The 72,089-nt window shown below is 37.5% G+C and overlaps 1 protein-coding gene and 2 pseudogenes across 1 annotated transcript; 1 reads left to right on the plus strand and 2 right to left on the minus strand.

Annotated features, from left to right (window-relative positions):
• Positions 1–1,888: 1,888 nt before the first annotated feature.
• Positions 1,889–2,867, minus strand: LOC106974665 (olfactory receptor 2T8-like). Its single transcript, XM_015071941.3, has one exon. The coding sequence runs from the start codon at positions 2,825–2,827 to the stop codon at positions 1,889–1,891; it is 939 nt and encodes a 312-aa protein (XP_014927427.2). The 5' UTR covers positions 2,828–2,867.
• Positions 2,868–28,495: 25,628 nt separating this feature from the next.
• LOC106974658 (piggyBac transposable element-derived protein 2-like) lies at positions 28,496–52,532 on the plus strand (annotated as a pseudogene).
• Positions 52,533–64,468: 11,936 nt separating this feature from the next.
• On the minus strand, positions 64,469–66,917 carry LOC128314588 (olfactory receptor 2T27-like; annotated as a pseudogene).
• Positions 66,918–72,089: the final 5,172 nt, after the last annotated feature.

A 72,089-nucleotide genomic window follows, 5' to 3' on the forward strand; every position in this document is an offset into this window, starting at 1 on the left:
CTGGATGTTATAAGTGATGAATTACTAAATTATACATCTGAAACCAATATTACATTATATGTTAACTAAGTAGAGTTTATATAAAAATTTTCCAAATAAAATTAAAAGAGTTCTGAAAAATAGAATTCAGATTAAGCTAAAATGGCAAAGATAAGAAAAATGTAAAATTAATTTCTAAACTTATTTTAAACTATTCCTAAAGTACATTTCATATTTTATTGTTAAGTCTTTGGAGAGTACCTATATATGAATTCGTAAATATAGAGATGTGTTAAAATATATGTATATATTTATAATGGTTTTCTATGCAAAAACAACAACCTCTGCAAAGGTTCCAATTTTATTGGCTGAAAATTATTGTAGGTATATAATCATTAACCAGGAAAAGTAAAGAAATATACCCTGAAAAAACCCTAGAACCCTAAATTCTGTAACTTATTTTTTATGCTTTTCATTTGGCAAAATTTACCTACTACAGAAAAAATGTATCAGATTTTCAAGACATGATACCACCAATAGAATTGAAATATTATGTTATGATGCATAATTAAAACAAATAAGCAAATAAACTTATAAATCAAGCCCAATGGACGTTAAGGAAGAAATGTATTACATACATAGCACTTTAATGAAAATAATTAACCTTTGAAAATGGAATAAAAGCAGATTTGTCAGAAAAACATAATAACAAGTAACCCAAATATAATTTAATTTCAAAAATTCCAAATAATTCTGTGAATATTATATACTGCTTGCTACAAAACCACCACGTTTTTTTTTTTTTTTCCTTTGGAAGTATCTAGATGGGTTTTTTTTGTTTGTTTTTGTTGGGTTTTGTTTTTTTTTTTTTTTTTTTGTTCCAGAAAATGAAAATTGGTAGTTCAGAAAGGAAGATAAGTACATTGCCATGAGTTAATAAAAACATCCCCAGAAATCATTAGGGAGATAAAAAATAAAACCAAGATGAGTAAGTATATCCATGTTAGAATAGCTAAAATGAAAAACAAAGTTGACATTACCCACAATTGCTGCCAATAGGAGCAAGTGGTACTCCTGTGACTTGCTGGTGGGCATGTAACATTGAACAAACATTGTTACTGTTACACTGTTCACTAAAAAACTAGTCATGCATCTATCAAATTAAGTAAAAACATTTGATTACAAAAATGATTTTAAAGCTATTTTAGTAATAACAGTTACAGACTGAAAATAGCCCACATGTTCATCATCATAGTAGTATCTAAACAAAGACATTTAGATTCAGAGATGGGAATATTAATCAGGAACAAAAAAGGAAACATCTGATTAATGTAAAGTTGTGGCAGAATCTTTAAAAACATATTGAGAAAAAGACAAAATATATAGAAATCTACCTATTTTGTATTTTCATTGGAGAAAAATTCTAGAATAGGCCAAACTGCAGCATAAAGATACAAATGTGACCAGTGGTAGTATATTGGTTGAGTGGTTTTACTGGAAAAGGAAATGAAAACACTTCTGGTCTGATGAGAATTGTCTTTTGCTAGTGAGTTAAGTTACAAGTCCAAGTTGGTGACACTGGTTGAATACTAAGCTTCAGGTGTGGGCATTTTAGTGTTTGTAAGTTAAACCACAATTTAAAAGAAATTAACAATAAATGTTCAAAATCGTTTGGCTACTTAGTTCATTCTTTGAGCAAATACTTATTAGGTGGTGTGATGTAAAAACATTTTAATGATTTTTGTTTAACAGATTTTTAACAATCCACAATTTGATGTGTTCATGACAGCTTAGTAAAAGATCAAAACTACAGATCTGTGCCTGCATTTCAAAGTAAAATAGTAATAACAAAGATATAATGCACACAATTTTTTTCTCTAGCAAATCCCACACAACCACTTTTACAATCTTAGTCATGGCTTAAGGCAGAACACTGACCCAGACACTTTCTCAGGGCTAACTTGACTTCTCTGTTCCTCAGACTGTAGATGAGGGGGTTCAGTATAGGGGTGAAGATAGTATAGAACACTGAAACTACTTTGTCATGGTGAGCTGACCTGGAGGATTTAGGTTGCATATAGGTAAAAATTGCAGCTCCGTAAAAGAGTCCCACCACAGAAAGATGTGAGGAGCAGGTGGTAAAAGCCTTTGTGCGGGCTTCTCTAAAACGCATCTGGAGAATTGCAGCAAGGATGAGACTATAGGAAATCAGAATGAGAGAAAATGGGACCAGGAGCATTAACACACAGCATATGTACATCACATACTCAAAGACAAACGTGTCGGCACAAGCTAAACGCACCAGAGTAGGGGCCTCGCAGAAGAAATGATTGATCTCATGTGCATCGCAAAATGGAAAACTCAGGGTAGCAGCAGCCTGCATGAGCCCATCAGCTGCCCCCAGGACCCAAGACCCCAGAGTCATTCTCAGGCATAATTGCCAGTTCATGAGGATGGGGTATCGCAGTGGGTGGCAAACAGCCACATACCGGTCATAGGACATGGCTGCTAAGAGGAAGCACTCGCCCCCTCCCAAAGTGATAAAAAAGAAAATCTGCAACCCACAGCCGGCAGGGGAGATGAACTTCTCTCCAGTCAAGTAGTCAGTAACCATTTTGGGCACAATGGTGGAAACCAGCATCATGTCCATGAGGGAGAGTTGACTCAGTAGGAAGTACATGGGTGTGTGGAGTCGGGCATCTTGATGAATCAAGAAGATCATGAAGGCATTGCCCACTAGGGAGGCGAAGGAAGTTGTCACAACTATCACAAAAAGAAATAGTTTGGCTTCTGTGTGGTTAAAGAGTCCTAGGAGAATGAAATATGAGGTGGTGTTCCCGTTTTTCATGATTTCAAACAGGAATGACGCTGGAAATGAAGAAGTAGATGACAGAGATCATTTGCAGTGCTCTATTTCAATTACATATTACTTGATAATTACATGACTGAAAATTATAAAACCTATTTAAAATCTTTCACTTGCCATTTTCAAAATAGTTTAATATGGACATAAAATTAGTTACAACTTTTTCCATTTTTTATCACTTTCAGAGTTTTCAAAATTAGTACCCCCACCTTTACTATTGATTAATGGGCACAATTAATAATTCTTTTGATAAATTACAGGAATATGGTAAGTATGTCTGTTGCACCACATGACACCAACATAAGTGAACATTATTCACATAATTTGTAATTTATAATTGTGCCTTGCCTTGTATCATGTGTGGTCAGTATTCTTAGAAGCTGAGTTAAATCTATGTGTTTAACTGTATAAAAGCCAAGCCCTTCCAACAGGAGTCACACATATAAAACATCAATATTTACTGAAACCTGTCAAAATCAGATCATCTTTCTTGATATCATTTAATTCAGAAAGGTATTGTTTTTCCAAAATAAAAAAAAAAAAAGGAGTCAGAGACGGAACTTATATTTTCATGTCTATGAGCCAAAATACTGAGTCTGCAGAAGGCATATGATTTAATTCGGAATTGTTAGTACATTTAGTTTAACTTTTCTGTGTTATACACTGAAAAAGGTAATGAAATCAGGCTATTTCCCTCAGTGTGACACTGTAATACTAAGTGCAGAATTTCATTAACTAAAAAAGCACTTTTTATAATGAGATTATTCCCCCTCAAAGTCACAGAAACACAACTTTATTGGGTAAAGTAGAGAAAATAAAAATTCTGAATTATTCATCTAGCCACAGAGGTTAGTTAATTTCTTTTGCAGTTCAAAAATAATCTAAATCTTTAAAGGCATTTTTATCTCTGATCTATTATAACTTGTTGAATAAAACCATAGCTGCAGACATGGGGATACACATTCTTTCTCAAAGATATGGTATAATTCAATGAAGTTATATAGCAGAAGGAGTCCATCTCTCCCATGGACATTCCCTTTGCCCCCACTTTACATAGATGTTCCCTACCTGAGGTCCTTTCAAGATGGAGAAAGGCAATACAAAAGAATTGCTCAATCCCTAACTCCAGTTCTTGAGCATCATTACTGTACTGGTAGTATTCTACTTGAGAGTTTTAGTTGGTTATTTCAAAATCAGACACGATGAAAATACACTTCCTCCTTGTCAAATGTATTTTGCATTTGCCAAAATTCTGTGATATGCACATCCTCATAACGTTAACATGCAGTCTGTACCCTTAGTAACTAATGGAAATCTCTAATTTTGGAGTTCAGTATCAGTTTCCTGAAGAACCTCAAACCTTCTTATTCATTTCTTTGGCTTGTGGGCTTCTTATTTTTCACTATTTCCATCTCCCTATTGCTGAAGATTGATAGAACTTTAAAATTATTTAAAAATCAGTGGGTAACTTATTAATTGTAGGATGTTGGACAAGTTTCTTAATTTTTGCTACTCTCTTACTTATTTTTGAGTGTACTGTCAGTACATCGGCATTAAATATGTTCACATTGTTGTACAATCATTACGAATATTAACCCCTGAAAACTTTTCATATTCTTAAACTGAAATTCTTGTATCCATTATACAGTAAATGCCTTTCCTTTTTCCCCCAGAACCTGACAAGCACCATTCTATCTTCTGCCTCTGTATACTTGACTAATCTAGGTACTTCATATAAGTGGAGTTATACAGTAGTGTGTGTGTGTGTGTGTGTGTGTGTGTGTGTGTGATTGGCTTATTTCATGCAACATAATTGTCTTCAATGTTCATCCATGCGGTAATATGTGTCAGAATATTCTTCCATTTTAAGGCTGAATAATATTCCTTTGTATGCATATACTATATTATACTACATTTTACTTATTTACTCATTCCATCTAAAGACATTTGCGTTGCTTTTACTCTAGTTGTATTCTTAAATAACTATTTAATGGGATTTTTGATAACATGTGCTCATTATTGGTTATTTTGATTAGGTGAGTATATATATAGTATAATAATAGTAATTTGTGCTAAATTTTTGCTTACATCATGCAAGATAAGTGTGTATGGTTTTAGAAAATATTTACAACTTAAATGCATTTCCAGATTTAAAAAATGCATTTTATTATTATGATATTTCTACTTGTGGCTAAGTGCATTAATGAATATGAAATAATTAACTATTTCCTTTTCAAAAGATATGTGATAACTCTGCACTTTTTTTAGGTGAATAAAATGTATAAAAATAGTCAACATAATACCATTGACTAGTTAGAGTGCTCATAGTGCTTAGAATATTTAATGGAAAAATCAACTAAATATGTCAATTACATAAGATGAGTGGAAGGTATTTACATTTTCCTAAAATGTGATAATATATAATTATTTGTTTAATTGAAATCCTACATATCTTTTCATATTACACAAGTAAGACTATTTTCCACTAATTGCAATGTTTGTAAACCTACACAAATAAGATTCTAAAGGATAATTTCTAAAAATATTGATGATGGATACAAAGTGCAATGGAAACTTAAAATGAAGAATTAACTTATCTTGCAAGTAAAGTATCTACAATGGTTAAATAGAATAATGAAAACTCGATATTTACTAGTGTGACAATATGAAAATTTAATACTTTGGGAAAGTATTTTCTTTTTCATCTTCACTATGGCTTGAGAACATTAATGATTTATTTTATTTTCTTCTGTTTCCATAGAATGCTACTTAGAATAGAGCTAAACTTATGATGTCTTTAAATCACAAACTCATCTCTTTTGCAATGCTATTAGAAAACACAAATATACCCTCTATTTTTTCTCATAAAGTAATCATAGAATATTTAGGATCTGTCTGAAAATTTTCCTTCTATATTTTTACGATCCCATTTGCCATCACTTAGTATTACAATTATTAATCTTCCTCCTCAAGATACTTAGATTAGCCAATTCTTTCTGTATAAAATATAATGGTAACAACTAAATCATTTATATTACTGAATTGACAAGTTGTTACAAGACTTTCAATCTGATTAAGTTAGCATTCATTTTAAATCTTCAGATTGTAGGATAGATAACAGAGTGGATTTTATATGTTAAACTGTATAGAAAGTGTACAATTACTGCAGATTTTCTGGAGTTCAAAATTCATAAACAAATTACTAAACATTAAGAAATTAGTGTGACCTACTCACATAAAATGATGTCACCCCACAGGCTTGATCTGAATCTCATTTGAGCAACATTATCCTGAAACACCTCTTGTAGTCTCGCAACAACAAAATTGCTCATATCAGAGTCTGCAGTGACCTATTAAGGGGTGTGGCACCTTGACATATTTTGCTAAAAATACTTTCTTATTAATATGCTAGTGCTGCATAGGTTTGACTCTTTGGATGCCAATGGTGTTTAATTTTAAAGGGTTTTAGAGATTTCATAACTGAAATATACTTTCTTTGGCCCTGTCAGAAAGCTCTGATTCATTAAGATAAGAGAGAAATTTTACAAGGAAAAGTAAATGTACATAAATGATCTTGGAAAGGGATGATGATTTAAAAATACACTAAAGAGTAGATTTGTCTATCCTGGAGTTACTTGGTTTAATTTTGATAAGGAGGAAATGTTAAATAATTTGTTTTTAAGAGACAAGCTTTTGTCAAGTAATTAAAATGATGAAATGCATATGTGGAATTTAAGAAATGAAATAGATGAACATGGAGGGTAAAATGAGAGGCAAACTATAAAACAGACTTTTAAATATAGAGAACAAACTGAGAGTTACCACAGGGGAGGTGGTCAGGAAGATGGGTTAAATGGGTAATGGGTATTAAGGAGGGCACTTTCTGTGATGAGCACTGGATGTTATATGCAGGTGATGAGTCACTAAATTCTAAATATAAAACTAATATTACACTGTATGTTAACTAATTGAAATTTAAATAAAAACGTGAAAACAAAAAAAAACCATGACATGCATGGTAAAGTTCAGTTGTTCTTTCCTCTTTGAACTAACTTGACAGTATTATTGTGTTTCACAAATTTCAATTTTTATACCTATATTATTTTATTTTATAGCTTATATGTTTCTCTGTATCTAAGTAACAGAATATATAATCATAGAAACAACAGCTATAGCAGATTGCGTTTGTTGTGCCAATCTCTTTGCAATTAGATTCTATCTGGGTTGCTTTTACATGATTTTATCTATGTTTGTAGTTTATATTTTCAGTTTCTGGGCAAACCTTTGTTCTTAGATTCATTTTTACCTCTTCTGTGACCTTGACTTTTGTAAGAATAAATGTAAGTATCATATTCCACATCTATATCTATATCTATATCTATCTATCTATCTATCTATCTATATATACACACACATATACATATATATATAAGTACATACATATATTTTATAATTACTTATATTATATATACATATGATGTATTTATAAATTATAGACACACACACACACCTTATGCATCATGGAATAGTTGATGGGAAAAGCTACCTCTGTAAAATTGTAAGATGTTTTAGTTGCTTAAATCAGGTTTTCTGTAGTAATCATTTTATTTGTTTGGAAAGAGAGCATATCATGGATTTCAATATGCTTCTGAATTTGCATGTTGAGTAGACTTTGTGCAATGTCAATCAAATGCTATGTGGTTACCAAAGGGAATGAGAATGAATATCAGAGAACCTCAATGTCAAAAAGAGGAGGGCATACCACAAAGAAATCCATTAGGAAACTGAAATTATAGTGAATCTGTGTTTCCTAAATTGAAACAGTTTAGGTTTATTTTTAAATATGTGGGCATAATTTAAATAAACCAACAAATTTTTCACCAGACCCTCATTTTAACAAGAACAAGGTATTTTGTCCATTGATCCTCCTGAAGAAATGTGGGGATGGAATAATTTCCAGACATCACGAAAGAGACTGTGTGGAAAAGTCCATGTAACAAGTGCTGAGACCTGGACAGAGTGCAGAGCTAAGAAGCCACAGATCAGCAGGAGAGAAGCAAATAAAATAGCATCACATAAGTTGCAGGAAGTTTATCATGGATTTCCCTTAGGAATAAGTCCCTAAGAATGAAGGAATCAGAGTTGGCCACAGGGAGATGTTGAACCGTGTTGCAGTTATAACAAAGTTCTCAGTTATCCCAGGAGGAATTCTAACATGTTCCTTCTAAGTTGTCTTGCTATAGGGAAAGGGGTTCCTCTTGCACCCCAACAAGAGCATTGATAGGATGTGTGGCCTTCAACCAGGAAGGAAGCATGGCCTTGGGCTATGTTCTTCAAATAAGAACAGTGCTCTTCACATAAGAACAAGTTCTTGAGAGGCACTTAACTGAGGGTGTCTGACTAGCACTCCTAAACAACTGGGGAGTAAATAATTTAATCCTGAAAGGGGAAGGGGAATATGGGAGCACAGAATAGTAACGTGCATACTCTATAAGTAACAATCAGAAGTCAATATGGAGGGGTCTCTTGGGTATCATTCACACAGCTTTGTTCCTGAACATAGCATGTGGTTCGTGTGATTGTTGTGCACAGAGACTTCTAACAAGAATGATAATTCAGTAAAAATATGGTTTTCTTCCAGTATAAGACACATTGTAGTTTGGAATTTACCCACAAGGAGTATGCTGGTACTAAGAGCTCAAAACCTCTATTGGCAGGCCTAGTTTGTTTGTTTTTTGTTTGTGTGTTTTGTTTGGAAGAGCTGCTAATATGTCTCTGATAAAAGCATTGGTCCTGAACCAGGAACCTGGGACTCCATCCAAAAGAGCAAAAGTAGAGGTGCCTAGCTGACTCAGTTGAGCATGCAATTCTTGATCTTTGGGCTGTGAATTTGAGCCTCACATTGGGTATGAGGATTATTTAAAAGTAAAATATTTTTAAAAAGAGCAAAAATAGATGTGATGGATAGCAGAAATTTCTCACTTTGTAGTGAGAACTTCTCAATTTTAGTGAGTTCACTCCCTTATAAAAGAGTGTTCTGTAGTGTTAGCTCAGAGTCTATAACAACAGCTCTCAAAAGATGTCAGGATTTTGCTTTCCCTAGGATCCCTTTGTTCTGTACCCTAGACTAAATTGCACCCTCCCAAATTTCAATGTTGGATACCCTGACTACAAATGTGGAAGGTTTAGGGGATAAGACTGTTACAGAAATAATTCTGGTTAAATTAGTTCATATGGGCATGACCTCGTTGTAAGGTTTAGTGTGCTTATGAGAGAGCACTAATCCTCTTACTCTTCTCAATGATGAAAGGCCATATGAGGCAGTTTTCTGTAAACTAAGAAGAAAGGTCTCACTTGAAGCCAAATTGGCATGTAGCTTGATCTTAGACTTTCTGGCCTCCAGAACTTAAGAAAATAAGTTTCTGATGTCTAATTTAACCACTCTATGTTATTTTTTTATGCAAGCCTGAGCTGACAAATCCGTTCTGGTATGTAGATGCAAGTTTCTTTGGAGAAGGATTGATATATAGTGCCAATATGCAATTATTCTGTCATTGTTGGACCTTTCTTCAAAGTGACCTGGTGGCTTTCATTAGATAAATTCTGGGACTGGATATTGACTCAAAATAGGAAATAAGAATGTACTTTTTTCTGATGAGAGTTTTTATCAGACTTTGACCCCTCAAGTCTTTATCTTAGTTTTATCAGTTAAGCAATACTCTGGTGGCTGCACATATATCTCAGCTTAAGAGTGTCAGTGTCCATGTCCATTTAGTAAGCTATGTACACCATACTTTTAAAGTGTTTTATACAAAACATGGGCCATGTTATGCCTGGACCCTTTCTTTCCCACTTATATATGTAGCTCTGATTACTCTGCAATATATTTGTCTATTAATCTGGCCAAAATGGACAGCTGCTTATGAAATTCTCAATGATGCTTTTGGTATTTCCAGAGTGCATCTGATATCACTCTAGGCTCTTTTGGGGGATCATGGTCACCTGGAAATGCATGATAAATGCCAACATGTCCTCTGTTCTTTACTTTTTCATAGTTTATCAATAGTCAGCCAAGATCAGTCAGGCATCATCATCTCACCTATTGTAGGTCCTGGTGGTGGTTACTTTTTGCCTCAACTATTGTACCCAGTTATTTTTTAATTCACAAGCAATGCTGCTTTTTAAAATCATTTTTATGACATGTAATAGACATATAACACTGTATGAGAATAAGGTGGACAATATGATAACCTGATACATGTATAGATTCCCAAATGGTTACCACAATAAGGTTAGTTAACACATTTTACTCCTCACATAATTGCCATTTTATTTCTGTTGCTATGGCGATAACATTAAATCTATACTCTCATAGCACCTTTCAAGTATCCGCTACAGTGATCCTAAGTGATTATTTTAGTCATGACTCTATACATTAGATATAAACAAAATATAATTCTAGCAGGTAAATTCCAGGGCTCATAAAATTGTTTGACAATAATATCTGTTACAAGAAAAAGAGCAAAGTTTGCAAAATACAAATTATTTCTGTCAATTAACAACATTTTTTCTTATTAATAGAGGATGTATTTGTCTTTCCTCTGTTACACCCTGGGCCAATCACTTTCTCAAGGCTGCCTGGAAAGGTACAGGAAAATAAACATACAGAGAAAATGATCCATGGGAGAAAGACCTATGGGAGATGGAGATGGCTCCTTCACATAGTGATAACCACCTTGTTAAGGTAGTTGTTAACATGATTTTTATAATTGAGATAAAACTGGTGTATAACAGTATTTTAATTTCAAGTGTAAAATATAATAAGACAATATTCGTATACATACAAAGTGTTCACCACAAACATTCTAGTTACCGTTTGTCACCATTCAATTAAACCCCCTTTACCCATTTATGAAAACTGTTCCCTCTGTTCTCCCTGTTCCAACAATTTGTTCTCTGTATCTAAGAGTATGATTTTGGTTTTGTTTATTTTTTTTAATTTTTTAAAATGTTTTTATTTATTTTTGAGACAGAGAGAGACACAGCATGAGCAGGGGAGGAGCAGAGAGAGAGGGAGACACAGAATCTGAAGGAGGCTTCAGGCTCTGAGCTGTCAGCACAGAGCCTGACATGGGGCTCAAACTCACCGACTGTGAGATCATGACCTGAGCCGAAGTCGGACGCCCAACCGACTGAGCCACCCAGGTTCCCCATGTTTTTGTTTATTTTAAATTCACCCCATAAATAAAATCATGTGTTATTTTTCTTTCTCTGACATTTTACTCAGAAAAATACACTCTGAAGAGATTGGAAGATGGATGCAAAGAGGAAGACCCTAGGCACACATCTTCCCACGAATACAACTATATAACTATCAAATCATCTTAAATACCCCAGAAATCAACCTGGCAGAATCAGACTGTCAGAACAAACTCCACAACTAAAATCAGAGAAGAGGCCACATCAAAGAATGTAGAAAGTGTGAAGACACAGTTTGGTAGAGAAATGGATCATGGTTGCTGCATTTGGGTGGAAGCAACAGACATGGAGAAGGGTAAGAGACAGACTAACATACAGAGGAGGGTATAGGGAAAACAAATTCCCAGAGCAATTGGATTTAAAAATGAGAGAGACTGAATTTTGTGACTTTCGGCAGCAAACTGGGCTTCAGCCTGGATTCTCAAGTCAGCAGCCTTTACAGGTATACAGCCTGAATGGCAATGGGGCTACTCTTAGAGAAAAGACAGGGAAAGAACTTGCCAACAAACATCATGGAAAGACCCTTTGCAGAGCACCTGGAGCACACAGTGGGGAGGTTATCTGGTCATCTTGGAGCCTGTCCCAGAGAAGCAGCATTCATGGAGAGACTCCTCTGGGAGAAAAGAAACTTGCAGGCAGCACTTCCCTCCCCACACTCAGCATAAGCTCAGGACTACCTGTGAGAACCTATGCAGTGCAATCACTAGCTACCTAACTTGTTTACACCAAGCCATGCCCCCAATTCTCTGATAGAACTACCTTTCCCTGTCACACTTGCCTCAGTCCAAACACAACATGTTCTTTCCCCCCAGAAGACCTGCCCATTCCCCTGCCCACATCCCATCTCCCAGGCCTAGAGTTTTGCAGAGAATCAGTTCCAGCAGTGGACATAACTCATTTCACAAGCAGACCAAAGCACACCTATTTAGAACTCACCACATTCAGGTAAAGGACCAAATGCTGTTCACAACATGCAAAGAAAGCCTAAGCAAAAGACTGGACTGAAGGATAAAATGACCAGAAGAAAACATCAAGGTATACTCAAAACACATTGGATATATTTCCATGAGGGTCAGGCCCTGGGAAACAGTGGACACTACATGGTGGGGGTGGGGGGACTACACAATCTCTTCTCCATAAGGTCATCATCCTCAAGAACAGCAGACATAGCTGACTTTCTTAATATACAGAAACAGGCACAGAGATGTAGACAAAAATGGGAAGACAGAGGAATTAATATCAAATGAAAGAACAACACAAAACCATGGCCAGAGATCCAAGCAAAACAAATATGAATAACATGCTGGATGGAATATTTAAAGCAATTATTGTAAGCATATTCACTGGGTGTGGTAAAAGAGTGGAGGACATGAATAAGACTCTTAATACAGAAATAAGGATAACAGGGACATCTGGGTGACTCAGTCGGTTAAGCAGGCCTACTTTGGCTCAGGTCATGTTTTGGCAGTTTGTGGATTTGAGCCCTGCATTGGGCTTTCAGCTGTCAGTGCAGACACTGCTTTGGATTCTCTGTCTTCCTCTCTCTCTGCCTTTCCCTACTCACACACTCTCACACTCTCTCTCTCACAAAAAGAAATAAACATTAAAAAAAGGAAATAAGGAATAACATATAAGAAACAAAGTGCTCAATAAATGAAATAAGAAACATGCTTGATGAAATACACAGCAGGCTGGAAGAAGTAGAAGAATGACTCAATTATCCAGTAGACAAAGCATGAGGAAGTAACTAATCTGAGCAAAAAAAGAGAAGAAGAATTACGCAAAAAGAGAAAAGACTTAGAGAACTCAATGGCCCAATCAAGTAGAATAACCTTCATATTACAGGAGTCCCAGAAGAAAAAGAGAGAGAAAAGGGGCAAAAAAAATATTTGAAGAAATAATAGAAAACTTCCTAATCTCTGAAGGAAACAGATATTGAGATCCAGGAGGCATAAGGAACCCCCCAAAAAATCAACAAAAGCAGATTCACTCCAAGACATATTCTAATTAAATTGGAAACTATAGTGATAACGAATGAACCTTAGTGGCACCTGTGTGGCTAGGTCGGTTGAGCTGAGCATCTGACTTCGGCTCAGGTCATGATCTCACAGTTGGTGGGCTTGAGCCCTGTGTTGGGCTCTGTGCTAACAGCTTAGAGCCTGCAGCCTGCTTTGGAGTCTGTGTCTCCCTCTTTCTGCCCCTCCTCCACTCACACTCTGTCTCTAAAAAATCAATAAATGTTAAAAAAAAAACAATGAACCTTAAAAGCAGCAAGATAAGTGGCACTTCAGTGGCTCAGTCAGTTGAGCATGTGACTCTTGATTTTGACTCAGGTCATGATCTCACAGTTTGCGGGATTGAGCTCTGCATCAGAGTCTGCACTGACAGTGCAAAGCCTGCATTGAATTCTCATTCTTTCTCTTTACCCCTCCCCCACTCTTACATGAGTGGGTGCTCTCTTTTATCAAAATAAATTTATTTTGATGAAGTTACAATTTACATTTACATTTACAATTTACATTTTTTACAATTTACAATACAATTTACATTTACAATTACATATGGCTTCCCTGAGAGCTCAGGAAAGCCCACAGCATTAAAAGTTGAAATTTTCTGTATCATTTCCCCTTTTTGATCAATAATATTTCTTCAGAAATAAATAATAATCAATTTTATGTCATTATGTCCCTCAAGGCCAGGATCTGCCTCAGATCCATCAAGTCTCTCATTGCTAGGTATGAATATGCATCTTTTTATCTAGAGTTCATTGTTGGGGGCTCACTTATTTAAACAGTAGATAATGAGAAGCCTAAAAATGATATATGTTTTCTATTAATTTCAATTGTTGAGCAAGCATAATACGTGTATTTGCCCTAGATTATCTCATCTTACATTTGGTATAGCATTTATAACAATGATATGTGGATAGAAAAAGGGCTCCAATAAATGCAACCTGAAAAAATAAATGCAGTGGTGGAATGGCTTTGAATAAACAAGAGAAAAAAAAACAGATAATTCATCACATATGACTTGCATTTTTAATATTTAAATCCAAGTTACTTAACATAGAGAATAATAATGACTTCGAATGACTAAGGAATAGAATTTAGTGATTCATCATTTACATAAAACACCCAGTGCTCATCCAAAATGTGCCCTCCTGGAGGGAGGAGTCAACATGGCAGAGAGGTAAGGGGACCGGAAGTTCCCTTGTCCCTCAAACACAGCAGTATTGAGGCCAGAAGACTTGGAATTCCAGGAATTCAGGCTATAGAGTGACAGAAACATCTCCAGGGGCCCATGGGGCCAACTTGATGGGCCATTGGTGTGTGATTGCAAAGTGGGAGAGATAAAATGGGCAGTTTAGGCATGCAGAGGATGGATCTCCTTTTGTGAAGAGACAAAAGGAAGAGAAAGAGAGGGTGAGAAAATGTTGAACTCTATTTGGACAGGAGAAAAAAAACACAGACTGGGATACAGAAAAAAAAAAAAACACAAAACAGAGAAAGAACCAATTTCTAACTGCCAAGCTTTCTTCACCCTATTCACACACCTGGAGAGGAGGGGAGCCAGGCCCAGGATCAGTAGCTAGCTCCAAGAAGTAGTCAGAGAGAGCAGTCCACTCTCTTGAGTGCTGTGGGAAGAAAGCAAATAGCCATTCAAAGGACAAAAGACCTTGTATGACCCCGCTGGCCAGAGGCTCTTTGTCAGCTGGCTGGTGGAGTGACAGCACCCCAGAACTGGAGACACTGATTGGTATTCTTTAAGACATCAGGGTTTGAATCCAAGCCAAGAGGCCTGGGAGGCAGGGTAGATGGTGGAGCATAATATAGCAGCCCACTCATGCCTGCTCAGCACTGTGAAGAGCCAGAGGTCCTTTGTTGGCAGGTGGGGTGAAGTGGCATTTCCCCATAACCAGGGCAGGTAGAATAGGATCTTTTAAGACATTGGGGTTTGAATCCAGCCAAGCACCTGGGAGGCATGGGAGACTGTGGAGCAGAGAAAAACCGGACCACTTGAGCCCATATGGCACTGTGAAAATCCCATGAACAGAGTGGTTTCAGACACCTGGTCTGGGGAAGAGAGACTTGGGTATGGTCATGTTTCTCCCCATCACCAAGGTGGGTTTTGCAGAACAGACAACAGGTCCAGGGTGGAGGTGGGACCTGCCTACACCAAACCATGTGCCTCCATGCCAGGTAATTGTATATGTCACAGAACAAGATTGACATTGAAAGAACCAGACAGTCACAACTTCAGACCAATGAAGCCACTGGTCCCGAGGCACCGTCAAATATTGGTCCAGTGGTTTTGCATTCTTTGATTTGATTTCTGGTCAATTATTACTTTAGGTTTATGTTTATATATTTATGTTATATTTATATTATGATATATTATGTTATGTATATATATATATACATATGTGTGTTTGTGTGTGTGTATTTTTCTTCTTTTTCTTCCCGTTATTTCTTCCCTTCTCTAGTCTGGTTATTCTGGTTTTTGGTGTGTTTAAGCAGACTCTTTTTAACTATTATTTTTGCACCTCTTCTGTATCTTCTTTATTTTTTTTTTTTTCTCTCTGGACTAGGCCATATAGTTTCTCTGATTCTCTGCCTGGTCAATTGTGTTTTTTTTTTCTTTTTTTCTTTTCACTGCCCTTGACATTTATCTCTTCTATAGGATAAGGTCTCTTCCACCACCCCCATCCTTTTTAAAAAAAAAATTTCCAGGGATACTTCAACAAAAAATCAAAGCACAATTAGTGGAAGGTCTAAAACACCAATGCAAGTAGGGAGATAAAGCAATTAGAGTCGCAACACAGAACAGGAAACACACTCCAAAAACACCTCCTGAAGGGCAGGACCCAGACAGCATAAGAATCCTTTTAAATACGGAAATGCTCACAGGCGCAGGACTCATAATAAACTATTAAAACACATAAGGGACAGACAACTAGCCAATATGATGAAATGGGCGATTTCTCCTTAAAATAAATTCCAGGAATAAATGACAGATAAGGATTTCCTGAAAAATGGATATAAACAATATAACTGACCAAAAATTTAGAATAATAGTCATAGGATTAATAGGTAGCTTGAAAAAAAAAAGCATAGAACAGAAGAGAATATATTGCTGTTGAGATCAAGGAACTACTAAATAGTCATAACAAACTAAGAAATCCTATAAATGAGGTGCAAAATAACTAGATTCAGTAACAGCAGGGATGGAGGAGGAAGAGAGGAGATTAAGTTAAATAGAAGGTAAAATTATGGAAAATGATGAAGCCAAGAAAAAGAGAAGAAAACACTAGACCATGAGACAATTAGAGAACTAAATAATTCAATGAAATGTAATAATATTCATATCATAGGAGTTCTGGAAGAAGAAGAAGAAGAGAGAAAAAGGGGCAGAAGTTTTACCTAAACAAATTATTGCTGAGAAATTCCCTAATCTAAGGAAGGAAAAGAACTTCCAAGTCCAGGAGGCACAGAGAACTCCCTTCAGATTTAACAGGAATATCTTATCCATGGCATATCATAGTGAAAGTGGCAAAATTCAAAGAAAAAGAGAAAATTCTGAAAGCAGCTAAGGACAAAAGGACCCTAACTTACAAGGATAGACACATAAGAGTAGTAGCAGACCTGTCCACTGAAACCTGGCAGGCCAGTAGAATGTGGTGGGAAATAGCCAATGTGAAGAATAAAAAAATATGAAGCCAAAAATCTTTTATCCAGCAAGGCTGTCATCCAGAATAGAAGGAGAGATAAAAGTTTCCCATACAACAAAAACTGAAGGAGTTCATGACCACTAAACCAGCCCTGCAAGAGATTCTTAGGGGGACCTGTGAGTGGAATGCTGCAAACACTACAAAGGACCAGAGACATTGCCACAAGCATGAAACCTACAGATAACACAGTGACACTAAATCCATATCTTTCAATAATAACTCTGAATGTAAATGGACCCAATGCTCCAATCAAAAGACATAGGGTATCAGAATGGATTAAAAAAACAAGGGCCATCTATATGCTGACTAGAAGAGACCCATTGTCGACTTGAAGGGAACTTCAGATTGAAACTGTGGATGGAGAAGCATCTATCATGCTACTGTAAGTCAAAACACAATTGGAGTAGCCATTCTTATATCATACAAACTAGAATTTAAACTAAATGCTGTAACAAGAGTTAGAGAAGGGCATTATATCATAATTACAGTTCCTATCCGTCAAGAAAGCTAACAATTATAAATGTTTATGCTCCCAACTTGGGGATAACCATATATATGCATCAATTAATCACAAACATAAGAAATTTTATTGATATGAATACTGTAAGTGCAGGACACTTTAATACTTCACTTACAGGAACGGGCAGATCACCTAGACAGAAAATCGATAAAGAAACAATGGACTTAAAGATGAAGTCAAGCTTTCACTTTTTGCAGATGACATGATATTATACAGAGAAAACCCCATAGATTCCACCAAAAAACTGTCAGAAATGATACATGAATTCAGCAAAGGGGGAGGATACATAATTAATATACAGAAGTCATTGCATTCTTATACACTAATGATGAAGCAATAGAAAGACAAATAAAGGAACTGATCCCATTCACAATTCCACCAAGAATCATAAAATACCTAGGAAGTTTATGTTTAGAAAAACATAAAATTATGTTTCTGTTTAGAAAATGGTGCTGGAAGAACTGGACAGTAACATGCAGAAGAATGACACTAGACCACTTTCTTACACCATTCACAAAAATAAACTCAAAATGGATGAAGGACGTGAATGTGAGACAGGAAACCATCAAAATCCTAGAGGAGAAAGCAGGAAAAAACCTCTCTGACCTCAGTCGCAGCAATTTCTTATTTGACACATCTCCAAAGGCAAGGGAGTTAGAAGCAAAAGTGAAATATTGGGACATCATCAAGATAATAAGCTTCTGCACTGCAAAGGAAACAATCAACAAAACTCAAAGACAACCAACGGAATGCGAAAATATATTTGCAAATGACATATCGGATAAAGGGCTACTATCTAAAATCTATAAAGAACTCACCAAACTCCAGACCCAAAAAACAAATAATCCAGTGAAGAAATGGGCAGAAGACATAAATAGACATCCAGATGGCCAACAGACACCTGAAAAGATGCTTAACGTCACTCTTCATCAGGGAAATACAAATCAAAACCACACTGAGATATCACCTCACACCAGTTACCATGGCTAAAATAAACAAATCAGGAAGCTATAGATGCTGGAGAGGATGTTGAGAAAGGGAACCTCTTGCACTGTTGGTGGGAATGCAAACTGGTGCAGCTGCTCTGGAAAACAGTGTGGAGGTTCCTCATAAAATTAAAAATAGATCTATTGTATGACCCAGCAACAGCACTGCTAGGAATTTACCCAAGGGATACAGGAGTGCTGATGCATAGGGGCACTTGTACCCCTATGTTTATAGCAGAACTTTCAACAATAGCCAAATTATGAAAAGAGCCTAAATGTCCATCAACTGATGAATGGATAAAGAAATTGTTGTTTATATACACAATGGAATATTACGTGGCAATGAGAAAGAATGAAATATGGCCCTTTGTAGCAACGTGGATGGAACTGGAGAATGTTATGCTAAGTGAAATAAGTCACAGAGAGAAAGACAGATACCATATGTTTTCACTCCTATGTGGATCCTGAGAAACTTAACAGAAGACCGTGGAGGAGGGGAAGGGGAAAAAATAAGTTAGAGAGGGAGGGACGCAAACCACAAGAGACTCTTAAAAACTGAGAATAAACTGTGGGTTGAGGGGTAGTGGGAGGGAGGGGAAATTGGGTGATGGGCACTGAGGAGGGCACCTGTTGGGATGAGCACTGGGTGTTGTATGGAAACCAATTTGATAATAAATTTCATATTAAAAAATAAAAAAAAAAGTAGCAATGGCCTTGAATGATACCTTGGACCAGATGGACTTGGCAGATACATTGAGAACTTTACATCCAAAAGCAGTAGAATACACATTCTTTGCAAGTGCACATGGAACATTCTCCAAGATGGATCACATACTGTGTCACAAAACAGCCCTCAATTAATATAAAATAATTGAGATCATACCATGCATATTTTCTAGTCACAACAGTATGATACTTGAGATCAACAACAAGAAAAAATTTGGAAAGCCCCTAAATGCACGGACATTAAAGAACATCCTACGGAAGAATGCACTGGTCAGCCAGGAAATTAAAGATTACATATATATATATATATATATATATATATATATATATATATATATATACACACACATACACACACACACACACACACACACACACACATGCACGCACACACACACAACAAAAAAAATGAAAACAGGACATTAGAAACATTTTGACATGCAGCAAAGACAGTCCTAATAGGAAAAGGCATTACAATCCAGGCTTATCTCAAGAAACAAGAAAAATCCCAAATACAATATATAACAGCACACCTAAGAGTACTAGAAACAGAAGAGGAACGAAACCCCAAAGTCAACAGAAGAAGTGAAATAATAAAGATCACAGCAGAAATAAACAATTTGGAATCCCAAAACAAAACAAAACAAAACAGTAGAACAGATCAATGTATCTAAGAACAGGATTTTGGAAAATAAACAAAATTGATAAACCTATAGCCAGATTTTTCAAACAGAAAAGAAAGAGAACCATAATGATACAATCATGAATGGAAATGGATTTATCACCACAAATCCCTCATAAATAAAAGCAATTCTCAAAGAATATTATGAGAAATTATACATCAAGAAACTGGACAACCTGGAAGAAATGGACCAATTCCTAGACACCCACACACTACCAAAATTCAAACAGGAAGAAATGGGAGACTGAAGAGACCCATAATCAAAGAACTTGACTCAGTTATCAAAAACCTCCCAGCAAATTAGAGTCCTGGGCCATATGGCTTCCCAGGGGAATTCTACCAGACATTTAAAGCAGAGTTAATACCTATCCTTCTCAAGCTGTTACAAAAACATTGAAATGGAAGGAAAGCTTCCAGATTCATTTTACAAAGCCAGCATTACTTTGATTCCTAAACCAGACAGAGACCCCACTAAAAGGAGAATTACAGGCCAATTCCCCTGATGAAAATGGATGCGAAAATTCTCAACAAGATACTAGCAAATTGAATTCAACAGTATATCAAAAGAATTATTCACCATGATCGAGTGGGATTCATTCATAGGCTGCAGGGCTGGTTCAACATTCACAAATCAATCAATTTGATACATTACATTAATAAAAGAAAGCATAAGAACTGTATGATTCTGTCAATAGGTGCAGAAAAAGCATTTGACAAAATACAGCATCTTATAATAAAAACCCTCCAGAAAGTCACGATAGAACGAACATACCTCAACATCATAAAAGCCATTTATGAACAGCACACAGCTAATATCGTCCTAAATCAGGAAAAATGGAGATCTTTCCCCTGGTGATCAGGAACACGGAAGGAATGTCCACTCTCACCACTGTTTTTTAACATCGTTTTGGAAGTCGTAGCATCAGCAATCAGACAGCAAAATGAAATGAAATGCATCCAAATTGGGAAAGAAGTGAAACTTTCACTTTTCACAGATGACATGGTACTCTACATGGAAAACCCTAAAGATTCCACCAAAAAGCTTCTAGAACTGATACATGAAATCAGCAAAGTTGAATAATACAAAATAAATATGCAGAAGTCAGTTGCATTTCTATACACAAATAATGAGGCACCAGAAAGAGAAATCAAGAAATCAATCCAATTTATAATTGCTCCAAGAACCGTAAAATAGCCAGGAATAAACCTAAACAAAGATGTAAAAGTGCTGTATGCTTAATACTATAGAAAACTTTTGAAGTAAATTGAAGAAGACACAAAGAAATGGAAAAATATTTTGTACTAATGGGTTGGAAGAACAAACATTGTTAAAATAACAATACTAACTAAAACAGTCTACACATTCAGTGCAATCCCAATCAAAATTGCTCTGACATTCTTCTCAAAGCTAGAACAAACAATCCTAAAATTTGTATGGAACCACAAAGGACCATTTATAGACAAACATACATTGAAACAGAAAAACAAAGTGGGAGGCATCACAATCCCAGACTTAACCTCTACTACAAAGCTGTTATCACCAAGACAGCATGGTACTGGCACAAGAACAGACACATAGACTGATGGAATAGAAACGAAAGTGTACAATTGAAACCATAAATGTATGGCCACCTAATTTTTGATGAATCAGGAAAGAGTATCCAATGGAAAAAAAAAGACAGTATCCTTAGCAAAAGGTGCTGGGAGAACTGCATAGCACCATGCAGAAGAAGGAATGAAAGCAAAATTGAATTATTGGGACCTCATCAAGATAAAAATCTCCTGCATTGCAAATGAAACAATCAACAAAACGAAAAGCAACTGATGAAATGAGAGAAGATCTTTGCAAATGACATATTGGATAAAGGGTTAGTATCCAAAATATGTAAAGAACTTACCAAAGTCAATACCAAAATCAGATAATCCAGTGAAGAAATGGTCAGAAGACATCACTAGACACTTTTTCAAAGAAAACCTCCAGAGGGCCAACAGACACATGACAAGATGCTCAACATCACTAATCATTAGGTAAAGACAAATCCAAATGGCATTGAGATACCACCTCACATTGGTCAGAGTGGAAAAAAAAAAAACTCAGGCAACAACAGATGTTGGTTGTCAAGGATGCGGAGAAAACGGAACCCTCTTGACTGTTGGTGAGAATGCAAACTGGTGCAGCCACTCTGGAAAACAGTATGGAGGTTCCTCAAAAAATTAAAAATAGAATTACCCTTTGACACTACTAGGAATTTATCCAAAGGATACAGGAGTGCTGATGCATAGGAGCACTTGTACCCCAATGTTTACAGCAGCACTTTCAACAATAGCCAAATTATGGAAAGAGCACAAATGTCCATCAACTGATGAATTGAGAAATAAGATGTGGTTTATATATACAATGGAAACTACTTGGCAATGAAAAAGAATTAAATCCTGACGTTTGCAACAATATGAATGGAACTGGAGGGTATTATGCTAAGTGAAATAAGCCAGTCAGAGATAGACAGATAAAATATGTTTTCACTCATATGTGGAACTTGAGAAACTTAACAGAAGACACTGGGGGAAGGAAGAGGAAAAATAGTTTCAAACAGAGAGGGAGACACACCATAAGAGATCCTTAAATACAGAGAACCAATTCAGGGTTTATGGGGGGTGAGGGATGAGTGGAATGGGTGATGGGTATTGAGGATTGTACTTGTTAGGATGAGCACTGGGTATTGTATGTAAACGATGAATCACAGGACTCTATCCCCAAAACCAAGAGAACACTGTATACACTGAATGTTATGTAACTTGACAATAAATTATATATATAAACAAACAAACAAATAAAAAGTGCCCTCCTAAATGGCCATCATCATTTAGCCCATCTCCCTACCCAACACCCCACCAGCAACTCTCATTTTGTTCTCTGTATTTAAGAGTCTCTTATGGTTTGTCTTCCTCTCTGTTTTTATCTTATTTTTGCTTCCCTTCTGCTTTGTTCTGCTTTGTTTCTTAAATTTCACATGTGTGAAATCATATATTTGTCTTTCTCTGAATGACTTATTTCCCTTAGCATAATATATCCTAGTTCAATCGACATTGTTGCAAAATACAAAAGTTAATTGTTTTTTATTGTTGAGTAGTATTCCATTGTATATATATATATACCACATCTACTTTATCCATTCATCAGTTGATAGGTATTTGGGATTTTTCCATACTTTGGCTATTGTCGATATTGCTGCTATTAACATTGGGGTGCATAAGCCCCTTTGAATGGGCATTTTCATATCCTTTGAATAAACTCTTAGTAGTGAAATTGCTGGGTCATAAGGTAGATCTATTTTTAATTTCTTGAGGAACCTCGACACTGTTTTCTGAGCAGCTGCACCAGGTTGCATTCCCACGAGCAGTGTAAAGTGTTCCTCTTTCTCCTCTTTGCCAATATCTGTTGTTGTCTGAGTTGTTAGTTTTAGACCTTCTGACACGTGTGAGGTAGTATCTCATTGTGGTTTTCATTTGTATTTCCTTGATGATGTGTATGTTGAGCATCTTTTCATATGTGTGTTAGACATCTGGAAATCTTTGGAAAAGTGTCTATTCATGTCTCTTGCCCACTTCTTCACTGAAGTATTTGTTTTTTAGGTGTTGAGATTGATATGTTCTTTATAGATTTTGGACGCTAGCCATTTATCCCATTTTTCATTTCCAAATATCTTCTCCCATTCCATCTGTTGCCTTTTAGTTTTGCTGATTGTTTCCATCACTGTGTGGAAGCTTTTTATCTTGATGAGGTCCCAGTAGTTCACTTTTGTTTTTATTTCTCTTGCCTCCAGAGACATATGCAGGTAGAAGTTGCTGTGGTCGAGGTCAAAGAGGTTGTTGCCTGTTTTCTCCTCTAGGATTTTCATGGCTTCATACCTTACGTTTAGGTCTTTCATACATTTTGAGTTTATTTTTGTGTATGGTGTAAGAAAATGGTCCAGGTTCATTCTTCCTCATGTTGCTGTCCAGTTTTCTCAGCACCATTTGCTGAAAGGACTGCTTTTTTTCCATTGGATATTATTTCCTGCTTTGTCAAAGATCAGTGACCTTGCATTTGGGGGTGAATTTCTGGTTCTCTATTCTATTCCTTTTATCTATGTGTCTGTTTTTGTGCCAGTACCAGACAGTCTCAATGATTATAGCTTTGTAATACAGTCTAAATTCCTCAAATGTGATGCCTACAGCTTTGGTTTCTTTTTCAACATTACTTTGCCTATTCAGGGTCTTTTCTGGATGCATACAAATTTTAGCATTGTTTGCTCTAGCTTTGAGAAGAATGCTGGTGTAATTGTTAGGGATTGCATTGAATAAGTCGATTGCTTTGGGTAGTATCAACATTTTAACAATATTTGTTCTTCAAATCCATGAGTATGGAATGTTCTTCATTTTTGTGTGGAAGAAATCCATCCATTTTCATAGCTTACTATATTTTTCAGTGTATACATATTTCACCTCTGGTTAGGTTTATTCCTAGGTATTTTATGGTTTGGTGCAATTTTAGTTGGGATTGATTCCTTGATTTCTCTTTCTGGTGCCTCATTATTGGTGTATAGAAATGCAAACAATTTCTGTACATTTATTTTATATCCTGTATTTTTACTGAATTTATTTATCCATTCTAGCAGTTTTATAGTGGCGTCTTTTGGGCTTTCCACATCTGGTATCATGTCATCTGTGAAGAGTGAAAATTTGACTTCCTCCTTACTGATTTGGAGACCTTTATTTCTTTTTGTTATCTGAATACTGAGGCTAGGACTTCCAACAATATGTTGAATAACAGTGTTGAGAATCAGCATCCCTGTCATGTTCCTAACCTTAGGAGGAAATTTCTAACCTTTTTGCCATGGAGGATATTAGCTTGGATATTTCATATATGACCTTTATAATCTTGAGATATGTTCCTTCTATCACTACTTTCTTGAGGGTTTTTATTCAAGAAACAATGCTGTATTTTGTTAAATGCTCTTTGTGCATCTCTTGAGAGGGTCATGTGCTTCTTATCCTGTCTTTGATTAATGTGATGCATCATATTGATTATTTGAAGATATTGAACCAGCTTTGTATACTGGGAATAAATCCCACTTGATTGTCTTGTCATCAAGATAGTATGGTACTGGCACAAAAATAGACACATAGATAAATGGCACAGAATAGATAACCCAGAAATGCACCCCCAAATGTATGGCCACTGATCTTGACAAAGCCAGAAAGAATATCCAATGGAAAAAAAAGCAAGCTCTTTTAATGTATTGCTGGATCTGGTTTGCTAGTATCTTATTGTGAATTTTTGTATCCATATTCATCAGGGACAATGGTCTGTAGTTCTCCTTTTTAGTGGGGTCTTTGTCTGGTTTTGGAATAAAGGTAATGCTGGCCTCATAGAATGAGTTTGGAAGTTTTCCTTCCATTTCTATTTTTTTGGAACAGCTTCAAAAAATAGATGTTAACTCTTTAAATGTTTGGTGGAATTGCACTGGAAAACTATTCAGTCCTGGACTCCATTTTATTGGGAGACTTTTTATTATTGGTTCAATTTCTTTACTGAATATGTGTTTGTTCAAATTTTCTATTTCTTCCTGTTTCCATTTTGGTAGTTTATATGTTTTCAGGAATTTGTTCATTTCTTCCAGATTTCCCAATTTGTTGGCATATGATTGCTCATAGTATTCTATTTATTGCTCCTATTTCTGTGGTGTTGGTTGTGATCTCCTTCATTTGTGATTTTATTTATTTGGCCCTTCACTTTTTATTTTTGATCAATCTGACTAGTGGTTTATCAATTTTGTTAATTCTTTCAAAGCACCAGCTCCAGATTTTATTGATCTGTTTTACTGTTTTGTTTTGTTTTGATTTTTGTATCATTGACCTTTGTTCTAATCTTTATTATTTTCCTTCTTCTGCTGATTTTGAGCTTTATTTGCTCTTCTTTTCCCAGGTCTTTTAGTTCTAAAGTTAGGTCGTGTAGTTGACATCTTTCTTCCTTCATAGGAATGCCTGGATTGCTATGTACTTCCCTCTTCTGCATTTGTTGCATCCCTAAGGTTTGGGACAGTTGTGTTTTTATTTTTATTGTCTTCCATGTAATTTTTCACTTCCTCTTTCATTTCTTTGTTAACCCATTCATTCTCTAGTAGGATGTTCTTTAATCTTTATATACTCATGGGCTTTCCAAATTTTTTCTCGTAGTTTATTTTGAGGTTCATAGCATTGTGGTCTGAAACTATGCAACATATGATCTCAATCTTTTTGTTCTTGGTGAAGGTTGATTTGTGACCTAGTATGTGATATATTCTGGAAAGTGCTCATTGTGCACTTGGGAAGAATGTGTGTTCTGCTTCCTTAGGATAAAATGTTCTGAATATATCTGTTATGTCCAACAGTCCTATGTGTCATTCAAAGCCATTGTTTCCTTGTTGATTTTCAGCTTACATGATCTATCCATTGTTGTAAGTGTAATTTTGGAGTACTCTACTATTATTGTATTATTATCAATGAATGTATTTATCTTTGTGATTAATTGACTTATATGTTTGTGTATTTTCACATTGAGGGCATAAGTATTTACAATTGTCAGATCTTGGTGGATAGACCCATTAATTATGATATAATGTCCTTCTTCATCCCTTCTTACAGTCTTCACTTTAAAGTTTGATTTGTCTGATATAGATAAGGTTACTCCAGTTTTCTTTTGATTACCATTAGTGTGATAGATAGTTTTCCATCCTCTCACTTTCAATCTGAAGGTATCTTTTGGTCTAAAGTAAGTCTCCCGTAAGCAGCATATAGATGAGTCTTGTTTTCTTATCCATTCTGATACCTTATATCATTTGATTGGGGCATTAGTCCATTTACCCCTAGAGTGAGTACTGAAAGATATGAATTTAGAACCATTGTGTTGCCTGTAGAATTGGTGTTTCTGGTACTGTTCTCTGTACTTTCTAGTCTTTGTTGCTTTTGGTCTGTTTTGTCTTGTCTTGTCTTGCCTTGTCTTGTCTTGTCTCAATTCAAAGAGCCCCCCTTAAAATTTCTTGCAGGTCTGGTTTAGTGGTAACACATTCCTTTAGTTTTTGTTTGTCTTGGAAACTCTTTACCTTCCTTCTATTTTGAATGACAGCCTTGCTGGATAAATAATTCTTGGCTGCATATTTTTTTCTGATTCAGCACATTTGAATATATTCTGCCTCTCCTTTCTATCTTGCCCAGTTTCTGCGTATAGGTCTGCTGTGGACTTATTTTTTTCTTTGTGGCTTTCATGATTCTTTCCTTGTCTGTGTGTTTTGTGAATTTGTCAATGATATGCCTTGGTGATGATCAGTTTTTCTTAAATCTAACTGGAATTCTTTGTGATTCTTGGATTTTAATGTCCGTGTCATTCCCCAGATTAGGAAAGTTTTCCCCTATATTTCACTCACAGAAACCTTTTGCCTCTTTTTCTTTCTTCATCTTCTGGGACTCCTATGATTCGGATGTTATTCCTTTTAAATAAGTCACTGAGTTCTCTAAGTCTTGTACTGTGACCTTTTGCCTTTGTTTCCCCCTTTTCTCTGCTTCATTATTCTTCACAATTTTATCTTCTTAATCGCTGATTTGATGCTCTGCTTTGTACATTCTTGCTGTTGTCTCATCCCTTCAAGATTGCATCACAGTTACAGATTTTTAACTTTGGCCTCACTAGATTTTATTTCTTTTATCTCCACAGAGAGTATCTGGAGTCTTCTATGGTTTTTTTCACCCCCAGCTACCATTCTTCTTATCATGGTTCTAAATCCTATTCCAGACATCTTACTTTTATCTTTGTTGATTAAGTCCCTGGCTATCATTTCTTCCTGTTATTTCTTTTGGAGTGAATTCCTTCATTTTGTCCTTTTGGAGGAAGAAAAAAATTAACAAAATAAAAATAAATTAAATTAAAAAAAATAAAATAAAACAAAAAATAAAATAAAAGAAACTAGATTCTTTGTGTGTTTTTGTCTTCTTGTTGAAAGAAGCTTGATAGCATAGAGGAAAAAGGAAAGGAAGTTTAAAAAATGTTAAGAAAAAGTTTAAAAATTAAAAAATACATATATAATAAAATAGAATAAAAATTTTAAACAATAAAAATAAAATAAATAAAAAATATATTTTCTTTTTCTATATTCAAGAAAAAGAAAAAAAAGGAAGAAAAAATAAAACAATATAAGAAAAATCAGAAACAAAGAAAATGAACAAATAAATGAATCAGCAAACAGAATGAAATCTGAGTGACATTACATCCAGTCTCCGTTAGAAATGAAACTATGAAGCATTCTATACTCCATACAGTAAGGAGGTTGAGTGACTTGTACTAAAATTCTAGGGTATGTACTTGGAAGGCACAGTTCAGTGAGGTTTGGTATAATAGCTCGGTTCTCCACTAACTGGTGCTGCTTAGCTCAATGGAGTGGGTTAGTGTAGGACACATGTGCAGGAGAGGAAGAAATGGCTTCACTGGGCTCTGTAATCTCTGGTGCAGGAACTTTGAGATCTCACAGACCCATGATCAAGCACCCTTCCTTTGCCTTAGGCTTCTGTCCTCTCTTCACCTCTATCCTGTCCAGTTCCAAACTGTCTGCCTACCAGGTTGTATCTCCCTCCAGAGTTGTATCTCAGATAGGGCTGTGTTTCAAAAGCCTGCACTTCATAGATTCCCCATGTCTTGGACCCACACCTAGTACCTGTGGGAAGGTCTTACTGAGCAATGGCCAGGTATCTGCTTGCCCCAGAAAATATTCATGTTATCATGCTCCAGCAGAGGTTCAGGGATTACGGCAAATCACAGCACCCCGTCAGCACCCGTTTTGCCACACCCTGGTGTCTTTGTTCCCATACCAGCAAATGTGGTTGCTCTCCAGGGTCCTCTGGGACCTTATGGCCTCTACCAAATGTTCTCCAAGGAGGTGGACCACTTCTCTCATGTGGCACACAGACCCCTCAGACCCCGCTCCCTCCTTCTGGGGATTCACCCTACTTCCTCACCAGAGCATCGCCAGGCACTGAGTTCCAAAACTTCAGATTATATGCTCCACTGTTTATAGAATCCTGGTGATATTGAATATCTCTTTTTTAGTCAGTGGTTTTGGACAACAGATTTCTTATTCATTCCCCCAAGAGTGTTTTCACTCCTTCTGTCTTTCTCTCCAGCTACTTTCAGGAGGAGTGCTTTTGTTGCACAATCTACATATGCTGCAATCTCCCCCTTTCTCTTTCTCTCTCTGTCCTTTCTCAGTGAAAACCACTCCTTAACTTCTGTGGCTTTTCTTTCCCCCAGTTTACCTCCCCACACTGTGTGCCTGCCAAGTTCTGTGGCTCCAGGTATGCAGATTGTTGCATTAATCCTCAGATCAATTTCCTATGTGTTCAAAATGGTTTGATGGTGATGTAGCTGCATTTCAGGGATGAAACAAGCTCAGGGTCTCCATGATGCTCCACTGTCTTTACTCCTGTTGATATTCTTGAATTAATTGTAAAACTTGTTTTCCTCCTTTGTCAACAGTTATTTGTGCTTAATGGAATGTTTGTGATAATTGATTAAAATTTAATTATATTATTAGTTATTATTTGTAACATTTTCTCTGGCAAATTGATTCCTGTAGATATTATATCTTGGGGTGTATGCAGTTCCATTTCCCAGAGCATTTGAATATCAATACCTATGTTAGAAAAATTGTCATTAACCTGTGGTAATAGTAGTTGTGTGACAAATCCAGTTTTACACCAAATAGAGGTGAAAACACAGGAAAATACATTACAGTACATGTGAAGGATTTTTATAGAGGTGTTCTGTTGCCACCCCCCCCCCCGAAAATTTCTTTTACCAATATACCATATGTTAGATTGTTGTGAATTCTGTACTCCTTTATTGTTCTGGACAGAGGTATATCACTTTTATCATCACAAACACCGATAGATATTCACATACAAAATGTATTATTATGCAGTAAAGTCCATCTTGCTCCAATAGGAAGAATACACATAGAATTAATAAGCATCCCAACACCCACTAATTGAACATCATAACTATGATTTGTGACTAATTTATGCATAACGGCAGTGGGAGAACAATGATGTAAGATGTAAGTTACAAGTTCCTTTAGTAATTTTCTGTAGGTTAGGGTGACTATGTAATTTCCATAAATTAATATTTTGGGCTGCTGCTGTTAACACAGATGACATTGATTCATTGTCAGTTTTAATACATCTGAATCAATTTATCAGATAAACCTTGTTGCCTTAAACTGCATGTCTTTTCCCATTGCTGAGCACAGGCATTTGCTGCCATAGGGTTTTGGGTTTGGACTAGCCAATTTATCAGTTTTAAGTTATCAGCCCAGGTAGCTTTACAACATTGACTCTCATCTTGAAGTATCTACTCTAGTTTCCCCTTTTCTACAAGTTTATGTGTCTTTTCAGTATACCTTTACTTAGTAAAGGCAAATTCTGCTTGCCCTAAAATTCCAAGTTCTACCCCAAGGCTCCCAAAGCTTGCTTTGTTCTTTGGAGCTAATATTGTTTAATCCACCATAGGTGCTATTGCCATTGTAATCTAACAGAATTAGTACAGTTAGGGTACAAATTTTGAACCGCCAAAATGTTGAGTTCTCCATGTCAGATTAATTGGGTATTAGTTACTTCTAAGTACAATTTGGTTTGCGTGTATCAAAGGGCTTCACATAACCTTCCTGATCTTATAGTCAAATTAGTATATGGGGAGGTTGTGACCACCAAGCGTTTTTTTTTCTTTCTTTCTTTTATTTTTTTAAAGGTTTTCATTCCTTTTGTTTGTTTGTCTTAATTTATTCCATCCAAAAATCATGGCTTGTGTATACATTGAATATTTTGACAGCTAGGACAAGCTGCTGCTAATAGTTGTCTTTCATATTCTGCAATCTTTTGCAAGATAATCATTTAAATTTATTGAAACACAGTGATAAAATTGTTGAATATTATAAATTGTATAGGTAGGATTTGAATTTGGTGATATTTATTGTAACATTCATCCTATCATGTGTCTCCTATAATAAATATATCCCAACAAGTAAGCACCAAAAGTTAAAGGCAATTTGAGATATTCTATGAAGTCATAAACATGTGGTGTAAGTTGTCATTAGAGTGTATATCTGTGGTGCTCTTGCATGTGAGATTAGCAAAAATAGCATGTAACAAGATTTTATCAGGGTGTAATGGAAAAGGGGGTGGAGATAAACATTCAGGTTTAACATCATCTAAGTTTACAGAGTTACAAGCATAATGAAAAAAGAACAGGCCTGGTCCTCAATCTTAGGAGTAGATGCCTACTCAGTTGCCATCTGCTTCTCATCCTGGTTAACAGCAAATGTTGTTTTAGGAGGAGCCCAGTGTCAGAAATAAGAGTTGAAGTCCAATCGGGTGAAGGTGACTTTTTTAAAATGAGAAACATGGATCCATGAGTTTATCTCCTTTAAGTTGGAGGTACAGGAATATGTTAAGAGTACCTGATAATGTCCTTTCCTTCTCTCTCTCTCTCTCTCTCTCCTTCAACTGGGAACTCATTTAGGAAGGAATCAGAAATCAAAGCAGTACTTTGTTTTAGGACCTGAATTAGGCCTTGGCAAGAGGATAGAATATTCCCTTTTAATAAGGTGGGCTCGTATTACCCTTCATTAAACCTCATAAGTCATCCTGTTATCATTTAGAACAGGTGAAGTTTATGTTTGCCTAAAGGAGTAGACCTGAAGCTCAAGCACACCAGGGTAGAGGTTTTGGCCATGGTAGGTTAAAAGCTTCAGTAAATTTTGTTAATTAAATTTTAATTGTGCCATTAGTTCTTCCTACCGATCCAGAAGATTGAGGATGAAAGCACAGTGAAAATGCTGCATTATTGGCCAAACATTGCATATTGCTTTGTTCTTTGAAATGGGAGCCTTTGTCACTATGTAGTTCTGAAGGAATGCTCCAATCAGGAATAATTACTTTCAGTTAATATTTTAGCTACTATGAGGGAAGTAGCTCTCTGACAGGGAAAGACTTTGACCCAATGAGAAAACATGCAACTCATAATCAAAACACATTTATATCCTTGAGTAAGCAGTAAATAAATAAAGTTGGTTTGCCATCCTTCAAAGGGACCCTTTGGGAAGGGAAAAAACCTGGAGATCCATGGAAGGCTTGTGTTTATGACAAATTGTACACCATTTATATAGCTTATAAGCATCTGTTGGAGAGAGTTTCCAAATGTATTGTTTTCCCCACATTACCATTTTTCAGATCCCTAATTAATTAATTGATGAAAATTTAATAAAAGGGGCATGTGGGAAGTAATAGAAACAATGTGTTTTCCATTGGCCCTTCCCATATCTGTGAGGGGTGGTCTAATTTTCTTCCTTCTTCCATGGTCGTTGGTTTTTGTTTTATTTTTTTTTTTCCTTAGAAGCATTTTTTTTGTGCCTGCAAAATATTTTTTTATGTTCATTTATTTATTTTGAGAGAGAGAGAGCATGGGGGAGGAGCATAGACTGAGGGAAAGAAAGAATCACAAGCAGGCTCCATGCTGTCAGCACAGAGCCTGACATGGAGCTTGATCTCATTAATTCTGAGATTACAACTAGAGTTGAAATCTAGAGTTGGACACTTAAACGACTGAGTCATCCAGGTGTTACAGGAAATGTTTATTTTAATTAAATGGAATTAGGATTAAAGGAACACTCAAGAATATGGGTAGACTTCAACTTTAAGGCTGCCTATTTAACAGCTGAACCAGATAAATGGTTTCCTTTAGTTCTGTGGTGTCTGCCTTGCATGTCCAAGAATTTTTATAATAGAAAGTTGCTTTAGTAATTGTATAGCTTTCAGTAATTGGAATGCATGTTTTCCATTTTTAAGTTTGTCTAGTAGAGGTCAGAAATTCTCTTTGTTTCCATAGCACGCCAAAGTAATGAGTGGGTCCAAAAGCATAATGGCTTTCACTATAAATATTAGCCATTTTATGTTTTGCTAGCTGGCAAGCCCTGATAAGAGCTTACTTAACAGTTGAGTTTACTTAACAGTTGGTAAATAAGAGCTTCCAGTAATATCAGTTAATGATGTGATAGCGTGCCTAGCTTGGTAATGTCCTTGTTCATCCTTAGATAAGACTTGTTTGGGGACCATGTTTGGTCTGTATAATCAAGAGTCATTCCCTGTAAATCATTTCCTGGTATAAGAATATAATTGGTTAACATAATACAATCATTGCTATTAAGGTGTGAAGTGCCCTCTGGTGTGAGTAGTAAAGTGGCAAGGTTCAGATTATGACATTGCATTAGCGTGATGTTGGTTGCAGTTAATCAGAGTAATTCATAAGAAGCAAGTTGGCTAGCACAGAACTGTAGGATATGATGATAATTCAGAATGGCTTCAGTTGAGGGAGTCACATAATTAAAAGACTGCTCATAATTATTTCTTCAGTGGCTTTACAGAGGAGTGCTGTGGCAGAAAATGCCCATTAACAAGGGTGGGGTGGTGGAATCCCTTAGTTACCGAATCTTGTTGTGGCTATAATATCCTGGTGGCCAATAGTAATCACTATGTTTTTAAGCTAATACTCATAGGGAATGTCCTTTATCTTCATGTTTAAATAGGAAAAAAAAGGTAATTTATAGGTAAGTTGACCTAAAGCAGGGGTCTGAGTTAATGTAGACTTTAGTATTTCTACAGTTTTTCAACCTTCAGGGGTCAAGGTTATGGGGCCAGATTGGTTTAACTTTAATAGATTTTTTTAAAGTTTCCTTATTTATTTGTGGGTATGAGAGAGACATAAAGAGAATCTAAAGTAGGCCCTGTGCTGTCAGTGTGGAGCCTGACACAGGCTGGACCATGAGATCATGACTTGAGCAGAAACCAAGACCTATAAACTTAACTGACTGAGTGCCCTTATCTTTAATATATTATATAAAGGTAGAACTATAATGGGAAAAATTAGGCATCCAATTTTGGCAATAGCTTATAAGCCCTATAAATCCTCTTAGTTGTCTCTTGGTTTTGGGTAAATGAAAACCCAAAATTCCTCTTATTGTTTCAGCATTTGTCAATAGGCCATCTTTTGATATCATCCTAGTCTCATGGTATTTTACCATAGGTAAGCAAAATTGCAACTTGTCTCATAAGATTTTGTGGTCCTAAAAGACCAGCTGTTTTAACAAAATAGTGTCCTTTTGACAATCTGTTTCTGTGTTTAAGCATAGCAGTAAGCCATCTACATATTGAATGAGAGAAGAGTGTTGTGGAAAAGTCTCATTTTCAAAATCAGCTTCTAAGATCTGGGAAAAAATATGTGGGGTTTTCACCATATCCCTGTGGCCTTACAGTCCAGGTATATTGATGACCTTCCTAGGAGAAGGCAAATAGATACAGACTATCTTTATTTGCATGAATGTTAAAAAAAGCACCACATAGGTATATTACTGAAAAATATTGGGCATAAGTTGGTAGAGCATAAAGTCTTGTGTGGGGATTAGAAACTCTAGGTTGTCTTGGCATGACGATGGTGTTTACAGCTTTCAAATCTTGGACACATCTGCATATTTACCATAAGTTTTTTTTTTTTAAACCAGAAATACTGCAGTATTACAAGGGCAAGCACCAGGAATAAGTGCCTTTTTTACGTAGTCTAGAATAATTGGCTAAATCCCATTTGTGGGTTTGGATTTTAATATATATTGTCAAATAGTGGGCAGGTTTGGATTAATCTATAGGTATTTCATTTGGAGTGGCACACTTGATTTTTCTTATATCACTAGAAGAAGTAAACCATAATTGTTCTGGAACCTGAGATAATAAATGTTTACTAAGTTTACAGACTTGATTAGCTTGATTTAAATCCATAATCCTTTCAGAAATATCTTTCTGAGTTTCAATCATATTTTCTAAATTTAAAAACAATTTTCCTTTCTGTGAGAAAGCGATATGAGTATTATATTTGTCTAAAAATCATGACAAATTAGATGGATTGGATCACAATCTACCAAAAGTAAAATATGATGTCCTGTTACATCTCTGAGTTGGAAAGTCATAGGTTTAGATTTATATACCTGAAGAGGTTGATTTGACACCCTTATCATTTGGATCTTTTCTTTACCCTGAAGAAGAGGACCCTGTATCACAGTATCACAGTAAGGTTAAGTACAGATCATGTGTCTCCTGTGTCCATCAAAGCCTTATTAATTGCCCCTTCTATAATAATATCAAATTCTCCCAAGGTTTTGGTAAGGGTTAAGGGGATTGCCTTCTTGATTTTATCAGAGCAACCCTATTCTGTTTTTTTTTTCTTTTTGATGTTTTCAAATTCCACTTCAATTTATGACACTCTCTTTTAATATGACCTAACTTTTTTAGAATAGTAACATGCATAATCATAAGTTGGATTTTGATTTATCCTTGGAGTGATTTTTTCTGAGGTTTAGTTAACTGTTGAAGCTGAAAATTCATGACCTTGGTAGGTTTAGCTTTCTCTTTTTTGTTATTTTTGTGTTTTAGATGACTGATATGGAAAGGATATGAGGGCAGAGGTGACTAATGAGGCACATTCCACATCATATTTTCTAATGACAGTAGCCAAGTCTTCATCCAAGCCTTCTGAGAAGGCAGAATTTAGTAATGCATTATTTTGATGATCTTGAAAACTCACAGGAGACCTCCCTGAAAACTTTAAATTCATAAAAATCAAACATGCATTCTCCTGGTTTATGTTTATATTGTTGAATTTTAGTCCAATTGACTTTTTTAGGGAATATGGTAGATATTGCCTGAGATAGTCTACGAACAATATATCTGCCTCTTTCTAAACCTGTTGATTCATATTTAAGAAATTCCTCCATAGGGTTTTTCCATTTCTATTTTATCCATTCATACCTTGGCTTTGCTGTTAGAACCAGCATATGTATAAGTTGCTATAAGTCATGAAAACCTGGTTTGTATGCCTTTAAAATAAGGTCAAATTCCTGAACAAAACTTATAGGGTCCTGCAATGCTTTGGGGAGGTCCTTAGTCAGATTTTTAAGTTCTGTCCTTGTTCAGGGAGCATAAATAAGGGCTGGTTCACCTTTCCCTATAAATGAGCTTTTAGACCTTTTCCCTAAATGGAGCCGCAATAACCTTTATATCTTTGGTAGCTAGATTATGAGGCTTAGAACTTTCAGAAGAAAAAGATTGTGGGGGTAGGGTAAACAAGTCAACGTAAGAGTGCTCAGTTTGAAGCGGGTATAGAAAAGTAGGGAGAGAAGGAATTTCAGTAGCTGTTTGGGGCACTTTATCCAGTTTTTCTGTCACTTCTAAAAGTATCTAATTAGTTTCCTGTAAGGAAAACAGTTTATCATTATCTCTTTCACAAGTTACTAAACACCAGTTAAAGAATACTTCCCATTAAGATGGTTTAGACTTATAGTTGGCTCTCTTCAAATGTGCACATAAGAAAATCAATTTAGACATGTCAAAAGAACCCTACTTGGACCATCTAAGGCTCAGGTTATACTTGGTTAGATCTTCCCATTTATATAATCACTTGGAGGTAGAGGATTCACGTGTGTTACAGATTGCCAGAGTTCCAGTGAGTGGATGTTGATTTCTTGGGTTTGTTCTACCTTTGATGGATGGTTCTCTGTTCCTTTTGATTTCAGTTTAATTTTAGAATAGTGCTTGAATAATGTCTAAGGATGTAAAATGTGGTGGATCAAGAGTGTGCTGCTGCTTATTAGTGTCACTTCCATGTGGCGGTGATGTACTCTTGTGTGAGTCCCAGTTTCTTCCACTGGCAAATTAATACAGCTGTGGTAGCTCGGAGGACGATGATCAATCCTTTTGTCTGCATCCCTGAAAAAACCAATCTTTAATTACCTTGTGAGATGGATATTCCTATGGGACCACTACACATCCCAAGGAATATCCTCATATACTTTCAGTAACCTTTTAGTCACCTGAAAGTGCCTTTTGGATGGATGGAGCAATTGTCCCTTCTCTTCAGAGATGAATGACTCAGCCTTTCATATTTTTATCCATGATTTTATCTAAGCCTTATATTAATAACATCAATTAGTATAATGCCAAATTAAACAACCAATCCATTTTAACTCAATTCCTCCCAGAAAACATAACTGGTGACTTTAATAGCTCAAACAAAAGTCAGGACCTTCAACTCAGGTTGAGGTCTGGATCAGGAGAACTTACCTAACATATGTGAGGTGCTTAGGGGTCAGAGGAGCACAAAAGATCTGTGCTGGTACCAAGCTCCAAGTTCCAAATGACCTCCGGGTGATCTCGGGTGACTTGTTCTGATAACCTGCCAACTACACCATGAAATCTTGATATAAAATTAGCAAAAATTTTCAGTTTTTCCCCCTTAAAAGAAAAAAAAAAACAAACAGTACTATTTGACCCCAAGTCATGACAGCTGCCCAGCATACAAAATCTTAAAAAAAAAAAAAAAAAAAAGACAGTGACTCTGAGAGAAAATTTTTAATACAGAGGTTATACATGTTTTGTTTTGTTTTGTTTACATCAGAGTTAGAATTTACCATGATAGAAGACATTCCAGAAGTTACAAAGTTTATCTTTTGCTTTCAGTATGACAGGGTTGCAAGCTTCAGAGGAATGGGAACATAGGGAGATTTTTACTCTTATTTTTAGTTAGAAATGTTTATTTTATGTTATTTGTTAATGAAGCATATACATCATGTGTGCTCAGGGCAGAGATACAGCCTGTGGGGGCACCTGGGTGGCTCACTTGTTAGAGTGTTGAACTCATCATTTTGGTTCATGTCATGGTCTCACAGTTTCTTGGGTTTGAGCTCCACATCTGGCTCTGTATTGATGGCATGAAACCTGTTTAGGATTTTGTCTCTCCCTCTCTTTCTGCTCTTCCCCCACTCATGTTCTCTGTGTCTCTCAAAATAAATAAATAAATAAATAAAGTTAAAAAAAAAAGAAATATAGCATGTACTTTGATGTTTTGTTAAGTCATTCTGACCTTGGTGAAATTTGAAAGTATAGCTTCCTTGAGAGCCAGAAATAGAGCCCACAGTATTAAAAGTTGAACTTTTCATACTCTATTTCACTTAGAATAATACTCCCTAGTTTCACCCATGTCTTTGCAAATGGAAGATTTCTTTTTTTTTTTTTGATGGCTTATTGTGTGTGTGTGTGTGTGTGTGTGTGCGTGTATGTGTGTTTCTCACATATTTTTAATCAACTCATCTATAGATGGACACTTTGGCTATTTTAATAATTTGGTTATTGTATATAATGCTTCTATTAACACTTGAATGCATCTACCTCTTTGAACTACTATTTTTGCTTTTTGGGTAAATACCTGGTGATGCAATTGCTGGGTCATAGGATAGTTATATATATATTTTTTTACTTTTTGAGGAATCTGTTTTCCAAAGTGGTTGCATCCATTTGCATTATTATCAACATTACAACAGGGTTATTCTTTCTTCACCTCCTTGCTAATACCTGTTATTTTCTGTGTTGTTAAGTTTAGCCATTATGACAGCTGTAAGGTGATATCCCATTGTAGTTTTGGCTTGCATTACCCTGATGATGAGTGATATTGAGCATCTTTCACATGTATGTTGGTCATCTATATGTCTTCTTGGGGAAAGTATCAGTTCATATCTTCTGCCAATATTTAACTGGATTATTCATTTTGGGGATGTTGGGTTGCACAAGTTCTTTATATATTTTCAATACTAACCATTTATAATATATGTCATTTTCAAATATCTTCTCCTATTCCATAGATTGCCCTATAGTTTTTTTGTTTTTTGTTTTGTTTGTTTTTACTTCTTTCCTTCTCTGTGCAGAAGATTTTATTCAGATATAGTACCAATAGTTTATTTGTTATTTTGTTTCCCATGCCTTAAGAGACATGTCTTAGAAAGAAGCTGTTGTTGTGAATGTCAAATAAGTTACTACCTGCACACTCTTCTAGGATTTTCATGGTTTCAAATATCACAATAAAGACTTTAATCCATTGGGAATTTATTTTTATGAATGTTGTAAGACAGTGGTCATATTCATTCTTTTACATGTAGCTGTCCAGTTTTCCCAACACCATTTGTTGAAGAGACATTCATTTTCCTATTGGATATTCTTTCCCACTTAGCTGAAGAATAATTGGCCATATATTTGGGGTCAATTTATAGGTTTTATATTATGTTCTGTTGACTTATGTTTCTATTTTTCTGCCAGTACGATACTGATCACATCATTAGAGATTTGCAATATAGCTTAAAGTCCAGAATTGTGACGCCTCCAGCTATACTTTGCCTTTTTTAAGAGTGCTTTGGCCATGTTGGGTCTTACAAATTTTGGGATTGTTCGATCTCTGTTAAAAATGTTGTTATATATCTATTTTTTAGTTTTAAATAGTTCTGATTTATTTTTGAGAGAGAGGGAGAAAGAGAGAGACAGAGTTTGAGCAAGGGAGGGGCAGAGAGAGACAGAGACACAGAATCTGAAGCAGGCTTCATGCTCTGAGCTGTCAATATAGAGCTGGACACAGGGCTCAAACCCACAAATCATGAGATTATGACCTGAGCCGAAATCATACACTTAACCCAGATGCCCCATTTTTATTGATATTTTTATAGGGATTGAATGAAATGTGTAGATTGCTTTGGGTAGTGTAGAAATTTTAACAATATTCATTTTCCTGCTCCATGAGCATGGAATGTATTTCAATTTCTCTGTGTTTTCCTCAATTGTTTTCCAGCAGTGTTTTATAGTTTTAAGAATACAGGTCTTTCACCTGTTTGGTTAAGTATACTTAGGTATTGTATGGTTTTGGTTCAATTATAAATGGGATCAATTCCTTAATTTCTTTTTCTGCTGCTTCATTATTAGTGTATAGAAATGAATTTTGTAAATTTTTTAATGTTTATTTATTTTTGAGAGAGTGAGAGACAGAGACAGAGGCAGAGACAGAGAAAGCATGAGTGGGAGAGGGGCAGAGAAAGAGGGAGACACGGAATCCAAAGCAGGCTCCACTCTCTGAGCTGTCAGCACAGAGCCTGATGCAGGGCTCGAATCCATGAACCATTAGATCATAATCTGAGCTGAAGTCAGACACCCAACCAACTGAGTCACCCAGGCACCCTGAAATGAAACAAATTTCTAATATTGATTTTGGATCCCATGCCTTGGCTGAATTTGTGTATCAGTTCTAGCAATTTTTTTGTTGAATCTTTTGTTTTTTCTATCTAGGGTATCATGTCCTTTGTGAATAGTGAATTTTGACTTCCTCCTTACCAATTTGTATGCCTTTTGTTTCTTTTTGTTGTCTGACTGCTGAGGCTAAGAATTCCAGTATTATGTTAAATAGCAGTGGTAACAGTGGTCATCCCTGCCTTGATCCTGACTGTAGAGGAAAATCTCTATTTTTTCCCCATTAAGGATGATATTAGCAGTGGGTCTTTCATATATGGCCTTTACAATGTTAGGGAATGTTCCATCATACATACCTTGTTGAGGGTTTTTATCACGAATGGATGATATATTTTGTCAAATAGTTTTTCTGCTTCTATCAAGAGCATCAAATGGTTCTTATCATTTCTTTCATTAATGTGATGCATCACATTGATTGATTTGCAAATATTGAAGCATCTCTAACACACAGGAATAAAAACCATTTGGTCATTGTGGATAATTCTTTTAATGTACCATTGAATTCAATTTGCTAGTATCTTGTTGAGAATTTTTGCATCGGTGTTCATCAGGGATACTGGCCTATAATACTTCTTTTAAGTTGGGTCTTTGTTTGGTTTTGGAATCAACATAATGTTGGCCTCATAGAAGGAGATTGGAAGTTTCCTTCCACCTCTATGTTTTGGAACAATGAGAAGAATAGGTATTAAGTCTGTAAATATCTGGTACATTCCCCTAAGAAGCCACCTGGCCATGGAATTTTTTTTCTTTGGAGATTTTTGAATACTGATTCCATTGTTTTGCTGCTTATGGGTTAATTAAATATTTCCTTTTCTTGCCTTTTAACTTTCAGTAGTTTGCATATTTCTAGGAAATTTTTTCCATTCTTTACAGATTGCCCAGTTTTTTGGAATGTAACTTTTCATAATAGTCTCAGACTTGTTTGTATTTCTGTGGTGTTGGTGTGATCTCCCCTCTTTTCATTTGTGATTTTATTTATTTGGGTCCTTTTTTTTTTCTTTTTGATAAGTCTGGCTAGGATGTTATCAATTTTATAAATCATTCAAAGAACCAGTTCTTAGTTTTCTTGATTTGTTCTACTGGGCCTTATGTGGTTTTTTTTTCTATATGTTTATTTCTGTTCTAATCTTTATTATTCTCCTTCTTCTGCAGGCTTTAGGCTTCATTTGCTGTTCCTTTTCTAATTCTTTAGGTATAAGATGTGTCTGTCTGCTTTTAAAGAGAAGCTTGATCCAAATATAACAATAAATAAAAGTAACAAATATAAACAATAAATAAATAAATAAATAAAATCTGATAAATGGATAATTTTTTTTCTGTATCCAAAAGTAGAAAACAAAAACAAAAACAAAGAAATATACATCCTTTTTCCCTGAGAACTGAGGCTTTGCAGCTCTCTATGATAAGTAGACTTGGTGCATGCAAAGGTTTTGTGCTGGGTTAAGACCTGCTGTGCTGATTCTCAGACTGACTTGCCTTACTGAAGATGTACCTTCATGGTGCAAGGGGACAGATCTTGGTTTAATTTGCTCAGGTGTACCCTTGGTGGCAAGGTTTTGCTCACTGAAGTCCACCAGTATTGATGGGTGAGGGGAAAAATGGTACTTCCCCACAATCTTATCTTGAGCTCACACCTGCCAAATGATCACTCTCTCAGTGTTATTGGTTTTTGTCAGAACCTTATCTTCACCCTGTTGTCTCTGAGGTGTCTGCCTGCCAGGCAGAACAGTGCTAAATTGTTTTATCACAGATGCAGGTGGGTTTTAAATCTTCAAACTTCAGAGACTCCTGCAACATGGACCTGTAATGATTCTCTGGGGGAGAATATTGCTGTGGTATGGAAAAGTGCTGGCTTGTCATAGAAAATGGTCACGTGACCACACAATGGCTCAGAATTTATGATAAAGCACATCAGAAAGTCAGCACCAAGCCTCACTTCTCTCAGTCAGCGACTTTACTCCTATGCTAGTGAATGGGGCAGCTCAGTGGGGCCCAAAGATTCTTTTGTCTCTGGAAAGGCCATGCCACCATTCCCAAATGCACTCCACAAAAGAGAAATTTTGTCCCCGTGTGACCCAGGGGATCCTCAGACCACAGTGCCCACTCCCAGATCTCTGCCCTTCTTCCCCACCAGAGCACCACTAAGCCTGACAGATGCGACCCTAGGAGTGGTCTGGAACTCTAAAACTTCATTCAGACTTTGTGCTCTGTTGTTTATAAAGATTTGTGATATTAAGCCACTCTTCTTTTCCTAGTCAATGGTTTTGGTAAAGAGTTTCCTTATGTAATCTCCTGTGTATGTGTGTGTGTGTGTGTGTGTGTGTGTGTGTGTCTGTTCACTCTTTTTCCACTCTTTCTCACTTTCTTTCTCTCTCACTCTTCCACTCTTCTCTCCATGATAAGGACTTCTTCCCTTCCACACTGCCTACAGCTCTTTTCTCTCCCAAGCCAACTCTCAGCAGATCCTACCTTCCACTGTTATAGACTCTAAGTCTAAAGTTCTCTTTTGGCCAGCAAAAAAAGTGTACACAGGATTAAAGCAAGAGATAGCTAAAGTCTGGGAAAAGACAAGAGCCCGACTAAGTGTCCTTGCTCCATATTTATTCAGATCAGAAAGCTTACAAGTGTGATGAGCAGGTACAGACAAAGAAACTAGGAACATTAACTTGGGGACATGAGGGAAAACGGTTTTTGTTTTTTTTTTTTTTAAGATATACAGTGTTTGGGGTTTTGGTCTATATAAAGCAAAATCTGGGTGCTGGGCAGATGGGTAGATGGTTGATAACAGCAGACAGGATGCACCGTGCCTATTTATGTTTGCTAGCTAGGGGATGAGACAAATAGGGGGAATAATCTCATGGTTAATAAGGCAACTTTTCTTTTGTTAACCATCTCCATTCTGGGCTGCTTTGCCTACAACACAGCAGTCAAGAGTCAAATTCACCAATTTACTTAACCTGGCCCTATTCTCCTGTGAAAGCAGCTTTTCTGCTATAGTACTAAACTGGGGTGCTTCCACCCTGAATATCTAATCTTGTTTATTTCATATTCTATGTATTGGGCACCTTTGTGCCTTTTCTATTTCAGGTCTTTGTCTCTCCCTCTCTATTCAGGTGGCTCTACACCCTCTCTCTATTTTGGGGTGCCTTTACACCTCCCTATTTCTGTCACTTTTGTGCCTCCCTATTTTAGGGGTGCCTTTGAACCCCCCTATTCTTGGCATGCCAATCTGGTTTACCAAAACTCGGGTGTGAGCATTTTCTGGCTTTGTATTTATTTTCTTTAAAAAAAAATAATGTTTATTTTTGAGACAATGCGAGAGAGTGCAAGCAGTGGAGGGGCAGACAGAGGGAGACACAGAATCTGAAGCGGGCTCCAGGCTCTGAGCTGTTGGCACAGAGCTGGACGTGGGGCTCAAACTCACAAACCATGAGATCATGACCTGAGCCAAAGTCAGATGCTTAACCAACTGAGCCACTCAGGCACCCCTATATTTCTTTATGACTTGTTAACACGTTGGTGAAACCCTGTGGGATTCCTAAGCTTATCCTCTACATTCCAACAGGTGGTCATTTTTCTGCTTGTAGATATGCAGCTTTGTTCTTTCAGTCCTCAGATTTCTTGTGTGTTCAGAATGATTTGATATTTATCTAGCTGTATTCAAAGGGCAAGACAATCCTAGGGTCACCCTGTTCCTCTACCTTTTTAACTGCTCCTCCATTCATCTTTGACGGGCATTTGAGTTGCTCCCACCTTTTGGCTATGATGAATAGTGCTGTTAGGAACTTGGGGTGTCTCTTGGAGACACTGCTTTTAATTATTATTATTTTTATTATTATATGCCCAGAATTATTGCTACATATATAAGTTCTATTTTATTTCCTTTTTTCAAGATCCACCATACTGTGTACCTATTGTTGTACCATTTTATATTCCTATGAACAAGGCACAAGAGTTCTAAATTCTCCATATCCTTTCCAGCATTTCTATTTTTTTTAATTGTCTTTTTAATAGTGATCATCTCAGTGGCTGTGAGGTGATATCTCTTTATAGTAGTGATCTGCATTTTTCTAATGATTAATAATGTTAAGCATAATTTAATATACTTACTGGTCATTTTGTATCTTCTCTAGATAAATGTATCTACACAGATTCTTTGTCCATTTTTTAAATCTGATTGTTGTTGGCAGTTGATTTGCAGAGGTTTTAGTATATTGTAATTTTTTTAAAATGTTTATTAATTTTTGAAAGAGACAGACACAGATGGTGAGCAGGTTAGGGGTAGAGAGAGATGGAGCCACAGAATCCGAAGCAGGCTTCAGGTTCTGAGCTGTCAGCACAAAGCCCAACTTGGGGTTCAAACCCACAAACTAGGAGATCATGACCTGAGCCGAGGTTGGATGCTCAACCAACTGAGCCACCTGGGTGCCCCAAGTTTTTGTATATTCTAGATATTAACTTGTTATCAAATATATGTTTTGCAAATATTTTCCCCATTCCATTAGTTGTCTCTTCACTCTGTTAATTGTATCCTTAGATGCACTTCTAAGTTTTATGTGTCCTCGTTTGTCTACATTTGCTTTTGCTGCTAGTGCTTTGGTGTTATAATCAAGAAATCATTGCCAGATCCAATGTGAATCTTTTCTCTGTTTTCTTTGAAAATTTTTATAATTTTAACTCATATTTAGGTCTTTGAGACATTTTGAGTTAATCTTTGTATATGATGTAAGGTAAGATTCCACCTTTGTTGTTTTGCATGTAAAAATCCAGTTTCTTCAACACCATTAGTTAAAGAGACTGTCTTTTGTGTACTGAGTAGTCTTTGTATTTTTTTGAAGATTACCTGACCTAAACATGAGGATTTATTTCTGGCTTTGTTATATATATATATACACCAATAAAGATTGGTGTATATATCTGTCTTTATACCAGTGCCAAGCTGTTTCGATTTCTTTAGCTTTGCAATATGTAATGAAATGAGGCAGTGTGGATCCTCCAACTTGGTTCTTCCTTTCCAAAATTATTTTGGCTCTTTGGGGTCCCTTGATTCCAAATAATGATAGGATGGATTTTTCTATTTATGCAACGAAAAAAAGTACTATTGGGATTTTGATAGAGATTGCACTGAACATATAGATTGCTTTGGGTAGTAATCACATTTTAGCTGTATTAAGTCTACCAACCTATGAACATAAGATGTCTTTGTATTTCTTCGTGATTAGAACAAAATTGCTTTGGTTTATGTTTGTCATTTTCAGTGTACTATTCTTTCATCTGTTTGGTTAGGATTCTTCCTATTTTATTCTTTTAAATGCTGTGGTAAATGGAGTTGTGCTCTAAATTTTCACTTAAAATTGTTCATTATTAATGTAGAGAAATGCGACTGACTTCTGGTGTGCTGATTTTGATTTCTGGAACTTTGCTGAATTTGTTTATTACTTCCAAGTTTTGTTTGATCTTTAGGATTTCTTCATGAGATCATATTATGTGCAAACACTATTTCTTCCTTTCTAATTTGGGTGATTTTTACTCATTTTTCTTGCCTAATTACTCCACCTAGGATTTCTAGTACTGTGTTTAATAGAAAGGCCAGAATAATCAATTTCATCTTGATCCTGTTTTTAAAAGAAAAACTTTCACCCTTTCACTAGTTCATATGATATTAGCTGTGATTTTTTTTCATATGTGATGTTTATTTAGTTGAACTTGTTTCACTTTATTCCCAGTTTGTTAACAATTTTTATCACAAAAGTGTTGAATCTTGTTAACTGTTTTTGTTTCTGCATTATATGATATGAACATATAGGTTTTGTCTTTCATTCTGTCCACATGGTATATTACATTTGTTGATTTTTTTCTCATGTTGAACTATTCTTTCATTACAGAAATGAATCCCACTTTGTTGTGGTGTATAATCCTTCTAATGTAGTATAGAATTTACTTTGCTAATAACTCTTTCTGGAGTATCAGTATTCATCAAAGATATTGGTCTTTAGTTTTCTTCTTGTATCTTTGTCTGATTCTAGTATCAGTGTAATTCTGGCTCAGTTATTGTATTTTCAGCTCTGAATTCTTTTTGTTGTTGTTGTTTTTAAATGATTTCTACCTTTTTTCTGCATTCTCATTTTGTTCATGCACTTTCTGGTATTGTATAGTTTTTTTTTTCTATATGTTCTCTCATTGAATACCTTTAACAAATTATTTTGAATTCTTCACCAAGAAATTCAGTAATCTCCCTTTCTTTATGATCTATTTCTGTAGTTTTATTTTGTTTCTTTCATTGAGCCATGTTTTCTGGTTTCTTTGTATGCTTGTAATCTGTTGTTGAGACTTGGCCACTTGAAAAAACAGCCTCCTCTCTCAGTCTCTATGGACTGTTTTGTTTTGTTTTGTTTTGTTTTCAGGGGAATACTTTATATGTCAGCCCATCTAGAAATTTGGGACTTCACCAACATTTTCTGGTGATATATTCTCTGGACTTGAGTGTGTACTTTAATTGTCTCAATTATCATAAGCTGCTTGTTCCTAATTTTTTCTCAGGAGTTTGTAAATGTTTTTTCTCTCCCTGTTTTCTGTTTGTAGAACTTTTGAATTTCTGTAGCTCTGGTATACTGTGACACTTGCCTACATTTTCTCGATTGGATCTCGATAGGATCATTTGTCATCTAAAAATTTATGCCCTTGAAGGAGTCTTGGCACTAGGCAGGGAGACACTAGAAAAGACCAAAAAAAAAAAAAAAAAAAAAAAAAAAAGGTCATATTATAAGAAAGAGAAGCCTAAATAAAGGACCTTTGATAATTTTTTTCCAGTCCTTTCTTGTCATTTGAAGAGAAATTTGAGTTCTTCCACTGGTTCACAAGAATAAGATGTCATATTAGCTGGCATAATAGTTTCCTGTGAGGAAGGTACAGGTTTAATTCTTGATACAGGAGTCCATGATCTTTCTATCTAATTTTATCTAATCTTACTACAGTGCGATCACATAATATGACCAGTAGGGGCCCTTCCAGTTTGAAGTTAAATCACCTGCTGCATTAGACTTCCAATCCTTTAAATAAACCATGTCTCCTGGGTTTATATTGGATGTGTTTCTAGGAACTGTCAGTTCAGGTTTAGGGAGGATATGCTTTGCATATTCATTTAGAGATGTATGAATTGACACAGGTTCAAGTGAATAATTTAATAAAATAATATAGTCTTTTTCTATCAATAGGTCTACAGTGAGAAAATGGGTTTCATACACAATTGTTGGGGGAATCACCTAATGAGGGAGCACAAGGCAAACTGACAGGCTGAAAACACTCCCTATCCCCAGGTGGGATATGTTTACTATTCCTCAGGCACTTTTGTCTGCCAAAGAACAAAGGAAAGGGGAAAATAAATGGCTAACTGATAGTGATCACAGTCATGCAAGACAAGAGTCTCCATCAGTTTACAAATATCTCAGTAAATTACAAGAAAATAGCAATCTTATCAATAGCCTAATATTCAGAAACCTATAGAATTAATTTGTAATGCACCAATTTCGAATCCGAGAGACCATCAAGGAGCGGATACTGATGCAAACGCTTGAGGGTTTATTTGCAAGCTCGAGCTTGGGCCCAAGTATACCTGACACAGCAGAGCTGGGACTTGGACCCCTAGGTTAAGAGGCATAGCAGTTTTATAGGGGCCAGTGGCCATTGAGATTGTAACACACACAGAAAGTTGCATAGTCATGTCAGTCCACACGCAGGTGGCCAATTGAATTACAATTTACCCTATAGTAACTGTTTGAACTAGCCTATCACTCTGGTCAGAATTGATGTGCAAGTTTGGCGGGCAAAAGCAGGGTTTGCATTCTTTGGCGGTTAGGGGTTCCGCATTCCTATATGAGCTGGTTTCCACTAAGGGTGTGCTCAGCAGCTTGACTAGGGTGGGGGAGTGTCTTAAGCAATAAGTAGGTGAGTACATGAGATGGTGGATGTAGCACAAAATGGAGTTAGTCTTGCTCTGCTTGTCCAGGGGTAGGGGATTTTTGTTAAGTTCCTTGGATCCCACAAATTTCCTGGAGCCCCAATATCAGCGTCCCCTCCATAATGATGTGGGAAACAAAGGCAGAAGGAAATAGAATTAAATTTCCTTATAACCTGCAGGCCATTGGCAAATACCTGAGGCAGGCAGAGTAAAAAGTGTCCCCAGGAACTCCCTAATGTCTTAATGTTAATGCTTTGCTAGAGGGAAAAACAACCTTAGCTTGACAATAGCTAGGCCTGCAGTAATCTGTGAGTCTTCTTTAGAATGTGAAAATCTCTTTGGAAACTTCCCTTTGACTTTAGTTCCCCCAACTTCCATATATATAACCAGTCTCTTCACAGATTCCAGGAAAGCTCTCCTTGCCCATGAGTCCTGTCCCCACGCTTTAATAAAATCATCTTTTTGCACCAAAGACATCATCAAGAATTCTTTCTTGGCCATCAGCTCTGAATTCCAGGAACCCCACCATCATCCCCAAACCTCATAAGTATCATTTATAATTTCTCCTCTTTCATTAATAATTTTGTTGATTTGGGTTCTCTTTCTTTTTTTTTAAAGTGTAGATAGGGAAAAATCTGTTATAAGATGGCCAACAGGACTGATAGCAAAAATTCTAGAGTCCAAAAAAAGACTCCTTTCCAAGTTCTTTCCTACCCCTCTTGTTGCACGTGCCAAATTATTGCTAATGCAGAATGCAGAAGAAACAGACTAAAAATTGTTCCTTCTGTAAGGGTTAAATTGTAGTGTAGGGCTAATGCTTAGCTTGAAAAATAACAGCTTTGTTTTGACACTGAAGGTTAAGAGATAACAGCCTTGCTTTGCTCTGGTAAACTACGCCTCATACCCTTGTAAATTAGGCTTCACCAATTAAGGAAACAAAAGTTCAAAGAAAAGAGCATCAGAGGCAGGGTCAAGGAGATCCACTGGTTGCAACTTAGAGGCAGAAAGTCTAAAATAAACACCTCATTAGGCAACTGTTTCTAACTCATCTGGGACCTGTTTCTTTGTTCTGTTCCCAGGTGATGATAAAACGATGTGATTGGTTATAAAAACTCTGTACCCCGGCCGTTCGAGGCCGCACTCTTATCAAGAGTGTTGGTCCCGATCGGTCGGCCTTGCCTCTCATTGTAATAAACTTTGTTGTGACTGTCACTGGTGCCCGTAGCATTCTGTTTCAGGAGTCGTGTGGATGCAACACTTCTGCTTATGCTCAGGGCTCAGACCTTTGGAGATTGATCTCCTTAGAGCCCGATCATGTAAAATAAATCTCCTGCTTTCCAAGATCTCTGAGTGCCACTTGGTTCTTCCTCTGGGTGATCCAGACCAGTTCCCATAACAGTGTAGCTAGAAGTTTTTCCATTTTGTTCATCTTTTCAAAAAGCTAATTCTTAGTTTTCTTAATCTCTTCTATTGTTTTCCTTTTCTCCATTTTATTTATTTTTTGCTCCAATCTTTTATTTCTTTTCTTATGCTAACTTTGGGCCTAGGTTATTTTTTTATTGTTCCTTGAGGTATGAAGTTATCTTTGTTATGCCCAGAATTCGTGATCCCCAAAGACCACTAGGGAGCTGAGTCCGATGCAAAAGCAAAGAGCCTTTATTCGAGCTAGCTCGAGCTCAATCCCCTACCTGCACCGACGCAGCGGTGAGATACCAGGGAAAGAGCGAGTTTCAAAAGGACAAAGGTTTTATTGGGGCCTGGGGGCAGTTGGTGAGGTAATGGCTATGGCCTCAGCTGATTGGCTGGGGAAGGGTCCTGGGGAAGGGTCGAGTCCTGTTAGGCAGGTGAGGGGGGGGTTACTCAAGGGGAGGAGGTGTGGTCAAGGTGAAGGACACAGAACAAGATGGAGTTGGCTGGCGTAGGCCCGCCCTTTCAATCTTTTTGTTTTTAATTTGGGATCTTCTTATTTTCATTATGTATGTGTTTATAACAATAAACTTCTCTCTGAGAACTGCTTTTGCCGTATCCCAAATGTTGTTTTTCCTATATTATTTGTCTCAAGATACTTTTTTATTTCCCCTTTAATTTATTCTTGGATTCATTGGTTGTTAAGGACAATGTGGCTTTATAGTGAGTACTTTATATACCTAAGGTTTCTTTCCAATACCGTGTTCAAAAGGCAACCACATGTGGCTATTTCAATTAAAATTACATAAAATTAAAAATTCAAGTTTTCAATCACACTAGTCATATATCAAAACTTTAACAACCATATATGCCTCATGGCTAACATATTAGAAAGGGTTGATACAAAAAATTTCCATCATTACAATAATTTTTGTTAGTAATGCTGATCTAGAATAGTAGTTGTCAGCCAAGAATAATTCTGTACCCCATTGATGTTTGCCATGTCTAAAACTTTTGTGGTTTTCACAAGTAAGATATTTGGTATCCTATTGGTATCTAGTATATAGAGGCCTGGGAGGTACTAAACATCCCATAGTACACAAGACAGCCCCCCATAACAAAGACTCATCCAGGCGCACATGCCAGAAGTTATGATGGTGGAAACTGTGACTTAGAATGTGTTTTGTTGTGAGGTGTAAGGTGGGTATTTTGTTCTTTCTTCCCCTCTAATTAGCCAATCAACTAGATACTATCTCCTGTGTGTATGCAAATTATTACCCTCTGGTTGCTGGTGAAGCTTAAGCTAGAGATTTTTTTTTTCTCTTAAATGGTGGACAAAGTCCTATTGCATTGTTAATTAAGATACTTTTTTTTAATTGACTTATCTCTTATTACAGATTCTTTGTCTCTGCACATAAAGACGACCCCAAGTTCCCAGTTCATCTTAGTTTCAACTTCAAGTTAAGTGCTGTTTGATGAAAGGCTTTATGCAAGTAATTACTCCTCTCTTTTTGAAAGGCCAAGCCTATCACATTTTAAGCCCTTAATCCTGCTGGCCTCACTAAGCAAAGGAAGGAGAGGAGACAAGTGACACTCAGGAAAAGGTGAGGTGGACAAAGCAGTGCATGTGGTACTGAAGTGGCTTTTAGCTCCAGGATCTACATGTGATCAACAAATGTGATTTACTCTCCTCATCTCTTAATGCACAAGATGGTTGCTAATGGGGTTTCTCAGTTTCTGGAAGCATTCCCACTCTAAGGGTATGAACTGCCACGTGTAGAAGGCATTTGGAGGCAGGGGGCAAGCAGCAGCTGAGGTAGTGAGAATTGTGGAAACCCAGGATGTTAAGCCTGGGTCTACTGTTACAAACCAGGAGAGACTGGGGGACATGTGAAGATGGTTACTGTCCCCTAATAACCTCAATCTGAGGTCCATGGGAAGGACTTCAGGTTTCTTATACTTGAAAGTTGGGCTCTCTTCCTGGCCCACACAGAGCATGAGAAATAACTCATTTCCCCAGAGGTCAGACCTATGTAGCCTATCCAAGGAGGAGATTTTGAGAAACATCTCCCAATTCACATGCCTATCTTGTGCCTGATGCAATTAGAAGGGACAGATTTGAACTGGTCTTCTCACGCATACATGCATTTTGCAGTTAACAATAAGCTGGACGATAGTGATAGGTTTGCCACGGTCAGGGCTCTCATTGTCTGGATTAATTGCAATTTCCAGAAGCATGCACCCCTGGAAGAGTTCTACAGCTTTGGTGAGTCCATGTGTGAATACTTTGGGCACCAGGGATCCAAGCAGCTGCCTATTGAGAAACCTATGGAGCTGGGCTACAAGATCTGGTGTGGAATAACCAGCAGGGGCTATCTTGTGTGGTTTGTGCCCTCACAGGGCACGCTGTTCACCAAGTCAGACAGGGGCTTGGGCTGAGGAGGCAGTATGGTGGTAAATTTTGTGGATGTTCTTCAGGAGCATGGCTGTCTGCCACAACACATATTTTTTGACAAGGTTTTTATAAGTGTCAAACTCATGTCCATTTTGAGGATAAAGGAGGTGAAGGCCGCAGAAACTTCATGAATACAGGACTGAGCAAAGTCCCCTCAAAGATCACAAAGGATTTTAAAAATGAAGAGGGAGTTCATTTGAGTATAAAGTTGATGAGAGTGAGGAGATCATTGTTTGCTGCTAGCATGATAGCAGTGTGGTCAACATCTGCTCCAATGCTGTGGGTATAGAAACAGTGGGGATGACCAATTATCATTCAGGAATAATCAAAGCACAGAACCAGGTCTGCCAATCATCCCTGGTAAAGCTGTACCAGGAAAAGGTGGGTAGTGTCAGCAGGTGGACCAGAATATTGCCAAGTACAAAGTGAAGATCCGAGGCACAAAGTGGTACTCAAGCCTCATTGGCGCTGACCTCCGCAATGCATGGCAGTTACACAAGATCTGCAGCCATGATTCCCAAGCAGACCTCCTGGCCTTCCAGAGATATGTGGCCTGTGTGTATCTAGACAGCAATGTGACAAGGGAAATGAAACAGGAAGCTGGAAACTGAGAGCCACTTTGGCATGATTGGACACTGGGTCATCAACCAGGACAAGATCTAGTGTGCTCTCTGCCACTACAGTGAGAAATGCCATAAGGGTGTCCATTCCAAGTGCTTCAGAGAGTACCACATACAGTGATGTACAATCGGGAGAAGGAGCCCTTTGGGTGTTTCATTTATAATGAGATGTTGACACCTAATTTCATAAAGCAGACAGAGCACTTGTGTTTTATTTGTGTTGGAAAAAGGAGACCTGAATCCCTAATAACTTGGTTTTGTATTTTCTCCCCACTTCATTACTATTACCTTTTACTGTCTTTTATGTTGCCTATATGCAACATAAATTAATATTTATATTAGCAATAATAAATATCTGTAAATGTATAGATTATACTGTCATTTATTTCAAATTATAGGGCCTTTTCTTTTTCTTTTCAAACTTTGATTTTAAGTTAGTTAAACATAGTTAGTTTAACTTAGTTAACATACAGTACAATATTGGTTTCAGGACTAGACTTCATCACTTACATGTAACATGCAGTGCTCATGGTAACAAAGGACCTGTTAACACCCATCACCCATCTAGCTCGTACCCCACCCACTTCCATCCATCAACCCTGTTTGTTCTCTAAGAATCTCTTATGGTTTGTTTCCTTCTCTCTTTTTATACCCCTTCTCCAATATGTTCATCTGGTTTGTTTCTTAAATCCCACATATGAGTGAAATCACATGGTATTTGACTTTCTCTGATTGACTTATTTTGCATAATACATTCTAGTTCTTTCCAGGTTCTGGCAAATGGCAAGGTTTCATTCTTTTTGATGGTTTTGATGGCTGGGTAATCTTCCATTTTATATATGTGTATATAATACACATATATATTTTATATATGTGATATAAACACATATATTCAATTATTTATACATATATATAAACGCATATATTCAATTCCATTCATCAGTCAATGGACATTTGGGGCCCTTTATATTCAAATGAAACTTTTGCCTTGGATTATTGCTGACTCCTTGTAAGGACAAGCAAATATAGCTGAAAACTTTAGAGAAACTTTCATGAATAGTAAATGGTTTAATAATTGTTTGTTTATAATAAACTTCATTCTAATAATATAAGCCTGCAAATAACTGTCTATTTCCATCAAGTCTAATATAATTATGTATTTTTACAAATAAAGACTTGAAACTAAGAAATACTCCTACTATAGATTATTTTTGATAATAGGGACACTTCTATAAAATAATTGAAATTTTAAGTGAAGAAAAATATTTAAAATTGACTAATTTAATTGGCTTTTTGTTTAGGTCTATTATCTAACCCCTTCATTTAAAAGATTAGAAATCCAGAACTCTATGAGAATTTTACCAAGACCTGACATCTAGGAATAATTTATAAGACAGAGGAGTCAAAAGGAAATATTTAGTAAGTAACATGTGAAAAGAAAATGTGTTCCATAGCATGCTTGTGAGGACTTCCTCCACTTTGAGAAGTTGGAGGTTGTTTTGGAGATGGTGGTGGATGAAGCTAGTTCAGGGAAAGAGGCGCAGGTTGCATAAAGGTGAATTGTCGCTGTTTTTTCCAGTTATAAAAACAACCTGGATGGAAGATGAGTGGAAGTGAAGACACAAAGAAGTTTTTACAGTATAGTCTTAGAAAATGAAGTCTTCATTGACTATTTTATTTCCTGGTTTTGTGTCTGAGCTTCGACACATTTCACCTGAAAACTCGTGTAGAGGGGAAAAAGTCTGTGTTTATTGGCAGGAAAACCAGAGTCTGTGTATTTGTAAGTTCTTGAAAATCTTTTCCATTTTGTTAATATAAGCTTTCCACTTCTGGCTCTGTTAGCAATATTAAAATGTGTGAAACATTTTGAATGTGTGGGAAAGTCCATTTTGTTTATTGTTATTAAGTAGATGCTTGGTTTGGTGAACAAATAAAGATGGAAAGACTGGATAACCCCAAGAACATGATAACATAGATTTAATCTTAGTGAGAATAGTCCATACATGACAAAGGAATGTCAGGTACTTTTAAATTCCAACGTGAAAGTGGACTCAATTGACAGAGACTGCAGAAAACTGGATGTACCAGTCTACACTGGGGCTCATACTTGGTGGATGACTGAGTGTGCAGAAGAGTCAGTTTTGACAGCAACTTGGTGGCTCTCTCACTGTAACTCAAACAGCTTTGATTTGCAACTTCTTGCTGGTGTCCTATGGAATAATTCTGAGAAACTCTGGTGTCAAATATTCTGAAGAAATTCATTCACTGTTAACATTAAATTAGAAATATATCTGGGCAGCTCTTCTTGTACAATGCTACGAGGTACTGATGGAGTAAGAAAGATTCATTCAATTGACTGGATATGTTGTTTACATAATAGCAAATATCCCCATAGTTGGAATCATTCAGCTTGTAGTGCCAGTTATATGCACCTTTAAAAAGTTAGCTCTTAGCATTTCTTAGAGCTTAATATAGTGGTTAGTGAGATTGCAGGTAGGACAAGATATAAAATCTTTCTGGAGGTAAGGAATATTTCATTTCTGAGGTTCCAGTGAAAGGGTAAATTTCTTGGATTGTTTGTCTATATCCTTAACTATTAATATGGGAATTAATTAATATTAGGACATGAAAAAGTAATTTTTTAATAATTAAATTACATATAATAAAATGGAAATTATAAAGAACCCCCAAAGGTAAACGGTTATTTTCTTTAGAGTGAGGAATATAAAAGACTCAATTATATTTTTTCATAAAATGTATAAAAATATAAAACTTATTTCAGTGAACGAACATTCAAAAATGTTCTCACTGCAACACTTTATTTTTTAAAATATATTTATTTAAATTTGAGTTAGTTAACATACAGTGTAGTATTGGTTTCAGGAGTAGAACACAGTGATTTGTCACTTGTATATAACACCCAGTACTCATGCCAACAAGTTCTCTCCTTAATGCTCATCACCCATTTAATCCACCTCCCTACCCACCTCCCCTCTAGCTACCCTCAGTTTATTCTCTGTATTTAAATCTCTTATGGTGTGTCTCCCTCTATATTTTTATCTTAATATCCCTTAATTCCCCCTGCTTATGTGTTGTTTCTTAAATTCCACATAAAAGTGAAATCATATGATATTTATGTTTCTTTGCCTGACTTATTTCACTTAGCATGATACGCTCTATAGATTCATCCATATTGTTGCAAACGGTAAGATTTCATTCTTTTTTATCACCAATAATATTGGCACTTTAAAACAGAAAGCTGAGGTTTGGGGCGTCAAAAGGAAAATGGCAAAAAAAAAATTTGGAAAAAAATGGAAAAGATTATTATCTTTTTTATTAAAAAGATTATATCTGGCAAAACAATTCAGAAGTGTATTCAAGAAAGGGCTACTGAAAGACATGGGAGACCTGAGATGTAGGAGTAATTACAGATAAAGAAAGAGATGCTGAGAAATAGATAAAAAGAGAAATACCAAGAAATAGATGAGGGAGGGACAGAACAAGAGACAACATAGGTGAAAGTGAGGGGGCATTCAGAGACTATAATGTATATTCATGCTTTCCTTGACTTTGGGCTTCAGATGAGTTTTCTTTCTTTGAAATTGATGAAGCCATATAGCCACTGATTCCAACTCTTCACATTCTTTTAGTTGTAAGTACTAAAGAATCTTAAGTGCAATAGTGTTAAAGTTACATGGAGACCAGGATTTTCTCAGCTCTAGACTAGACTGACAGAATTTTTTTTTCTTTGAATGACTACGGTGGGCTTATTCCAGTCTGACTTCAGATTTTTGTGTGTGAGGTCTCTGATCTCATATGGGAGAAGAGGGTCACAATTTCCTCACAGATTAAAAAGGAATAATCAGGATGAAAATATAGAGAGAGTCTTCACATCCTATAGGCAAAATAATGGCAACCGAAACCAAGGCAATCAAATGGGTCGCAATTACACCTTAAATAATATGGCAAGGGGCGCCTGGGTGGCGCAGTCGGTTAAGCGTCCGACTTCAGCCAGGTCACGATCTCACGGTCCGTGAGTTCGAGCCCCGCGTCAGGCTCTGGGCTGATGGCTCAGAGCCTGGAGCCTGCTTCCGACTCTGTGTCTCCCTCTCTCTCTGCCCCTCCCCCGTTCATGCTCTGTCTCTCTCTGTCCCAAAAATAAATAAACGTTGAAAAAAAATTAGAAAAAAAATAATATGGCAAAACTGTCTGTGGGATGGGAGAGGGAGGATGGTTACATTATAATAAAAATGCCCCAAGATGTGGAATTTAAATCATTCAAGAGGAAAAAAAAAAATCGAATACAGAAACTGAAATTGTTTGGTTAGAATAATTAGAATTTAAGAGTAATTTCATTACAATATTCAGTGATGAGATTCTGTTTAATAGTGAGGATGTTAAACGGGTAAGGGGCGTTAAGGAATCTACTCCTGAGATCATTGTTGCATTATATGCTAACTAATCTGGATGTAAATTTTAAAAAATAAAAAATAAAAATAAAAAATAAAATCTGAAAAAAAATAGTGAGGATTCTGGTCATCTAATTGTTCATTTCAAAAGAAGAGGACAATAAGAGACCAGTATCAATTCAGTTATCTACAAAACGCAATTTTTATTTTAGTGAATCTTAAGTTTATATTAGAGTGTTAACAGTTTCCCCACCAAAGAAATTCCAATCTAAGAAGAGAGAAGAGTTGCTTTCCCATTCTACTTCACCCACCTCCTGCCCTGCTCTGTCACAAGTCTTTACTTAGTCATATTTTATCTTCTGAAGTGTCTTATTTCATTTATTTTTAGAACTGTAGGAAATGCAGTTGAACTAGATAACTTTATCTTCTCTTTTTAGACATTTATAGAGAAAGTTTTCCAATTAGATAAGAAATAAGTGGTTTCTGCCACATAGATTTGTTCTCCATGAAGGTATATTTTTGACAAGGCAATGGACTCTTTATGTCTTTTTTCCTAACTGCTTGGTTTACCAGAACTCTTTTAACAAATGATATCTGCTACAGTGAGCAAATGGATGAGAACTTTGCCTGAGGATTTTCTTTTCCCAGCCTTTCACATTTATTATCTTAAAAAAGAAGGCAATGTATTAAAGCCATTTGTTTCTGCAAAGAGGAAGAGGGCAATTACACACCTTTGTGTGAAGCCACTAGAACTTAAAGCAACTAAGAACTGTGGATCTCATTTCCTTTTTTCAGCTCAAGTCCCATCCAAGTGAACTCCTCCTGCTTCACCCCAGTGTGGAAGAGAGCTCTGCCATACTGAGCTTTTCCCAAACTATGGTACCACTTCACTGAAACAAATTGAAGAAGAATGGCTCTTTGAGTATACTTTTTGAAAGGGCGGGCCTACGCCAGCCGACTCCATCTTGTTCTGTGTCCTTCACCTTGACCACACCTCCTCCCCTTGAGTAACCCCCCCTCACCTGCCTAACAGGACTCGACCCTTCCCCAGGACCCTTCCCCAGCCAATCGGCTGAGGCCATAGCCATTACCTCACCAACTGCCCCCAGGTCCCAATAAAACCTTTGTCCTTTTGAAACTCGCTCTCTTTCCCTGGTATCTCACCGCTGCGTCGGTGCAGGTAGGGGATTGAGCTCGAGCTAGCTCGAATAAAGGCTCTTTGCTTTTGCATCGGACTCGGCTCCCTAGTGGTCTTTGGGGATCACGAATTCTGGGCATAACATTTGGGGGCTCGGCCCGGGATCCCACCCCGACCCGGAGAGCCTGACTGGCCACGGTTAGTGTCTGTTTGTTCTGTCTTTTCTGTGTGAGCTCATTTCTGGAATTCTGGTAGTGCCCGACGCGGTCTAAGTGGATGCACTGGAGGACCACGGGCCGGGAGTTTCGGAAGACGTTCCGATCTCCCTTCTGGAGGGACGTGGAATCCCCTCAAAGGTCTGAGACGAGGCGGGTCGCTCCCGCTGGTCGGCGTGAGGCCGTCGTCTTTGGAGGGACGTGGAATCCCCTCATCGGTTTTGGAGGGACGTGGAATCCCCTCATCGGTTTTGGAGGGACATGGAATCCCCTCAAAGGTCTAAGCTAGCTTGCAGTTTTGCTTCCATGGAGTTGGAAGACTTTCTAGGGGCCCTCTGTTTGTCTGTTTTTGTGTTTCTCTGTTTTGTTCTGTGGACTTGCTGGACGGACGTTATGGGACAGACTCAGACTACTCCTCTAAGTATTATGATTGATCACTTTAAGGATGTGAGGGGAAGAGCTAACAACCTCAGTGTGGAAGTCCGAAAGGGTCGGTTGCAGTTTTTTTGTTCTAGCGAGTGGCCAACTTTCAATGTCGGATGGCCACCCGAGGGGACCTTCGACCTCCCTACCATCCACCGAGTCAGGAGTATCATCTCTCGGCCTAAGGCGGGCCATCTTGATCAGCTCCCTTACATTATCACTTGGCAGGACCTTGTAGAAGACCCACCCTCTTGGCTTAAGCCCTTCCTAACCCTGCTCCCTCCGGAGCCAAAACCCATTCTTGCTTTGCAGGAGACAGAGAAGAGGAAAAGTCTTACCCAGCCTTCAGCACCCCTCTACCCTGTCCTACAGGGGGGTACTGAAGAAGAATTAATTTTTCCTCCCCCGTATAACCCCTCTAGGATGCCGGAAGAACACCATCCTCCCCCTCGGGGGGAGGCAGACGCTGTTCCGAGAGCGGGAGGCGGAAACGCTCCAGGGGGAAGCCCGCCCTTTACCAGACAAAGGGCTCAGAGGGGGCAATCCGCCTCCGCTGCCGACTCCACTATTCTGCCCCTGCGAGCCACCGGACCCCCAGACGCGGAGGGGAATCAGCCCCATCACTATTGGCCTTTCGCCACTAGTGACCTCTACAATTGGAAAGTTCAGAATCCTAAGTTTTCTGAGAAACCGGCAGGGCTTATTGATTTATTAGACTCTGTTCTTTTTACCCATCAGCCCACGTGGGATGATTGCCAGCAGCTTTTGCAGGTCCTGTTCACGACTGAAGAAAGAGAAAGAATCCTCAGTGGGGCCCGAAAACTAGTTCCAGGCGCAGACGGGAATCCCACCACCAACCAGGCTCAGATAGATGCCTCCTTCCCCTTAACTCGGCCCCAGTGGGATTTCAACACGGCAGAAGGTAAGGAGAGGCTCCGGGTCTACCGCCAGACTCTAATGGGGGGTCTCCGAATGGCTGCTAGAAAGCCAACCAATTTGGCCAAGGTAGGAAATGTACAACAGGGAAAAGATGAATCTCTGGCTGCCTTTTTAGAACGGATCATGGAGGCATTCCGTACCTATACCCCCATGGATCCAGAGGCTCCGGAAAGCAAGGCAGCTGTTCTCATGGCCTTTGTAAACCAATCGGCCATAGACATTAGGAGAAAATTACAGAAAATAGATAGACTAGGAGAAAAAAGTCTGCAGGACTTACTGGTGGTAGCCGAAAAGGTATATAATAACCGGGAGCCTCCTGAGGACAAGCAGGCTCGCGCCATGGCGGCTGCCAGCAGTAAGCAGACTCGAGACCTGGCCAGAATACTACTAGCTACCACTGCTGACTTCCCCGAGGAACGAGACCGCCGTCTCCGGCAGCTGGCAGACGACACAAGAAAAGGTAAAAGCACCAAGGGGGGGAAGCAGAGGCTGCAGAAGGATCAGTGCGCATACTGCAAGGAGATAGGGCATTGGGCCCGAGATTGTCCAAAAAGAGCTGGCGGGAAGGGAAGCAAGACTGATCGAGTAAAAGTCCTAGAGCTGGATGAACTAAGTGATTAGGGGAGTCAGGGTTTGGACCCTCTCCCCGAACCCAGGGTAACTCTTAAAGTGGAGGGGACTCCTATTGACTTCCTTGTCGACACCGGAGCACAACATTCGGTCCTCCGCACCCCACAAGGAAAACTAGCCAGCAAGAAGTCCTGGGTACAAGGGGCAACTGGTATGAGCCAGTATTCATGGACTACCCGAAGAACAGTAGATTTGGGAACGGGCCGGGTATCCCACTCCTTTATGGTAATACCAGAATGCCCCTACCCACTGTTAGGACGGGACTTACTAACCAAGATTGGAGCTCAGATAACTTTCAGACAAGGGGGGCCTCAGGTCACCGATGGCAAGGGCCACCCCATCCAGGTCCTGACCATGAAACTGGAGGATGAATACCTCCTCCACCAGGAGGCACTCCCGAAAGAGAATAATATAGACAGATGGCTACAAGAATTCCCCTCGGTTTGGGCAGAGATGGGGGGGATGGGACTAGCCGCTCACAGGACCCCAGTCCTGGTAGAGCTCAAGCCAGGAGAGAGTCCGGTAAGGATCAAACAATACCCCATGTCTCAGGAGGCCCGGAAGGGGATCCAGCCACACATCTGGAGACTACGAAGCCTAGGGGTACTAGTTCCTTGCCAGTCTGCCTGGAACACCCCCTTACTGCCGGTCAAAAAGCCTCACACAAATGACTACCGACTGGTACAAGACCTCCGAGAAGTAAATAAGAGGGTCGCGGACATACACCCAACTGTTCCCAACCCACATACTCTCTTGAGCTCCTTAGCGCCCTCCAGGGTCTGGTATACTGTACTAGATTTAAAGGACGCCTTCTTCAGTCTGCCGCTGGCACCCCAGAGCCAACCCTTGTTCGCCTTCGAGTGGCATGATCCGGAGGAGGGCTACAGTGGGCAACTCACTTGGACACGGCTACCTCAGGGATTCAAAAATTCACCCACCATCTTCGACGAGGCTCTACACGAGGACCTGGTATTTACAGACACCTTCTCTGGCTGGGTGGAGGCATACCCAAACAAGCATAAAACGGCTCAGACGGTGGCCAAGAAGCTACTAGAAGACATCTTACCCAGGTATGGTTTTCCTGCCATGGTAGGATCAGACAATGGACCAGCTTTTATCTCGCAGGTAACACAGGCAGTAGCCAAGGCGGTGGGGGCAAACTGCAAATTACATTGTGCTTATAGGCCCCAGAGCTCAGGACAGGTAGAAAGAATGAATAGAACCCTAAAAGAGACCCTTACCAAATTAACAATGGAGACTGGCGGGGACTGGGTGACTCTCCTACCGTACGCCCTTTACCGGGTTAGAAACACTCCTTACACTCTGGGTTTTACTCCCTACGAGATCATGTTTGGCAGGCCACCCCCTGTTATTCCCAGCCTTTGAGCTGAACTTATTGCTGAGTTTAAAGATCAAGAACTTTTTCTTTCCTTGAGCGGGCTCCAGAGGGCGCACGAGGACATTTGGCCGCACCTCCGTGCCATCTACGAGGCTGGCCCGATCCTGACACCTCATCAGTACAAGCCGGGAGACTGGGTCTACGTCAAGAGGCACCACCGAGAGACTCTTGAGCCGCGCTGGAAGGGACCCTACATCGTGGTGTTGACAACCCCCACCGCTCTCAAGGTAGACGGCATCGCGACCTGGGTCCATCACACCCACGCTCAGCCAGCGGACCCCTCCTCGATCCGGAAGGACGTTGTCACGCGATGGGCCATCAGTCGGGACCAACACAACCCGCTCAAGCTCAAGCTACAGCGCATTTGACCTACCTAATATTGGTAACTCTGTTAACTCTGCTTGTCATTGCTCATGCTGCCGGGAGTCCCCACACCCCCCAAAACATCACCTGGCAGATCATAGACACCAGCTCGGGGACAATACTTAATCAGACGTCCCAGAGCCACCCCAGGGACACTTGGTTCCCAGAACTTTGCGTAAACCTCCAAACTCTGTTCCCCTTGTCACCATAAATGCAGCCGGTCCCATGATTGGGTCCCTAAGCTACATGACAAGGGGGGAATGAAAGGGCGGGCCTACGCCAGCCGACTCCATCTTGTTCTGTGTCCTTCACCTTGACCACACCTCCTCCCCTTGAGTAACCCCCCCCTCACCTGCCTAACAGGACTCGACCCTTCCCCAGGACCCTTCCCCAGCCAATCGGCTGAGGCCATAGCCATTACCTCACCAACTGCCCCCAGGCCCCAATAAAACCTTTGTCCTTTTGAAACCCGCTCTCTTTCCCTGGTATCTCACCGCTGCGTCGGTGCAGGTAGGGAATTGAGCTCGAGCTAGCTCGAATAAAGGCTCTTTGCTTTTGCATCGGACTCGGCTCCCTAGTGGTCTTTGGGGATCACGAATTCTGGGCATAACACTTTTAACCATCTGAGTAGGGCATTTGTAAACCATTGCCTCTTTATTTAGTTTAATAGAATATTTATATTGGAAAGAAAAGTTAAGTGCAAGGAATTCAGATTTATTGTTAGAAATGCTTATAAATGACAGCTGATACCTGAATCAATGCTTATAGGCTAAAGCTCAATCACTACCAAAAATATTTTTGGTTTAGGGGTGCCTGGGTGGCTCAGTTAATAGAGCATATAACTCTTGGTCTCAAGGTTGTAATTTCTAGCCTTTCACTGGGTGCAGTAATTACTAAAAAATACTTCATGTTAAAAAACTCAAATTTAAATTTTAAAAAATCTTTAAAGAAAAGGTTTCTGGTTTATAATTCTCCCCCAATCCACCCTGCCCTATACTTCAGTTGGTACTTACATTTTTTTTCTTGGACAAATAATTTGCATTAATCATCTATATGAAGAATAGCCTAAAATGTTGTTACTTATCCATTTTGTAGATCAAAACATTTTTTCATGTAGCCCTCAATATATTTCAGATTTAAAAATGATTTATATTTTCCCCTAGATATTTAGGGATGATTTATACATATACATTATGATTTCCATATATATATATATACATATATATATATATACATATATGCATATACATATATGTGTGTGTGTGTGTGTGTGTGTGTGTGTGTGTGTATCTGTCCATATATCTATATATCATCAATATATCTATCTACCTATCTATCTAGATATATGGACATATACTTTCCTTTCTGGGTGTTAAATAACTGTCTAAGTTTACATTGTGATATTTCAGTCACTCAACAATGAGAATTAAAATGTGATGAATGTACTAGTAAATTATGAAATCCTTTAAGTTCAATTGCTGTCCATTTGGGTTCATACTGTCAGATATTAAGACAGGAATTCTTCCACGTTTATAGGTTCAGCTACATTCACTCTATTTCCCTTTCTGCTAAAATTTTAATATTTTATCCTTTGACATTACATGGCAGAAAGTCACTAGAAAGGTAAAACAAAAATAAATAAATAAATAAATAAATAAATAAATAAATTCCAGTAATAGAAGCCTGTAAATAACTATTTCCATCAAGTCTATATAATTATGTAATTTTACAAATAAAGAGTTAAAACTAAAAAAAAAGTCCTAATATTTTTGATAATACAGATTATTTTTGATAATAAGGACAATTCTATAAAATAATTGAAATTTTAAGTGAAAAAATATTTAAAATAGACTAATATAATTGGATTTTTGTTTAGGTTTATTATCTAACCCCTTCATTTAAAAGATTAAAAATCAAGAACTCAATTTAATTCTTATCTTCACTTACAGATCTTTGGAAAATGAAACATCCCTAGACTTTCAGCGGTGGTTGGCCTCTTTCAAGGACTGAAATTGGTATACATTCCCTTTGTAGTTGAATGAAGGATTGCTAATTCAATTACTTTTCTTGGTGAAATTTCATCATCATTAACATCATTACCTCCATCACCTTACATACCAGCATTCCAACTACATTATCATCATATTTACTACCACTATCATCACCACCCTCACCATCAATCATCAACTGGGAGTGCCTAACTCCTGCTGGCCCATAATCTGAGGGTGTGGGCCAAACATTGTCAAAGAAACATAAGATAGATAGATAGATAGATAGATAGATAGATATAGAGACACATGTAGATATATACAGATATCTATCTATATAGATAAATCTCTCTCCATCTCTGTATCTACCTATGTCTATCTACATATACAGAGAGAGAGAGAGAGAGAGAGAGAGAGAGAATCCATACAGCCAGTGGTCCCATTGCAATTTTAATTATGAAAAGACCAGAACTAAAACCTGAACATCTAAGAAGGCCTGATTTAGACGGAAGTGAAAATAGGTAGTGATTGATATTCATCTTATATTTGTGGTCTAATTTGATGTTAGGCAGTATTCCAACACTTTTATCAGAGCACTCACCACCTCTTCGCTCCTCAGACTGTGTATGAGAGGGTTCATCATGGGGGTGAGGATGCAACCAAGCATAAAGAGAAACTGGTCCAGCTTGGGACTGTGATAAGTATTAGGCCTCATGTAGACGAGCATGGCTGGCCAAAGTAGAGGCTTACCACAGTAAAGTGGGAGGAACAGGTGGCCAGGGCTTTATTTCTGCCCTCCAGGGAGTTCATGCTGAGGATAACAAGGAAGATGAGAGTATAAGAAAACAGGATAAAGGACAAGGGAATGAGGAGCATCATAACGGTTGTCATCACTACACCCTTCTTATAGGCAGAGATGTGCTCACAGTCCAATTTTAGAATGGCCATGACTTCACAGAGGAAATGGGAAACCTCTCTGGAACCACAGATGGGGAAATAGAATAAACTGTGTGTGCAAATGATGTAATGTAAAGACACCCACATACAGGAGATAATAGCCATCTGCAGATATACTTTCTGGCTTATTATCAGGGTATATCTCAGAAGGTTACAAATTGTCACATACTGGCCAAAGCACATGAGGGTAATAAGGATACACTCAGCAATTACTAGAGTCCAGAAGAAAGATCTGAGTTTCACAGGCAACCTGTGAGATGTTTCTCTTCCCTGAGAAGTCAGTTGCTGTCTTGAGTATAGTGCAGGAGATTAATGTCAGGTCCATGAGAGCAATTTAGCTGAGCAGAAAATATATGTGTGTGTGGAGATGAGAATCCACCCAGATGAGGAAAATAAGGATGACATTTGTGGTGAGAGTCACAGTATAGATCATAAGGATGGCAGAGACAAGGACATTGACATATTTTATACCAGGGAATAGGCTCAAGAGCATAAAATCATATTTGAAGACTAATTTATTTTATCCAAGTCTTTGTCTTGTTAGAAGTGATCAACCCTGGGAACAAACCAGATTTGGAGACATCACAAAGAGTTATTGGATTCTGTTCCCCAGACGCTTTCCTTTATAACCCTTATCAGCATCAGTAGGCTGTGATATTTCTGCAACTGACAGCAATTTAGCCAATTTCATGGCTAAATAACCTATCTAATGCCTCCAGTTATCTTCTTTATTCACAGAATAAATTTCCCGAATCTTGTATAGTTAATTTCCAGACTTCATCTAGTAATGGTAGCTCATATCCATTACTACCACCTCCCCTCACTTCTATGTCATTTCTCAGAGACCCCATTCCCATCTCCCTTCTTATACTCTCTCACTGCCATACTTTAACCTTTGAGAAGTATATTACATTTGTTCCATCCTCACCAAATCACAGTTTCCATCCTAATATGTTCTTATCACTATGCTAAATCTTAGAAAGACAAGGATGAATAAAGTATGATTTCTGATGCTAAAGACCTTTAACTTTATTGAAGAAGATATCAGGAACATGTGGAGAAATTAGACAGATGTTATAATGGAAGAATATAGATGATACACTGTACAATGGAGATGGAAAGTAACCTTCATTTTAAAAGGCTAGAGGATTTGCATGATGGAAATCTAACTTCACATAAACTTTTTTATCTTTTTTAACAAAACTACAACCAAAAACTAAACCATCATATCTGTGGGCATTTAGAAAGAGATAGTGTCTTAGAGGGACACCTGGGTGGCTCATTTGATTAAGGATCTGAGTCTTGATTTCAGCTTAGGTCATGATATACAGTTACGAGATCAAGTCCTGCATTGAACCTCACTTTGGTTTCCATGCTGGGCATGGGGTTGCTCAAGATTCTCTCTCTCGCTTCCCCTTTTCCCTTCCCCCACTTAATCATTCTCTCTCTCTCTGTCTCTCAAAAAAAAAAGTGTGTCTCAGAGAAAAGTTGTGTAGCTTGTCCAAGCTCTTATTATTACTAAATGTTGAAGAGAAATCCCAGAAGTTTTTCCAATTATCCTCCACCATTAGATCTTTATTAAGTATATTTACTAGAGTTATTATTAAATAAAGCCTTGTATTGTTCTTCATTTAATTTTTTTAATGCTTACTTATTTTTGAGAGCGAGAAAGGGCAAAAATGGGGGAGGGCAGGGAGAGAGGAAAACACAGAATCCAAAGCCAGCTCCAGTCTCTGAGGTGTCTACATGGAGCCCAACGTGGGGCTCGAACTCACAAGCCCCGAGATCATGGCTTAAGCCAAAGTTGGAAGCTTAACCGACTGAGCCACCCAGGCGCCCCTGTGTTTTATTTATTAGGATAGTGGTAGCTGTTGCAATAAATAATCTTTCATTTCTCAGTGACTTAATAGAATTGTATTTCTTGTCAGATGAATTAAAAAATAGGCTTTGCTGTTAGGCACTTGACTCTTTTGAATGACATTTCACATACCCAGGCTCCTGGCATCTTGTCACTCACCATCTTCAATACTGACTTCTAAAGTCATTGTCCTCATCTGTATCAAACATCCAGCAGGCAGGGTATGAAAATGTTAATAAGCCAAGCCTGAAAGTGCTGCATGAGCTTTCCCCTGATATTTGAGTCCAGTCACATAGCAACATGTCACTGCAGGGGAGGCTGAGAAGTATATTTAGCTCAGTGCACAGGGGAAAAGAGCACATAGATTTGGTAAACACCTGCCAGTTCCTGTTAAATCTAAATTACTTTGCATAAAGCATATAAACTGGTTCACAGCAGGGATAATGTTTTTGCATTCCTTTACCACTCTACTTGAAATATGGTGGTACCATCGGTATTTGTTGAATTGAACATACCTGCTACTCAGGAGAGCTGTTCCTCATTCCCCTTCCATAATTTTATTCTTGGCCTTTCAAAATAGAAGTGATCTTTTTTTGGAGACTATATTAGTTTATCTACTGCTGTACAATAATTATCTCAAGATAGTAAAAACATGTATTGCCTCACAGATCTTCCCAACAGGAATCTGAGTGAAACTTAAGCTGGGTACCTCTACCCAAATATTTCCAACAAGATTGTAATCAAAGTGCTGTCTTGTGCTATAGTTTCATCTGAATTCTTAACTGTGGGAGGATCTGCTTCCAATTTCACTTGGGTGTTACCAGCAACATTCAGTTCAGTCCTCCTGGGCTGATGGCTTCAATTTATTGCTGGCTGTTGTTGGGAGCTTCCCTCGCTTTCTTGATTTTCCATGGGGTATCTCATAACATGGTAGTAGGCTTCCTTCAAGAAAGATGGGAGGGAGGAGAAAGGGAGTGAGAGCAAGATGGAAGTCACAGTCTTTTTGTAACCTAATATCAGAAGTAATAGGTGATAAGATCCATCCCTTGCTCAAGAGGAGAATACACAAGGTCATGAATCCTGGCCAACAGGGATTGTTGGTGCTGGATTGTTGCCTATCACGACATTCTCCAAGTTCATAGTATTTTTGTCAAAACTTTGAATTTTAGAGTTAGAAGGTGTCTTAGAAAAATCCACTTTACACTTATCCCCAGTAATTTTTTTTCTCCCTGTTATTTTAATGATGAAGAAATCACAGTTTCAAAAATGGAAAAGGTTAGCTCCAGAACATTCAACTAGTTAAAAATGAAGGAACTATACCCAGGTCCACTATTATTTTGACTTTCTTGACTCCTTGAAGAACTTTACTCTAAATTATTCCTTGAGTTATTTTTAACTTATTTTCTATGATTCTTTTACTTCTAGAATCCTTAGAGGACAACTAAACATGCTGTAAATGTGTAAATTCACTCTCACGAATAAGAACTATGAAGACCTGTCTAGAAAACCAGTCATATAACCAAATTTAATGTTTCAATTATTAACCTGTTATAGTTTATATGAGGATTTTTTATCATCTAGACTGTACCGTAAATATGAATGTATTCAGTTTTATATATTTATATATTTCATATATGCATAATTAAAAAAAATTGATACTCACATGCAGCCCTTAAGCCTTGAATGAAGACTTGCAAATACATGTGTCATATTTTGGGGCATTTCTGTGTCTTGACAGATTGTTTTGATAACTATACTTTTTTTATAATTGTCAGTCAAATGAATAATTTCTGTTGGTCAATGGCATATGACCAGCAGAGCCAGATTAGAAGATTCAGTCATGATGGTTGCATTTTATGGTAGATTCTGCTACTTTATTTAAACCTGAGTTAATGGCCTGCTATGCACCTTTTCTTTTTCTGGGTCTTAATCCTTGTATTGGCACATGTGTAGATGCAGACCTTTGTTTTTCACAGCTCTCAGACAAAAACAAATTAGTAAATAGACATTACTCAGGGTAGAATGTGCTAACCTTTAGAGTTTCTGATGCGTTCATGTGTCAGTGAATTTTTTGGATGATGATGTGACAGGGGATGTTCATCCTGAGATCTGTCCCATTTCAAACATTGTCTTGTTGGTGAATTACTTTCTTTGAATTTTGGAAGGGCTTGGTGTCCTCTTGCTCTAACAGTTTGTCCCTTATTAAACACCTCCCAGCAAATGATATAATAGATTCAAGCCTTATGATTTAACAGGCTGTCCTCTATGAGGACAGGAAATATTTCCACAGGAAATAAAGTTGAGAGTCAAAGACACAGATCTCTGTTGTGCCTGGGTAGCTCAAGTTGGTTGAGTGTCTGACTCTTGATTTGGGCTCAGGTCATGATCTCACAGTTTGTGGGAGTAAGCCCCACATTGGGTTATATGCTGGCAGTGTGGAACCTGCTTTGGATTCTCTTTCTCCTTCTCTTTCTCTGTTCCTCTCCCACTTGCACATGCACACTTTGTTCTTTCATTCTCTCTCAAAATAAATAAAGAAACATTTTTATTTTAAAGGACAGATTTCTGAAGAATTCACTGTTGACCTCAGGAACCAACTTGGAGAAGCAGAGTGTGGAAACATTTTTGGTACACATCCACACATAAAAGAAAATCAGCTTCCTTCTGTCCAGTCTCTCTTACTCATTTGCTAATTCTTCTTTATCCACACACTTATTGAACTTCATTCCATATATCAAATAAAGTCACATGTTTAAATTCCAAAAAATATTTCAGACTTCTTTTTCTCTCATTTAAAAGTGTAATCTTCCACTCACCATTCCTCTCTATTTCCTTTTCTTAGCTAGCCATCAACTCTATTGCAATCTATTTCTATACTTCTGTAAGGGAAAAACAATCAAATTATTTTACATTGAGTTTCTCCCTTTTCATTGGAAAATCAAATCCTAATTTCCCTGACGGTCACAAGACAAAGAAAAAACATATTTGCACAGAAATTTTGTCAGTGGCATAAAAGGATATGAGCTTTGTTATTTCCAAATTATTGGTTAATAATGATTGATGGCCCATGTGTGTTTGTTTCTACAGTGTTACAAACCATGCAGAAACACAATTCACAGCTACTTCTGAGGGGTTTTACTTTTTTATAATTAAGGATTATACCTTTTATCACTTCTAGGAAATTTCTTCATCACTTTCAAGTTAATTCATCACTAGGAAAAGGAAGATATGGTTTGCTTCTTTTCTCTGGTTTGAAGGCAATCATTTTAATAGCCAACTGCACATAATACAAACAAATCTTGTCAAACTTAATCTGAAACTCTGGATTCATTTGTGAAATATTTGATATGCTAATGAAAAGAATATGTCTTTGACATCACTAAAATGAAACTGTTTATGACATATGTTAAATGTAACCAGTGTAAATGTTATGTCATAAAGGAGACCATTTTCCTTATTTTTTTCTTATCTTATTTTTCTAGTTTAATCTATGAATACGTTGAAAACCTATGTATTTATTTGTTTTTGCCAATTTTCTTGGGCTAATCCATTCAGTAGGACAAAACTGACCATCTATCCTGTCATCTGTACAAGAAAACCTAGAAATTGTGAAGTGGGGACTTTATGCTTAAAATGTTCTCCTTGGCTTTGGATTTCAACCAGGTATTGGTAATACTCCTTTCTGTGTACAGTTTTCTGCAATGACAAGAATCATCACCTGGCCTTTTTATGTTCCCTTTTCCCAAAAGGCTCACTCATAGCAGACTCATAGCCCTCCCTGGGTTGTAGAACTTTCTGTCAGCATGACTGCTTGTTCTGACTCTGTCTTAAATGAGTTATGTATATAAACTGTTATGGGTATGTTACTGAGATTTGCATGGCTCATCTTTGAGACTGAAAAAGCAAATTTTATTTATTCTGGAATTTAGAGCTGAAAAACCCAATTTCACTTACTTTGTGTCACTTAATCATCAAAAGCGCAATGTGAGGTGGAGACTATGCATTATCATTTCAACCTTTGGACAGTGAAAATGGTATTTTAAGATCACACAGTTACTAAGATTCAGGGTTTTGACCCATGTCCTCTTCTCCAGATTCCAGAAGGCATTGCCTTCTAAGAACTCTTGTTGGATTTTGTGCCATTTAGAAAGTAACCAATAAAAAGATGAAACTTCCTACCTGCCTTTTACCTAACTCTTCTAAACCCCAGGAGATAGCATAAGTAGTAAAATATTAGTTTCTCAAAGATGGTTTACCAGATTCATGTTGGAAAGATTGTGTGTGTGTATGTGAATGCACATGAACATGCGTATAAGTATAACCATTATCAAGATTCATATAGTTTACTTCATAAATATTTTCAGTTAGAGCCACATTCAGATGTGTAGTAGGTTAACACTAATACCTATGAAAGAGACTCAAGGGATTAGTGATAATCCTGAGCTTCTAGTGGTGAGTTAACCAGACATTGTAAATCTTTAATTTTTTTAACATTTATTCATTTTTGAGAGACAGAGAGAGACAAAGCATGAGCAGGAAAGGGGCAGAGAGAGGGAGACACAAAATCTGAAGTAGGCTCCAGGCTCTCAGCTGTCAGCACAGAGCCCAATGCAGGGCTGGAACTCACAAACTGTGAGATCATGATATGAGCTGAAGTCGGACGTTCAACTGACTGAACAACCCAGGCGCCCCATAAATCTTATCACATATAATATGATTTTCCTGGCATAAATGAAAACGTGACACAGGTAGAAAGTATAAGGCATTCATATCCTTCTACTTGGAGGAGATGATTTAGTTCCAATCCTTAACAAGAATGTCACACAAGTTTTGTTTTGAGGTTTAACTGAGTTGATCTATCAATTTCAGCTATCCTCTGGATATTCCCCCATTCTGTTTGTTGTGGGTAAAATAACACCAGTAATAACAGCTAACATTCATAGAGTCTTTTGTAAGTACCCATCATTCTACTAAGTTCTCTCTGTGTTTTATCTAATTGCACCCTCATAATCTTCACAACAGCTGCTTTAGATCATCATCAATGGCCATCACAACTTCTATGAATTTACACCAGTTTTTATTCTTACCAAAAGTCCTCTCTCTGAATCCTAGCCAATACCTATTGCTTCTTATGTTGTTAATTTTAGCCATTCTGACTGGTGTGAGATGTTACCACAATGTAGCTTTGATTTGTATTTCCTTCATGATGAGCAATGTTGAGCACTTTTCTGTGTGTATCTTAGCAATCTGTTTCTTCTTTGAAAAAAAATGTCTATTCATGACTTCTGCTAATTTTTAACTGGATTATTTGTTTTTTGGGGTGTTCATTTTTCTACACTCTTTTTATCTTTTGATTTTC

The sequence above is a fragment of the Acinonyx jubatus genome, chromosome A1, assembly GCF_027475565.1.
Source record: "Acinonyx jubatus isolate Ajub_Pintada_27869175 chromosome A1, VMU_Ajub_asm_v1.0, whole genome shotgun sequence".
NCBI lineage: Eukaryota > Metazoa > Chordata > Mammalia > Carnivora > Felidae > Acinonyx > Acinonyx jubatus.

Excerpts from the sequence above, each read along its gene's own strand:
- LOC106974665 (XM_015071941.3), bottom strand. The coding sequence starts at position 2,827 with ATGAAAAACGGGAACACCACCTCATATTTCATTCTCCTAGGACTCTTT.